Here is a 62057-nt window from a genome sequence, read left to right as displayed (position 1 = left end):
CACACAGCAGAGGCTGAGATACCGGGCTGACTGTACCACACAGCAGAGGCTGAGATACCGGGCTGACTGTACCACACAGCAGAGGCTGAGATACCGGGCTGGCTGTACCACACAGCAGAGGCTGAGATACCGGGCTGACTGTACCACACAGCAGAGGCTGAGATACCGGGCTGACTGTACCACACACCAGAGGCTGAGATACCGGGCTGACTGTACCACACACCATAGGCTGAGATACAGTACTAACAGTATGACATGTGTGAGGTTTGGATACAACCAGTGTCAGTACCACACAGTACAGGAGTAGACAATCTGCTGGATGATGGGGGTTGTAGTTCTGTGTGGGTCGCCGGTGGTTCTGATTAATTTGCTGCATTGTTTTCTGTCTGCGTCTCCAGAAGGGGGCGCGCGTCCTCCTGCCCCAGTGCATACAGCGGAGCGCACCACTGCACACATGGGGGGAGTCGTGCGGATTTTCTGCACCGCGTGCAGCCGCCCTCACAGAGCTGAGGGTCTGCTCCAGTGTATTCTGGCTCACACATCTGCACTATAGTAAATAAGATGTCATTTTCTCATTCACTGACAGCAAGCAGAGATCTGGAAATGGGGAAGAATCAGACGACAGGGCAGCACATTTCCTTCTGATTGCTGTAAGCTTCTCACATGTCCGTGGTTAGGTGGTCCGTGATGGATCCGTGTGTGGTCCGTGTTTCACTGACACTGCACAGCTGCAGCATCTCTTCCTAATGATCCGTGAAACGTGGACGGCAGCCGTGGTTTTCACTGACCCATAGACTATATCCGTGTTTCACTGACACGGCACAGACTATAATGGGCGTGATGGATCCGCGAAAACGGACAAAATATTGTGCGGCCCATGCTAAAACACGGATGTGTGAGTGCACACGTTAAGGGCTCAGGCGCACGACTGTATGTAGTTTGCAGTACCACATATCCACCAAAAATACGGGTGACGTCCGCGTCCATTCCAGGCCGGCCCCTAATAGAACAGCCCTGTCCTTGTCCGTTATGTGGAAATGGAGCGCACGCGGAGTAACTTCCGTTTTTTGCGGACCCATTGAAATGAATGCTTCCGTCTACTGTCTGCAAAACCCCCGGACAGGACACGGTAAGAAACCTTCCTGACCTGGGCGTGGCGGTGTCCGCGGAGAGCACCGTGTGGACGTCCCCGGGGTCTCTGCCGCCGCCCTGTAATCACTACTCCCATCATTCAGGTTTGGCTGGCACAGGAATGTGGACCCCTCCCGCAGGGCCTATTACACAAGCTGCCGGGACGAGGCTGCGGTGATGTCACCGTGTCACACTGGACATCGGCGCACATTCATTGTGGAGTTCGCACCCATTTTTTAATTAAATTTTTTAAATTTTTTGGTTCTATTTATGTCGCAAAAAACAGTGTAATCCCCTCCGCACTCGGGGGCCGGCTTACGTTTATGCGTCCGTTGTGTATGGCGGAGTCCGAATATTTTTGCACTTTCAGGTAGACGCCCTTTTTACGAGTATACTTATCGCGACCATTCTAAGGCCGCGTTCACATCACCGCTTAGTTTTTCAGAAAAGTAAAGAAAAAAAACGGATCCTGTATTTTATGCCTATCCGTTATGCTCATTTATGCCTATTTGGATCCGTTTTAGCCATTTCCGTCTGAGATTCGTTATTTTATGCGAGGCGGGGGAAAGTCCTGCGTGCAGAATAACGGATCTCAGACGGAAATGGCTAAAACTGATCCAAATGGGCATAAACCATCATAACGGACGCCTCAAACGCAGGATCCGTTTTCTTTATTTTTCTAATGGATCTAAAAAGTGACTATGAACCGGTCTAAGCGCTCGTGGCCATATCTGTTTTTGCTGTCCGTAAATCACGGATACCGGCCGAGCGTCACTTCTACACAAATGTCCGATCCTTAGGACCGTTTCTATAGTAATTGTGAATGGACAGACGGATGCGGACAGCACGCGGTGCGATGTCCGCATCTTTTGTGGCCCGTTGATATTTTTGGGTCTGCATCTGATCCGCAGAAAACACGGATTGGATGCGGACGCAAAGTGCGGTCGTGTGCACGAGCCCTAAGGGAAACGGAAGCATCAGGGACCTGACTAAAGCCTCGTGCACTTACCCTGTTCTGTTCGCATCTGTATGTCCGTTCTGCGGCCGCGCAAAAAGATGGAACGTGTCCCATACGTGTGCGGTTTACAGACAAGGATAGGGCTGTCCTGTTATGGGTTGGACGTTCCGCAAAATGCCCTAATACGAAGACGCCTCATCATCCGCTGTGAGACGGCGAATCCACTGCGTCCGTCTAAAAAGAGACGCGCCCGTCAGGTGCTTGTGACGAGACCGGTGACCGCCGCAGCCCCTCATGTGATGCTGGACGGACAGGACTTTCCGGTACGGCCTCAGGCGACTCCGGGACTGATTACAGGGGCGCTAACGAGGGGCTCATTCACTAAAGAGTCTGCGCCTGGTTCCAGCAGTTTTACTGTTTTATTGTTGCATTTACCACTGAAATTGCATTTGTTTTCGGAGACTTTTGCGCTTCGTTCGATTTCTTTAGACTGAGGGCTCATGCCCACGAACGTAAGGGCTCCGTGCTGAGGTCCGCAATGCAATGGCACCGACCATGGGACAGCCGCACGCGGATCGTGGACCCATTTACTTGAATGGGTCCGCCATCCGCATCCGACGGTCCACACTGTAATAAAGTAGTGCCTGCACGTACAGTAAACCCACGGAAGCACTCCGCATCGCCTGGCTTGCAGACCCATTCAGGGATGCACACGGCCGGTGCCCGGGTATTGCGGACCCCCCGTGTGCATGAGCCCTAATTCTAAAGTTTTCAACTTTTGTGACTTTTTTTTTTCCCCGACCTATTTATGTAGATGCGCTTTTTTTTGTGCCTGAATTTGACTGATTTCTGCTCCCCCCCCCCCCCATATCTATAAAATCGTTCCGTGCTCCTGATTTCTGGCGAGACTCATCCTCTGCCACTCCGCGCGGTTAAGGCTACTCTCACACTGGCGTTTTGGTTTCCGTTTCCGAGATCCGTTCAGGGCTCAGCGTCTAAAGCGGATCAGTTTTGCCCTAATGCGTTCTGAATGGATGCGGATCCGTTCAGAATGCGTCAGTTTGCCTCCGTTCCGCTCTGGAGGCGGCCTGCAGCGTTTTGCTGTCTGCCTGAAAAAGCGGAGCCAAACGGATCCGTCCTGACACACAATGTACGTCAATGGGGACGGATCCGTTTTCTCTGACCCAATCGGACACAATAGAAAACGGATCCGTCCCCCGTTGACTTTCAGTGGTGTTCATGACGGATCCATCATGGCTCCAGAAGGCCTAATACAACCGGATCCGCTCATGACGGTTGTATTAGTGTAACGGAAGGGTTTTTGCAGATCCGTGACGGATCCACCCAAAACACGATTGTAAAGTCGCCTCATCTCTGAGCTGACAGATTTCTGGCTTCATTTGCACCAGAAAAGTGGTATAAATGGAGATAATTTGTCGTGGCGCCCCCCCCCCCCCCCCCTTCCCGCCCCTTCTGTGCCATCTTTCAGAAAGGTGGAAAGGGCAGTGTAAAGCCCCCACTTACGACTATTTTTTTTTTAAAAAGTAGCTGACGCGCAGTTTGCCACTTTGATGCCACTTTTCTGACCGGACTACGTGGCGTTTGGTGCATTTCCAGGACGTTTTGGCCGCTTCTCGCTCCGCCCGCCGTCTGATCTTTATTCGCTCTTCAGAAACGTTCTTCTGGACGGTCCAGCTTTGGACACTGGTTTGTGGGGAGGGTTTCTGACCTTCATCACACAATCTTCACCACGTGTCCAACAAACTTACTGCAGCTTTAGATGTGACTAGTGTATTTTGGCTTAGGATTTTACTTGAGTTTAAAGGCGCATTTATACTATTCAAGGAGAAGCCTACTGTCCGGAATGAAGCCTTCCTTCCTGACAATCTCCTGCTCGTCAGTGGAGGAGACAGTTACATGCAGAGATCTCCTCCACAGTATGGGAAGCCGTGATCTCTGCTATCGCTCATCTGCCTACAGAAGCGTTCCTTCCTGACAGTCGCCTGCTCGTCAGTGGAGGAGACAGTTACATGCAGAGATCTCCTCCACAGTATGGGAAGCAGTGATCTCTGCTGCTATCGCTCATCCCCATACAGAAGCGTTCCTTCCTGACAGCCGCCTGCTCGTCAGTGGAGGAGACAGTTACATGCAGAGATCTCCTCCACAGTATGGGAAGCCGTGATCTCTGCTATCGCTCATCTGCCTACAGAAGCGTTCCTTCCTGACAGCCGCCTGCTCGTCAGTGGAGGAGACAGTTACATGCAGAGATCTCCTCCACAGTATGGGAAGCAGTGATCTCTGCTGCTATCGCTCATCCCCATACAGAAGCGTTCCTTCCTGACAGCCGCCTGCTCGTCAGTGGAGGAGACAGTTACATGCAGAGATCTCCTCCACAGTATGGGAAGCCGTGATCTCTGCTATCGCTCATCTGCCTACAGAAGCGTTCCTTCCTGACAGTCGCCTGCTCATCAGTGGAGGAGACACAGTATGGGAAGCAGTGATCTCTGCTGCTATCGCTCATCCCCATACAGAAGCGTTCCTTCCTGACAGCCGCCTGCTCGTCAGTGGAGGAGACAGTTACATGCAGCGATCTCCTCCACAGTATGGGGAGCAGTGATCTCTGCTGCTATCGCTCATCCCCATACAGAAGCGTTCCTTCCTGACAGTCGCCTGCTCGTCAGTGGAGGAGACACATTTACATGCAGCGATCTCCTCCACAGTATGGGAAGCTGTGATCTCTGCTGCTATCGCTCCTAGCAGTGGAGTCTGTGTAGATTGCACCATCTGCTTCCCGAGGCGTCCGCTCCAATGATCATTCCCGAAAATCAGCCCAAATATCGGGGCGTGTAAATCCATCGTAGGACATTTTACATGACATTTCTCAGTCCTGATCTGTCAGTAGTGTATGATATGATGTTACAACAGAATTTTGAGTACAGCTCTTGATGTGAGTGGAGTATAAGACATAATTCTGTATACCTGCAGAATTGTGACTGCTGCTCTGGATGTAAGTAAAGTATTAGAATTGATGTAACACCAGAATTGGGAGCGCAGCTCTGGATGTGACTATAGCATAAGACACTGTTTTATCAGCAGATAAGTGATTGCAGCTCTTGATGTGATTGTAGTATTTTACAAAATTAACAGCAGAATTGGGAGGGCAGCTCTAGATTTAACTGCAGCATTAAAGATGATAGTACAGCTCTGGAGGGGACTGGAGTATATGACAAGACGTAACGAGAAAATTGTGACTGGAGTTTAAGAATAATGTAACGGGTGTGATTGTGTCCCCAGAGTGCAGCTCTGGGTGTGATTGTATCCCCAGAGTGCAGCTCTGGGTGTGATTGTATCCCCAGAGTGCAGCTCTGGGTGTGATTGTATCCTTAAACATTATGCGACAGCAGAACTGTATTGCAGTAATAAACGTGAAGCGCAGCTCTGGGTGTGACTGCAGTACATGCCACGTGATGTAACAGGAGAATTGTGGCTGCAGCTCTGGATGTGGCTAGAGTGTAAGCTGTAATTTAACAGCAGAATTTTGAGTGCAGCTCTGGTTATGATTACAGCAGTAAAAATGATGTTACAGCAGAATTGTGATTTCTGCTCTGTATCAGGAGGGCGGTGATGTCACTGCTGTGTATTATACCCTGTGACCTGATACTGTATATAACATGTACGTGCTGTATCGGGAGGGCGGTGATGTCACTGCTGTGTATTATACCCTGTGACCTGATACTGTATATAACATGTATGTGCTGTATCGGGAGGGCGGTGATGTCACTGCTGTGTATTATACCCTGTGACCTCATACTGATACTGTATATAATATGTACGTGCTGTATCGGGAGGGCGGTGATGTCACCGCTGTGTATTATACCCTGTGACCTCATACTGATACTGTATATAACATGTACGTGCTGTTTCGGGAGGGCGGTGATGTCACCGCTGTGTATTATACCCTGTGACCTCATACTGATACTGTATATAACATGTACGTGCTGTATCGGGAGGGCGGTGATGTCACCGCTGTGTATTATACCCTGTGACCTCATACTGATACTGTATATAACATGTACGTGCTGTATCGGGAGGGCGGTGATGTCACCGCTGTGTATTATACCCTGTGACCTCATACTGATACTGTATATAATATGTACGTGCTGTATCGGGAGGGCGGTGATGTCACCGCTGTGTATTATACCCTGTGACCTCATACTGATACTGTATATAACATGTACGTGCTGTATCGGGAGGGCGGTGATGTCACCGCTGTGTATTATACCCTGTGACCTCATACTGATACTGTATATAACATGTACGTGCTGTATCGGGAGGGCGGTGATGTCACCGCTGTGTATTATACCCCGTGACCTCATACTGATACTGTATATAACATGTACGTGCTGTATCGGGAGGGCGGTGATGTCACCGCTGTGTATTATACCCTGTGACCTCATACTGATACTGTATATAATATGTACGTGCTGTATCGGGAGGGCGGTGATGTCACCGCTGTGTATTATACCCTGTGACCTCATACTGATACTGTATATAATATGTACGTGCTGTATCGGGAGGGCGGTGATGTCACCGCTGTGTATTATACCCTGTGACCTCATACTGATACTGTATATAACATGTACGTGCTGTATCGGGAGGGCGGTGATGTCACCGCTGTGTATTATACCCTGTGACCTCATACTGATACTGTATATAATATGTACGTGCTGTATCGGGAGGGCGGTGATGTCACCGCTGTGTATTATACCCTGTGACCTCACACTGATACTGTATATAACATGTACGTGCTGTATCTGGAGGGCTGTGATGTCACCGCTGTGTATTATACCCGGTGACCTCACACTGATACTGTATATAACATGTACGTGCTGTATCGGGAGGGCGGTGATGTCACTGCTGTGTATTATACCCTGTGACCTCATACTGTATATAACATGTACGTGCTGTATCGGGAGGGCGGTGATGTCACCGCTGTGTATTATACCCTGTGACCTCATACTGATACAGCACGTACATGTTATATACAGTATCAGTATGAGGTCACGGGGTATAATACACAGCGGTGACATCACCGCCCTCCCGATACAGCACGTACATGTTATATACAGTATCAGTATGAGGTCACAGGGTATAATACACAGCAGTGACATCACCGCCCTCCCGATACAGCATGTACATGTTATATACAGTATCAGTATGAGGTCACGGTATAATACACAGCGGTGACATCACCGCCCTCCCGATACAGCATGTACATGTTATATACAGTATCAGTATGAGGTCACGGTATAATACACAGCGGTGACATCACCGCCCTCCCGATACAGCACGTACATGTTATATACAGTATCAGTATGAGGTCACAGGGTATAATACACAGCAGTGACATCACCGCCCTCCCGATACAGCATGTACATGTTATATACAGTATCAGTATGAGGTCACAGGGTATAATACACAGCAGTGACATCACCGCCCTCCCGATACAGCACGTACATGTTATATACAGTATCAGTATGAGGTCACAGGGTATAATATACAGCGGTGACATCACAGCCCTCCAGATACAGCACGTACATGTTATATACAGTATGAGGTCACAGGGTATAATACACAGCAGTGACATCACCGCCCTCCCGATACAGCACGTACATGTTATATACAGTATCAGTGTGAGGTCACCGGGTATAATACACAGCGGTGACATCACAGCCCTCCAGATACAGCATGTACATGTTATATACAGTATCAGTATGAGGTCACAGGGTATAATACACAGCAGTGACATCACCGCCCTCCCGATACAGCACGTACATGTTATATACAGTATGAGGTCACAGGGTATAATACACAGCAGTGACATCACCGCCCTCCCGATACAGCACGTACATGTTATATACAGTATCAGTATGAGGTCACAGGGTATAATACACAGCGGTGACATCACAGCCCTCCCGATACAGCACGTACATGTTATATACAGTATCAGTATGAGGTCACAGGGTATAATACACAGCGGTGACATCACCGCCCTCCCGATACAGCACGTACATGTTATATACAGTATCAGTATGAGGTCACAGGGTATAATACACAGCGGTGACATCACCGCCCTCCCGATACAGCACGTACATGTTATATACAGTATCAGTATGAGGTCACAGGGTATAATATACAGCGGTGACATCACCGCCCTCCCGATACAGCACGTACATGTTATATACAGTATCGGGAGGGCGGTGATGTCACCGCTGTGTATTATACCCTGTGACCTGATACTGTATATAACATGTACGTGCTGTATCGGGAGGGCGGTGATGTCACCGCTGTGTATTATACCCTGTGACCTCATACTGATACTGTATATAATATGTACGTGCTGTATCGGGAGGGCGGTGATGTCACTGCTGTGTATTATACCCTGTGACCTGATACTGTATATAACATGTACGTGCTGTATCGGGAGGGCGGTGATGTCACTGCTGTATATTATACCCTGTGACCTGATACTGTATATAACATGTATGTGCTGTATCGGGAGGGCGGTGATGTCACCGCTGTGTATTATACTGTGTATTACGTCTCCTCACCGTGTTATGTCGGCTTTTCTTTTATTGTTCAGTTTGTTGCTGTGAACCTCCTGTTTTCTGACATAACCCACAAGCTGCTGTTGACGGATCTAATTGTCTGGCTGTGACCGTTTCTGTAGAAATCTCTGTGATAAGTCCTTCGTATCAGGAGGTCGTTGTCTCGGGCGGTGGACGGTATCTGGTCATGTGACCTGCATTATATACTCGCCTCGTGGATGAGCAGCGCACTGTAGTCTTCAAGTGCAAACCTGTAATTTATTCCCAAAGTGCAACATTTCAACCTTTATTATTTGGTCTTTTTCTTGGTGAATAAATTGCAGTTTTGCGTTTGACGACTAGAGCGCTGCGGGTTTTCACTAAATTCGGTCTTACAGACTGGTGCCCGTCACCGCTGGCACCGCCGCCTGCGGGATTCATCTCCCGTCAGTGCTGCTACAAACCCTCTTCTGGGTGACGTCACCGAGCACACCGCCAGCCCCTCTGTCAGTGACGGGGAATGGAATTCGAGTGGGAGGAAAGAATCGCGCACAGCACCGCGCTCCGAACCGAGCGGTGTAATCTGTATATACGGACAGCTCCATAAATATTGGGACACGGACACAATGTAACATTTCTGGCTCTATACACCGCCACGATGGATGTGAGATGAAGCGGACAAGATGGGCTCTCCCCGCAGACTGTCGGCTCTCCCCGCAGACTGTCGGCTCTCCCCGCAGACTGTCGGCTCTCCCCGCAGACTGTCGGCTCTCCCCGCAGACTGTCGGCTCTCCCCGCAGACTGTCGGCTCTCCCCGCAGACTGTCGGCTCTCCCCGCAGACTGTCGGCTGTACCCCGCAGACTGTCGGCTGTACCCCGCAGACTGTCGGCTCTCCCCGCAGACTGTCGGCTCTCCCCGCAGACTGTCGGCTCTCCCCGCAGACTGTCGGCTCTCCCCGCAGACTGTCGGCTCTCCCCGCAGACTGTCGGCTCTCCCCGCAGACTGTCGGCTCTCCCCGCAGACTGTCGGCTCTCCCCGCAGACTGCAGTTTGCATCTCTGCCTCCCACTTGTTATTATAAATATTCTTTATTATTTTTCATATAAATTATCACTTGCATTTAGTTCTCCATTTCACAGTACTTTTCATACATTCCCTCTATTTTCCATATATTAAACAACTCCTCTGTAATATACATAATTATAGTATCCCCCCCCCCCCCCCCCCGATCTCCCATCTCAAATCACTTTAACCATGTGCCTCCCACTTGTTACGGGGCCAGAAGTAATGGGACAGAATAATAATCCTAAATCAAACTGTCACTTTTTAATCCTTGGTTACAAATCCTTTGCAGTCAGTTACAGCCTGAAGTCTGGAACGCATAGACATCCCCAGACGCTGGTCTCATCCCTGGTGACGCTCGGCCCGGCCTCTACTGCCACTGTCTTCAGGTCCTGCTTGTTCTTGGGGCATTTTCCCTTCAGTTTTGTCTTCAGCAGGTGAAATGCTCAATCGGATTCAGGTGCGGGGATTGACTCGGCCATTGCAGAACATTCCACTTCTTTCCCTTAAACTCTTTGGTTGCTTTTGCAGTTTGCTTTGGGTCATTGTCCATCTGCACTGTGAAGCGCCGTCCAATGAGTTCTGGAGCATTGGGCTGAATATGAGCAGATAATATTGCCCGAAACCCTTCAGAATCCATCCTGCTGCTTCTGTCAGCAGTCACATCATCAATAAATACAGGAGAAGCAGTTCCATTGGCAGCCATACATGCCCACGCCATGACACTACCACCACCATGCCTCACTGATGAGGTGGTATGCTTAGGACCATGAGCAGCTCCTTTCCTTCTCCATACTCTTCTCTTCCCATCGCTCTGGTACAAGTTGGTCTTGGTCTCATCCGTCCATAGGATGTTGTTCCAGAACTGTGAAGGCTTTTCTAGATGTCGTTTGGCAAACTCTAATCTGCCTTCCTGTTTTTGAGGCTCACCAATGGTTTCCATCTTGTGGTGAACCCTCTGTATTCACTCTGGTGAAGTCTTCTCCTGATGGTTGACTGTGACACACATACACCTACCTCCTGGAGTGTATTCTTGATCTGGCCAACTGTTGTGAAGGGCGTTTTCTTCACCAGGGATAGAATTCTTAGGTCATCCACCACAGTTTTCCGTGGTCTTCTGGGTCTTTTGGTGTTGCTGAGCTCACCGGTGCGGTCCTTCTTTTTAAGAATGTTCTTCACCCCTCTGGACCCCTGATATGAGCATCGGAGTGTAACATCCAGCCCCCGGCCATGCAGTCTACTGTACTACAGGTGTATAACATCCAGCCCCCGGCCATGCAGTCTACCATTATCACAAGGGTATAACATCCAGCCCCTGGCCATGCAGTCTACTGTACTACAGGTGTATAACATCCAGCCCCCGGCCATGCAGTCTACTGTACTACAGGTGTATAAATTCCAGCCCCTAGCCATGCAGTCTACCGTTACTACAGGTGTATAACATCCAGCCCCCGGCCATGCCGTCTACTACTGTACTACAGGTGTATAACATCCAGCCCCTGGCCATGCAGTCTACCGTTACTACAGGTGTATAACATCCAGCCCCTGGCCATGCAGTCTACCGTTACTACAGGTGTATAACATCCAGCCCCCGGCCATGCAGTCTACTGTACTACAGGTGTATAAATTCCAGCCCCTAGCCATGCAGTCTACCGTTACTACAGGTGTATAACATCCAGCCCCCGGCCATGCAGTCTACTACTGTACTACAGGTGTATAACATCCAGCCCCTAGCCATGCAGTCTACTGTTACTACAGGTGTATAACATCCAGCCCCCGGCCATGCAGTCTACCATTATCACAAGGGTATAACATCCAGCCTCTAGCCGTGCAGTCTACTGTACTACAGGTGTATAACATCCAGCCTCCGGCCATGCAGTCTACTGTACTACAGGTGTATAAATTCCAGCCCCTAGCCATGCAGTCTACCGTTACTACAGGTGTATAACATCCAGCCCCTAGCCATGCAGTCTACTGTACTACAGGTGTATAACATCCAGCCCCCGGTCATGCAGTCACCTTTACAGATATTGGTGTCTTGTCCCTGAATTCCCCCGTGGCCTTGTAATAGGACTCTACGCTGCCATTTCCTGAAATGTCTTCCATCCTAGATATTCCTCCATCACCTGTGAGCGGTATTATTTCTGTTCCAACATGACTGCCCCCCCCGGGCACAAGCTCCATAAAGACATGGTTTGGGGACTCTGGTGTAGAAGAACCTGACTGGAGAGCCCCGACCTCCTCCAACCCCAGAGCGGAGACCTCGGGGCGTCCTCCACCATCAGGGTCTGACCTCAGATGTTCTTCTGGATGAAAAGTCAGATCTTCCCAGAAGAGCAGAGCTGCGGCCGGTGGTGGGGAACATTTCAGCTCACATGTATTATCTCTGTTACTCTATACTCCAGTCCTAACCAGAGCTGCATTCACAATTCTGCTGTTACATTATATATTGTTCCCCTTCTGGCTTCTGTTATTAAGGCTACATTTCTTGTAGTGCAATACGGCGCAGGTAAGTGCTCAGAGGTGTGTGCGCCGGCACAGCGCTGGTGACTTCCAATCGGCTACCACAATGGATTCATAGCGACTGCTGCTCTGGATGAGACTGGAGTATATAACATAACAGCAGAATTGTAAATGCAGCTCTGGTTGTGATTGGACTGTATGACATGAGATAACTGTGGCTTCAGCTCTGGATGGCACTGAAGTATGACATGATGTAACAGAAACATGACTGCAGCTCTGGTCGTGACTGGAGTATTGTAAAAACTGAATTGTTGCTGCAGCTCTGGATCTGAAAGGAGTCTAGGACATGTGTAACAGCAGAATTGTGAATGCTGCTCTGAATGCTTCAGAAATATAAGACAGTGTAGTGCAGAATCATTGGCGCATCTCTGGATGTAACTGGAGTATATGACCATGTAAAGGATTTACAAAGTGATTGAGAATGTCATGGACGCCGGAGCGGGGGACGAGTATTGTAGGTACCGTGAGGGGGGGGGGGGGGTCTTGTCCTGAGAGTAACTTTGCAAACCCTTTACTTATATTGTGCTGATCCGGAGTTACATTGTGTCTTTACTCCAGTTACATCCAGAGCTGCAGTCACTTCCTTCCTATGATCAGTGGCGCATTATGAGAATTCAGGTGACACTATTAGGTCACATGACTGCGGATTTTGCGTTCAAGGGTAACCCGTAGCGTTGTGGATGCAGCTTTGGTTGTGACTGGAGCAGTATGTACATGTTACCCAATATTTTCCCAAGCTGTTTGTAGTGCATACAGCTCCATAATTACATGATCCCTCAGACACAATAAAAGGGCCGACCGGGTACAAGCGGCCGTTCTCTCGCCTTCGTGACCGCACCCTGCCCCATCTCGGGTCACCGCCCTTTGTTCCTCATGTTTACACGTACACCGCAATAACCGAACAAATTACAGTCTGCTGCTGGTGCCTCGCAGCTGCCAAAATCAGCACCGCACAGGCGACGGGTACCAGGCGCTGCCACCCTTCGTATTTCATGTGGAAACCCGCCCCAGGCTGCCCTCTGACTCTGACGGGGCACACGTCGCACCCATCTTACGAAATGCCGATACAGAGATCAGCCGCGTTACTCACCCATTGGCCTAGAACACTGATGATGTCATCAGCGTAATAATACTGCACCCATCATCCACTGACCAGACTGATGCTGGGAATACTGCACCCATCATGCACTGACAGCAGCCCGATGCTGGGGATACTGCACCCATCATGCACTGACCGCAGCCCGATGCTGGGGATACTGCACCCATCATGCACTGACCGCAGCCCGATGCTGGGGATACTGCACCCATCATGCACTGACCGCAGCCCGATGCTGGGGATACTGCACCCATCGTGCACTGACCGCAGCCCGATGCTGGGAATACTGCACCCATCGTGCACTGACCGCAGCCCGATGCTGGGAATACTGCACCCATCGTGCACTGACCGCAGACTGATGCTGGGAATACTGCACCCATCGTGCACTGACCGCAGACTGATGCTGGGAATACTGCACCCATCGTGCACTGACCGCAGACTGATGCTGGGAATACTGCACCCATCGTGCACTGACCGCAGACTGATGCTGGGAATACTGCACCCATCGTGCACTGACCGCAGACTGATGCTGGGAATACTGCACCCATCGTGCACTGACCGCAGACTGATGCTGGGAATACTGCACCCATCGTGCACTGACCGCAGACTGATGCTGGGAATACTGCACCCATCGTGCACTGACCGCAGCCTGATGCTGGGAATACTGCACCCATCGTGCACTGACCGCAGACTGATGCTGGGAATACTGCACCCATCGTACACTAGCTCTGCTGTTGGGGAGGACCCCAGTTCTTGCTCTCATGATTGTTTCTGTCTTGCAGGATCTCCCGGACCCTCCTGTGCCTGCAGCGCCCGCTCACCCGGACCTGGTGCTCCCGGGGATCCCTTCCTGAAACAGGTGACCTTCTGTGCAATGCTCTGCAGCTTCCATGAGTTGTTATACTATTGACGTGTGTTTGCTGACACAGCTGAGGGTTTGTTACAGAGCATCGGGGTACATGAGAACTATGCGTCTGCAGCACAGGAGAGATTTGGCTGCTGTCCTGTTCATACTGATACATTGTAGCAAAAGTCAGCTGTATGAGCAACAAGTGGTATATAAAGTCTGATACAAAGTGTCAGAATGTCACATGACCCCCCCCGCCGCGGTCTCCCGTCTGTGCACAGATTACCGCTCCGCAGCTGCCGACAATATCTTATCTCCCCGGATGTAGTATTTGTACTGCGGCCATAAACTCCGCAACACGACTGCCGGGCAGACATCAGACCGCAGCCGTCCAGGGCGGTCTCCCCTGACTACCGCACTGGACTCCCTATTGTAGAGCCCAATGGGTGTCGCTTCCCTTCCCCCACACAGATCTCTAGCCCAGGAGGTCCAGCTTTGCTCCACGACTGGAAGGACTGGAATATCCAGATCCGGACACCTGAGCACTGACCCCAGAGCCTCTCATCGGGATCATTCAAGACTCCAGAGCTGCACTCGCTATTCTGCTGGTACGGCTCTGGAGTATAAGGCTACTTTCACATTAGCATTTTGCTGGATCTGTCATGGATCAACAAAAACGCTTCCGTTACTGATAATACAACCGCCTGCATCCGTTCTGAGCGGATCCGGTTCTATTATCTGTAACCTGCCCAAGACGGATCCGTTTTCTATTGTGTCCCCATTGACTTGCATTGTGGGTCATGACGGTTCCACCTTGCTCTGCACCCCAGGACGGAAAGCAAACCGCAGCACGCTGCTCTCCGGTATGAGAACGGAATGCAATCGGGTGACGCCGTTCTGTTCCGTTCCGTTTTGTCCCTATTGACAGTAAATGGGGACAAAACGGAAGCGTTTTTCCCGATATTGAGACCCTATGAAGGATCTCCATACCGGAAAATATTACCGCTAGTGTGAAAGTAACCTAAGTAATGTCTGTACACAGTGACTGCACCAGCAGAATAGTGAATACAGCTCCTGAGTACAATACAGGATGTAACTCGGGATTAGTACAGGATAAGTAATGTCTGTACACAGTGACTGCACCAGCAGAATAGTGAGTGCAGCTCTGGAGTATAATACAGGATGTAACTCAGGATCAGTACAGGATAAGTAATGTATGTACACAGTGACTGCACCAGCAGAATAGTGAGTGCAGCTCTGGGGTATAATACAGGATGTAACTCAGGGTCAGTACAGGATAAGTAATGTATGTGCACAGTGACTGCACCAGCAGAATAGTGAGTGCAGCTCTGGAGTATAATACAGGAGGTAACTCAGGATCAGTACAGGATAAGTAATGTATGTGCACAGTGACTGCACCAGCAGAATAGTGAGTGCAGCTCTGGAGTATAATACAGAATGTAACTCAGGGTCAGTACAGGATAAGTAATGTATGTACACAGTGACTGCACCAGCAGAATAGTGAGTGCAGCTCTGGAGTATAATACAGGATGTAACTCAGGATCAGTACAGGATAAGTAATGTATGTACACAGTGACTGCACCAGCAGAATAGTGAGTGCAGCTCTGGGGTATAATACAGGATGTAACTCAGGGTCAGTACAGGATAAGTAATGTATGTGCACAGTGACTGCACCAGCAGAATAGTGAGTGCAGCTCTGGAGTATAATACAGGAGGTAACTCAGGATCAGTACAGGATAAGTAATGTATGTGCACAGTGACTGCACCAGCAGAATAGTGAGTGCAGCTCTGGAGTATAATACAGAATGTAACTCAGGGTCAGTACAGGATAAGTAATGTATGTACACAGTGACTGCACCAGCAGAATAGTGAGTGCAGCTCTGGAGTATAATACAGGATGTAACTCAGGATCAGTACAGGATAAGTAATGTATGTACACAGTGACTGCACCAGCAGAATAGTGAGTGCAGCTCTGGAGTATAATACAGGATGTAACTCAGGGTCAGTACAGGATAAGTAATGTATGTACACAGTGACTGCACCAGCAGAATAGTGAGTGCAGCTCTGGAGTATAATACATGATGTAACTCAGGGTCAGTACAGGATAAGTAATGTATGTACACAGTGACTGCACCAGCAGAATAGTGAGTGCAGCTCTGGAGTATAATAGTATGGTGTGCAGTAATGATGAGTTCCCTAAAGTGGAGAATAGCAGAAAAATAAATGAGTTTAGTCGCGGGGATCGTCTGTGCTCTGTTCCGTAGATTGTGTGTATAGCTGCTGGATTCGCTGCCCCACCCGGAATGTCTCTACACCTCGTTCATGACCCCCATCATCCTCAGGACAATGCAGTGTAGGTATGTGCAGGCAGGACAAAAATGTCGTCATAAATGTGTCTCAACCAGTTTTACCTGGGAAAGGCGCAGAATTTGGAGAATGTCACATTGTGTAAATATCGCGGCATTCCCGAAAGTGAGCGCTCTGGGGGTTGGGTTCTGTAAAGGGGGTGTGGGGTCAAGGGGTCTAATCAGGCTGTGGGATCACTGCGGGGTCTGGACTTCTCAGACTCGACGCTGTTGGGTTCGGACACGGCGTCTAGGTGCGCTCATGTTAGTAAATGGCACCAGTATGTCTTATCGAACTCCATTCATATTGCAGCAAGAATGGCGGCCTGTAGATTGTAGAAGGAGACCAGGACTACAAGTAGCAGCAGACCTGGATGAATTGAAGCTGCCTACAGATGGGACCAGCACTAGATTGTAAGGGGAATGGATCGGGGGTCATTTACAAAGCGCACACCACGTACGACTTTTGAACGCACAGGTGACGGGCAGGGGCTCAGCACATTCACCATCTTTTACACCTGGAAACGGACACAAGAGTAGGAAAAACGACTCCGTCCTGGGGCTGCGGTCGTCTTTACTTCAGGGTCATGGACTGCCAGCCGTGCGCCAAATTTATGTCGAGGCCTGGGCCGCGCCTTAGGCGGTTCTATCTGCCAGCGCAGCGGAAAGCAAAGACTGGCATAAAACGCCGGCTTTGTAAATGGCTTTATCCAGTGGCTCATTCTGACCACAGGCGGTGGTCTTTCTAGGGATGATGGACACGAGTACCCCTGCCCATCCCCCGGACATCAGCACAGGACGGCGGCAGCGGCTAATCTTACCTCCAATAGCAGCAGGTATCGTCAATTAGTGCAGATTGTTAGTAATTTTACCTATTTACAGGATTCCTGTATAAAAAATGTAATGTTGCAGGAACCGTCTGTGCCCGACCGGGTCATCAACCACCACAGTGCCATATCTGTGGTGGGCGCGCTGTTCTGTGGGATCTGTGGCGGGCGCGCTGTTCTGTGGGATCTGTGGCGGGCGCGCTGTTCTGTGGGATCTGTGGCGGGCGCGCTGTTCTGTGGGATCTGTGGCGGGCGCGCTGTTCTGTGGGATCTGTGGCGGGCGCGCTGTTCTGTGGGATCTGTGGCGGGCGCGCTGTTCTGTGGGATCTGTGGCGGGCGCGCTGTTCTGTGGGATCTGTGGAGGGCGCGCTGTTCTGTGGGATCTGTGGAGGGCGCGCTGTTCTGTGGGATCTGTGGCGGGCGCGCTGTTCTGTGGGATCTGTGGCGGGCGCGCTGTTCTGTGGGATCTGTGGCGGGCGCGCTGTTCTGTGGGATCTGTGGCGGGCGCGCTGTTCTGTGGGATCTGTGGCGGGCGCGCTGTTCTGTGGGATCTGTGGCGGGCGCGCTGTTCTGTGGGATCTGTGGCGGGCGCGCTGTTCTGTGGGATCTGTGGAGGGCGCGCCGTTCTGTGGGGGTAATAATGTGATAAATGTGAAGCATTTCGGGAGTTGTGTAAATATTCTTCTCGACTTTAGCCCTTGTGATGATGATGAGGAGAGGGGCGGATGATGGGACTTTCCAGCTTTTGAGATTAGATGTTGGGGGTTGTGGCCCCAATGGTGATCTCAAAAGTTAAAGCATCGCTGGTTGTCCTGCTGGTTCCAGACTTACTGATAAACTTCTGAGCAAAGGTCGACGTTACAAAACCCTGGCCGTCATCCCAGACGGTGCGGACCGCTTGTAGTCACCGACTAACAGATGTGGGATGGAAGCTCCTGAGATCCATCAGTGGTGGCCAGACAATGGAAGGAATGTGCAGAGAATGCAGGGAGTGACGGGGAGGAGCGGGCGAGGAAGGGCTCATTGTGTTCTCTCCCCTTCCAAGTCCTGATCAGTTAATTTGCACAACATGAGCAATAAGTGGCCGACCAACAGATTAGTCACATGTCAGTGCCAGGGGGCGGGGCTGTGACAACCGCTCGGACATAATGGGCTGTCAGCAGCAGTAGATGAAGTGGGGACTGTAGAGCTATAGTATTTGGGTGCTGTGTGTCAGCCGTTATCGGTGGTTATTGCTTAGTGCATATGGCGGTATTAGTTGGCTGCTGTTCCCCGGGGTTCTCCCAGACCTTGGTCTGTCCAGGGTGGTAGTCGCCAGCAGACTGATTACACATTCCTGACATTTATCAGAGCTGAAATAGCGAAAATATGGGTGGACAGCACGCCTTAGTAATAATGTTTCGGGTGCTCGTCTCCAGGAGGGGTGGTAAAAAGCCCCTAGAACAACTTGTAGGTATCCAGAAAAATAAAAAAATGGAGACAACACGTCCAAAAAGGTGCAAAAAGTGGAATTTATTCCAGATGCAACGTTTCGGCTGTGTTAGCCCTTTTTCAAGCTAACACACAGCCGAAACGTTGCATCTGGAATAAATTCCACTTTTTGGACGTGCTGTCTCCATTTTTTTTTATTTTCCTTTTATTTATTTTTTCTGGATACCTACAATTTATCAGAGCTGTGCGGTGTCCATTCACACGATCTGGGACCTCTGCAGTCGGGGTGCCCTCTTAACGCCACCTCAGCACACAATTGGCAGCAGTGTAACTGTGCTGCTGCTTATTTACGTCTGAGGACATGTGTTAATGTGGGGCTCTGGGTACGTGGCTTCACGCAGTGATGACGCCCCCGCCTCTCCGGCGTGTTATGACTTCATACATCGGGCACCATTATGTCACTCGGCAAAGGCGTTGGTGGCCGGACAATGGGCTGTCGGAGGCTCCTCGCCCAGGACAAGCTGCCAGGTTCGGGACGTGTATTGTCATACAGGTCGCAGCTCGTTCTCTGCACTGTCGTGCGTCTAGCATAGCTGAGCGGGGTGAGGCCTGTCAGGAAGGTGGTGACTCTCACTGACACCTGATGTTACTAATGAAATATTCCACTGACTGTCTCCGTGCCCATCGCAGGGAGTCCTGGACTGTGGGGCGTCCATGCTGTGGCAGTTGGGTGTTACCCCAGGAATGTGCCCTAGTCCGTGCAGCCGGTCACCTCCCATCACAGAGCCCAGGATCAACAGGGCAGCTCTGTGCCAAGTGCCCGTCAAGTACACACAGTACATGCGATAGTAACCCCTTCCTTGCCGGGAAGTCCTAGCTAACCCTAGCTTTAACTCCTTCCTTCCCAGTCAAGTGTCAAACTGTTCAGGTTTGACACTTAACTCCAGTGACGCAGCGGGCACAGTAAGGCAAGGATGTGGGTATGAGGGGGATGATGTGACATAAGGGTGTCACGTGGACCCCATGGCGGTACCTGCAGACATGACTGTGACCTCGTGGTTCTCCATTAGACAGGTGTCCAGTGAGTGTTATAATGTATAATTACTGTGAACTGTCATTGGGTGGAGAGCACTGGAGTAGACTGGACGAGATGAAGGAGCCCGAAGGGTTAAGGGCCTTAGCTTTACATGATGGCACAGCTATTATTATGGTGTGTGCCCTTACCCACAATGCATTGCTCTGTTCTACCTTTACTTTTCATATAAACAAATCGGGAGCCAGAGAAAGGAGTTTTCTACTTCTACATCCAGCTGACCTCGTGTAACACCCTCTATATATACAGTGTACGGTGGAACCTGGGGGGACCACTATGGGGTCCACATCGATGCCGTTCTAACACTGAACATAAAACGTGCTGCTCCACTGAAGATCACAGGCCATCGCTCCTGACGCTATGACTGCCTCAGGGTTCAGCTATCCTAAGATGTGGTGATTGAGGGGGTCACATGAAGGATCAGTGACTGAATGTCTTACTGCGGTCCTTCCATCCTGATGCTCCCGGTCATTTACTAACCGTGGAGAAGCCCTTTAAGAAGCAGCCATTTCTCCTGTCGGTAATGTCGGTTTTCACTTCTGACTTCAGAGCTGGAATGTGAGCAGGTCCAGACAGTATTGGTATTCTATTACATGCGATTAACCCCCTCAGTGCTGCTGGCGCTCCGCCAGGTTCATGCATAGTTTGTAAGGCTTAAAGACCTCTGCCAATCCAGTTCAGCCTGTTACACGATGATTCTCCGGGACATTTATCGTACCAGCCGGACCCTGTACGTGAAGCTGCTGCCGCGCTGTGGTGCACGTTTTTCTTTTGTATGTATTCTGGGGTCTTAACACTTCTGTTAGAACACGGTCCGTGATGGGAAAACAGTGCAACACAAAGTGACTGGACTGTACGGATTTGGTGTGTGCGTTTCAGCCTCCATTTTCCAGTATGGAGGAATTCTGGGATTGTGTATGATCTTCATTACATAAGAATGGCGCAGATATATGTAAGGTGCCTCATATAATAGATAGAAGATGATGAACTCAGCCGACTATCTAATGTGTGTGGGAGAGTCCTGAATCTGATCTGATGGCAGGTGTTGTGGGAGGAAGCATCAGGCATGCAAGGGGGCAGAGGAGTCTGGAGGGGGGGGGGGCAGAGGAGTCTGGAGGGGGGGGGCAGAGGAGTCTGGAGGGGGGGGGGGGCAGAGGAGTCTGGAGGGGGGGGGGGGGCAGAGGAGTCTGGAGGGGGGGGCAGAGGAGTCTGGAGGGGGGGGGGGGGCAGAGGAGTCTGGAGGGGGGGGGGGCAGAGGAGTCTGGAGGGGGGGGGCAGAGGAGTCTGGAGGGGGGGGCAGAGGAGTCTGGAGGGGGGGGGCAGAGGAGTCTGGAGGGGGGGGGCAGAGGAGTCTGGAGGGGGGGGGCAGAGGAGTCTGGAGGGGGGGGCAGAGGAGTCTGGAGGGGGGGGGCAGAGGAGTCTGGAGGGGGGGGGCAGAGGAGTCTGGAGGGGGGGGGCAGAGGAGTCTGGAGGGGGGGGCAGAGGAGTCTGGAGGGGGGGGCAGAGGAGTCTGGAGGGGGGGGGCAGAGGAGTCTGGAGGGGGGGGGCAGAGGTGTCTGGAGGGGGGGGGGCAGAGGTGTCTGGAGGGGGGGGGGGCAGAGGTGTCTGGAGGGGGGGGGGGGCAGAGGAGTCTGGAGGGGGGGGGCAGAGGAGTCTGGAGGGGGGGGCAGAGGAGTCTGGAGGGGGGGGCAGAGGAGTCTGGAGGGGGGGGCAGAGGAGTCTGGAGGGGGGGGGGCAGAGGAGTCTGGAGGGGGGGGGGGGGCAGAGGAGTCTGGAGGGGGGGGGGGGCAGAGGTGTCTGGAGGGGGGGGGGGGCAGAGGTGTCTGGAGGGGGGGGGGGCAGAGGTGTCTGGAGGGGGGGGGGCAGAGGTGTCTGGAGGGGGGGGGGGCAGAGGTGTCTGGAGGGGGGGGGCAGAGGAGTCTGGAGGGGGGGGGGGCAGAGGAGTCTGGAGGGGGGGGGGCAGAGGTGTCTGGAGGGGGGGGGGGCAGAGGTGTCTGGAGGGGGGGGGGGGCAGAGGTGTCTGGAGGGGGGGGGGGGCAGAGGAGTCTGGAGGGGGGGGGGCAGAGGAGTCTGGAGGGGGGGGGGCAGAGGAGTCTGGAGGGGGGGGGGGCAGAGGAGTCTGGAGGGGGGGGGGCAGAGGAGTCTGGAGGGGGGGGCAGAGGAGTCTGGAGGGGGGGGGGCAGAGGAGTCTGGAGGGGGGGGGCAGAGGAGTCTGGAGGGGGGGCAGAGGAGTCTGGAGGGGGGCGGAATTGTATAGAGAGGGACTGAGGAGTCTGGAGGGGGGCAGAGGAGTCTGGAGGGGGACTGAGGAGTCTGGAGGGGGGTGTCACGGCCCAGTGTGGGTAGTAAACTCCACACCAAACACGAGGGAAGGGAAAAGTTACTAGGCCAGTAAATGGGAAAGGTCACCACCTAGCGAATCCCTAAACTGAGCCCTAACTACTATCAGTATGAACAGACCTTGATGGTAGGAATGTTCATACGCAGGAACCTAGAGCCCTATCTGACCCTAAAGGGCCCTGGAAATAGTGTCAGGACAAAAGATGACCTGTTCCTTCCCAGCTGAAGGAACAGGAGACTCCCACAGGCCTAATACCTAAGATGGGGGAATACAACAAACAACAAATTGGAAAAGACACTTAACTCCAAAGTACAGGGACGAGCAGGAATTCAGAGGAGAACCAAACACCAGTAGTTCCACAACCAGAAAGAAGCTATCAGCATAGCACGATGGGTGAGACCAGACTAAATAAAGGAGTTGGAATGACCACTTAAGCTACACCTGAGACCAGAGGTGCGATCATAACCAGCAACAACACAGAAACAAGTGAAGCCAAAGAGGCTGTCAGATCACATCACGTGCAGCCAGTCTCTTACATCTTCTGACCCCTGTCAAAGGAGAGACCGTGACAGGGGGTCCGAGGAGTCTGGAGGGGGGCAGAATTGTATGGAACAGGACAGAGGAGTCTGGAGGGGGGGCAGAATTGTATGGAGAGGGGCAGAGGAGTCTGGAGGGGGGGCAGAATTGTATGGAGAGGGGCAGAGGAGTCTGGAGGGGGGCAGAATTGTATGGAGAGGGGCAGAGGAGTCTGGAGGGGGGCAGAATTGTATGGAGAGGGGCAGAGGAGTCTGGAGGGGGGGCAGAGGAGTCTGGAGGGGGGGGCAGAGGAGTCTGGAGGGGGGGCAGAGGAGTCTGGAGGGGGGCAGAATTGTATGGAACAGGACAGAGGAGTCTGGAGGGGGGGCAGAATTGTATGGAGAGGGGCAGAGGAGTCTGGAGGGGGGGCAGAATTGTATGGAGAGGGGCAGAGGAGTCTGGAGGGGGGCAGAATTGTATGGAGAGGGGCAGAGGAGTCTGGAGGGGGCAGAATTGTATGGAGAGGGGCAGAGGAGTCTGGAGGGGGGGGCAGAATTGTATGGAGGGGGGCAGAGGAGTCTGGAGGGGGGGGCAGAATTGTATGGAGGGGGGCAGAGGAGTCTGGAGGGGGGCAGAATTGTATGGAGGGGGGCAGAGGAGTCTGGAGGGGGGGGGCAGAGGAGTCTGGAGGGGGGGGCAGAATTGTATGGAGGGGGGGCAGAGGAGTCTGGAGGGGGGGCAGAGGAGTCTGGAGGGGGGGGGCAGAATTGTATGGAGGGGGGCAGAGGAGTCTGGAGGGGGGCAGAATTGTATGGAGAGGGGCAGAGGAGTCTGGAGGGGGGGGCAGAGGAGTCTGGAGGGGGGGCAGAGGAGTCTGGAGGGGGGGCAGAATTGTATGGAGGGGGGGCAGAATTGTATGGAGGGGGGCAGAATTGTCTGGAGGAGGGCAGAATTGTCTGGAGGGGGGCAGAGGAGTCTGGAGGGGGGCAGAATTGTCTGGAGGCGGACAGAGGGGTTTATTCCCTTTTCCTCATGGAAAAAACATGTAAAGTTTGGGAAGCATGATTGTGGTGGAGTTGGAGGCTGTGTTCACACTGACGCTGTTCTCTATGCTGTCCGGGTTCCAAGAAAATTAGTAGTTTATTCCCAGGCAAGATGTTAATGACAGGGTTATGCAGTGTATCTGTGATCTCCTGTTTCTGAGTAATAATTGATGTCATATAACCCGGGGCTGGATCCTAAGGAAATGAGACTGTGTAAAGTCAGTTACTTAAATTCCTCCTCCTGGTAATTAACTATAGTTTACAAATAGTCCGAGCTGCAGATAAATACGGACGGTGCGACGTCCGCAAACACTGTAAGCCATCAGCCTGTGGTCCCGCTCGTGGTCAGGCCTCAGAGATGCAGATGGACTGTCTCTAGCGTTCCTCTGCCTGGGGCACTATAAATGTATTCTATGTACACTCTGCCCCTTTTATTAGCGCGATGAGAACAAAGGTGAAATTCCAAGCCATCCTAAACTTGCTGCCTGCCAACCTGCAGAAAGCTCGCCCCCTCATCACGCCACCCTCACCCTCCTCTCAGGCAATGTCTGGTAATGACTATACGGAATTTGGAGATAGCGACTCGTTTTACAGCCGCTATTCTACTAATCACTGAGATTGCAGCGACCCCTCCTGGACACAACCTACATTACAATATTACTTCCTGGTATTTATGAGATTTTCTCATATTGTCCTACATCTCCTGATATAACAAGGGATCATAACCTGCATAGCCTCCTGGCCACCACACAGCAGTGCAGCCACCTGGCTTCAGAATACCATGTAAAGTCCTATGTGTAGAAGATAGGAGTTGTATCGGAGTATAACCAGTTCACTATGTTCTAGGTAGATATGGGTGGTAGTATCATTGGGGTCATAGTAGAAGGCTAAACCGACTTTCACAGCAGTTTATCAGCAATTGTGTATGCCACGTTGGGTCTCACAAAAACATCCCCTTGTTTTCTGTTTTGCAGAGACGGCTGATTCGTTCCAGAAGAAACACTCTGTATTAATCGAGACTCAAAACCAGTAACGATGGAGCATTCTCACACGGGGAAGCAAACTGTAGTAACCCAAAGCTTGAAACAGACCCACAGCAAAGCGGAATCCCATAGAGAGGAGTCTCATCATTCATCCCATACATCCAGGAATGGAGCTGATTCCATTGAGCTCCAGGCTCACCAAGGCCATGTTAATGGATCGCTGAGCCACCATGAGACTCTAAAAGCCACTGATGATACCAAAGTCTCCCCCAGCATTGGAGGTTTTATAGTACCTCATACAAAGGACAAAGTGAGCATCTACCAGGCTTTGGTGGCGAAGCTTGTGACTGTGGAGGTGGCTGTGGCGCTGCTGGAGGCCCAGGCTGCTACTGGTGGCATTATCCAGGTGCCGGATAACAAAAAACTAACTGTGGAAGCAGCTGTACAACAAGGGGTTGTCGGGCCCGAATATCGGCAAAAACTGATTATTGCAAACGGTGCAGCACTGGGCTATAAAGACAAAGACGAGACATTATCTCTCTATCAAGCAGTCAAGAAAGGTTTGGCTAGTAGAAATGATGCTGTGCGTTTCTTGGAGGCCCAAGTAGCCACTGGTGGGATCATCAACCATGAGATTGGGAACCGCATATCAGTGTGTGAGGCTCTGAAACTGAACTTCATAGATGAACATCTGCTGAAAATCCTTACCGAGAGTTCTGCACTGTCCAGATGCTACCTTAACCCCAACACACAAGACTATAGCACATACCAGGAACTCGTGACCAAATGCTTGACAGATGTTGACACTGGGCTGCTACTGTTTCCGCTACACGAGACCCTGCAGGGACTGAGGAAGCCTGTGACGGCTGAGCAGCTATTCGAAGCCAATATCATTAACCAGGTTCAATATGACCAAATCAGAAAAGGCAATCAGACCATACAAAGCCTTGGAGGACTGCAAGAGGTGCATCAGTATTTGCAAGGTCAGGCAAGCATTGGAGGCATCTACATAGAGGGCACCAAGGAAAAAATGAGTGTCTATCAAGCCATGAAGAAAAATTTCCTTACGTCGGACACAGCACTTTCTCTTTTGGAAGCTCAGGCTGCCTCAGGCTCCATTATAGATCCAGTAAAGAACAGGCGATTCACCGTCACTGAAGCTATCCAGGACGAACTGATAGGACTCGAGCTCAAAGAGAAACTGCTGACAGCTGAACGAGCGGTGACTGGATTCAACGACCCTTACACTGGCAATAAGATTCCCTTATTTCAAGCCATAAAGAAAGAGCTAATTGACAAAAAGCTGGGTGTTAATTTGCTTCAAGTCCAAGTTGCAACCGGAGGCATCATTGACCCAGTTCACAGCTTCCATGTCCCATTAGAGGTTGCTTATAAGCGTGGTTTACTTGATAAAGAGATGGGAACCATCATATTTGCCACAAATAATGACTATTCTGGGTTCCTGGATCCAAATACTGATGACTTGGTCACTTACCAGGAATTACAGAAGCGATGTAAAATTGACCCTGAATCCAATACCTACATATTACCTGTGAAGATCACATTCAACGGCTTAAGAGGAAAGGTTACGAGTGATGAACTGCTGGACTCCCAGATCATTGATAAGACCATTTATGAACACCTACATCAGGGCAAGATCTCCATTCAGGATGTCGCTGCACAGGAGAACGTAAGACGATACCTTCAGGGGACCGGGTGTATAGCGGGAGTGGCCGTAGTATCTACTAATGAAAGAAAAAGCATTTATCAAGCAATGAAAGAACATCTTCTTATGCCCGGTACTTCAATAGCTCTGTTAGAAGCTCAGGCCGCCACCGGGTACCTGGTCGACCCTGTAAAGAATCTAAAATTCTCTGTGGAAGATGCTGTGAAAAATGGCCTCATTGGGACAGAGGTTTATGAAAAACTTGTCTATGCAGAAAAAGCAGCCTTGGGCTACAAGGATCCTTCTGGTGAAAAGCTTTCCCTCTTTCAAGCCATAAAAAGAGGATTTGTGATTCAAAATCATGGACTACATCTCCTGGATGTCCAGCTTGCTACTGGTGGGATTATTGATCCTTCAAAGAAGCATCGTGTTCCAGAAGATGTGGCGTACACACGGGGCATCTTTGACAAAGACATAAATAAGTCTCTTCTTCACCCAACAGATGACCTGAAAGGATTTTTTGATCCAAACTCAAAGCAAAACCTGACCTATGGACAGTTACTGGAGACGTGTCTGGTTGACTGTCACACAGGACTCAACCTGATTCCTGTGTTTGGCAATGCCAATGATGCTCAGAAGACTCCACACTCCTTTATAGATTACCAACTCAAAAAGACTCTAGATCAGATAAAACTGACAGGAACATCTGGAAAATTCAAAGGACAAGTGGTTACCATGTGGCAGCTTCTTTTCTCAGAATATTTCACCACTGAGTTCAGAGAATCTCTCTTTAAGCAGTATAAATCAGGGAGTCTCTCAGTAGAAGAATTGTCTAGCAAAGTCAATGCTGCCATTCAAGATCTGGTGTCTTCTGCTAAGGTCACGTTTGAAGGACTGAGAGAATCTGTGACTCCTGGGCAGCTGCTGGACTCTGAAATTATTGACAAGGATTTGTTCAAAAAGTTGCAGCAAGGTGAAGCTTCTGCTAAGGATGTGGGGAATATTGACACAGTCAAGAAATACCTGCAAGGTACGGGAAGCATTGGTGGACTCCTCTTAAGTGATACTCAAGAAAAGATTAGCATCTACCAAGGAAAGAGAAAGGGCTTGCTAATGCCTGGAACCTCCTTAATTCTTCTTGAAGCTCAAGCAGCAACAGGTTACATAATTGATCCTGTAAAAAACAAAAAATACTCGGTTGATGAGGCTCTGAAGGCAAACATAATTGGTCCGGAGTTCTACGAAAAGCTTCTTTCTGCAGAAAAATCAGTCACTGGTTATAAGGATCCCTATACTGAAGAAGTAATTTCTCTGTTTCAAGCTATGAGTAAGGAATTGATTGTCAAAGATCATGGCATTCGACTTCTTGAAGCTCAAATCGCCACTGGAGGAATCATAGATCCCATTAACAGCCATCGGATTCCAGTGAATGTTGCTTACAAACGAGGATATTTTGACAAGAAGATGAATGTAATACTCTCAGATCCCAGTGATGACACAAAAGGATTTTTTGATCCAAACACCTATGAAAACCTCACGTACCTGCAGCTGAAGGAAAGATGCATCACAGACCCTTCCACCAGCCTTTGTCTTCTTCCACTGTACAGTCGAAAGAGTCAGCTGAGTATTAATGATTACATCAAGGATTCTTTCAGGAACCTGGATATTTATGTGAGATATGGAAGATTTAAAGGGCAAACCATCTCCGCCTGGGTTCTCATAAACTCTGAGTATTTCAGTGAATGGAGAAGAAGAGAGATTCTGGAACAGTTTAGCCTGAGGAAGTTAACAACTGAACAAGTCATCTTATTGATTGAGGAAGAAATAAAGAAATGGACGGAGATCTGTGTCCCAGCACTGAGGGGACAAGTAAACATTTACGACTTGTTGGAGTATGAAATCATTGACAAAGATCTACTTGAACAAGTTTTAGAGGGTAAATTACCAGCAGATGATGTCTTTAAAATGGAGAATGTTCAGAAGTATTTGCGTGGTTCTGGTGCCCTTGGTGGTATTATCATTCAACCATCTAACCAAAAAATAAGTTTCTACGAAGCAACAAAGAAGAGTATCTTGCAGCCCAGTACAGTATTACCTCTACTGGAAGCCCAGGCAGCCACTGGCAATATCATAGACCCAGTCAGCAACCAAAGACTGTCTGTAGATGAAGCCCTCAAAGCAGAGGTTATTGACCCACATATTTACAACACGCTTGTGTCTGCAGAAGAAGCAGTGACTGGTTACAAGGATCCATTTTCAGGACAGAAAATCTCACTCTTCCAAGCCATGAAGAAAGGCCTTGTAGAAGAAAAGCATGCCAAACAGCTTTTGGAAGTCCAACTAGCCACTGGTGGAATAATTGACCCTATACACAACTTCCATGTTCCAACTTCAGTGGCCAAGAAACTTGGTTATATTAATGAAGAAGTGCATGAAAGCCTGTCTAACCCTACTGATGACTCCAAGTCTTTTGTTGACCCTATTACCAAAGAAAGTGTTACTTACACAGACCTCCTCAGTCGGTCACAGAAAGATGAATCCACTGGTATGTACTTGCTTCCATTGCCCCAAGATTTTGCTGAAGTTCAGAATGTTTATACTGATGAGGAGGTACAACAAGCATTTAGAAAGACCATAATTGAAGAAAGAAACAAGACCGCTTGGGAACTGATTCACTCCGGATACTTCACAGAGGAGCAAAGGTTTAAAATCCTGGAGAAATACAAGTTTAAGAAAGTGTCTATGGAGGAGCTGAAAGCAGAAATTTTGAAAACTGTCAAGAACAATGAAATCATGAAGACCACACAAACAAGTTTTGAAGGGCTACGAGGGAAAGTGCCAGTGGTATGGCTTCTGGACCTGGGAATTATCACACAGAAAACATTCGATGAACTTATTCAAGGTATCAAGTCCATTGAAGAAGTCTCGGAATTGGATGACGTTAAAAAATGTCTACAAGGCACGGGGTGCATCACAGGAGCTTTTCTACCATCAACAAAGGAGAAGATGAGTATTTATCAAGCCATGAAAAAGGACCTCATAATGCCTGCCTATGGTCTAATGCTTCTAGAAGCACAAGCTGCAACTGGATATGTCATTGACCCAATAAATAATGAGAAACATACAGTGGACAGTGCTGTAAGGTCTGGTATTGTGGGGCCTGAACTTCATGAAAAACTACTGACTGCAGAAAGATCAGTGACGGGATACATTGATCCTTATACAGGAAACAAGATATCACTGGGTGAAGCTATAAACAAAGAATTGATTCCAGAAAAGGAAGGGCTTCCACTTCTCCAAGCCCAGTTAGCTGCTGGAGGAATTGTTGATCCTCATCATTGCCACTATGTCCCATTGCAAGTCGCTCACAAAATGGGGTTTCTGGATAAAGAAATCTCCAAACAAACCAATGCTCTGAAAATTTACTTTGATCCAAACACTAAAGAAAAACTAAATTACCAGCAACTGAAAGAAAGATGTTTCACTGACCCTGAAACCGGCTCTTTGCTTCTCTCTCTTAAGGAAAATGTGGCCTCCTATGCTGAAGAACATCATCTCATTGACATGCTAAAATCGGTAACAGTTAAAGTCAACAGTGGACGATTCAAAGGCCAAACCGTGTCTCTGTGGGAACTTCTGAATTCAGAGTATGTGTGCATTGATAAACTTAAAGAACTCCTTCTTCTTTACAAAAACAGCAGTTCTGAAGCTCTACAAGAGATCATAATGACCATCACCAACATCATTGAGGAAACAGATGCAAGCAGCACAAAAATAAAATTTAAAGGCCTTCGAAAACAGGTGTCTGCAGGGGACCTCTTCCAGTCAAATGTCATAGACAAGACAACTCTGGACGAGCTTAATCTAGGAAAGAAAACCATAAGTGAAGTGACAGAAATGGACAGTGTGAAACGCTATCTAGAAGGTACAAACTGTATTGCAGGAGTTCTCCTACAGTCCACCAACACCAAGATGAGTATTTATGATGCAATGCTCAAACGCATTCTGAGACCTGGAACTGCTTTGGTTCTCTTAGAAGCTCAGGCAGCCACTGGGTTTATTGTGGATCCAGTTAAGAATAGGAAGCTATCAGTGGATGATGCGTTGGCTGAAGGGATAATAGGGCATGATGTGCATGCTAAGCTGCTGTCTGCCGAACAAGCTGTAACCGGATACCGCGACCCATACACGGAAGACAAAATTTCCCTCTTTCAAGCCATGCAGAAAAACCTGATAGTTGACTGTCATGCAATTCGTCTTCTGGAAGCTCAGATTGCTACAGGAGGTATTATTGATCCAGTGCATAGTCACAGAGTTCCTGTAGAAGTGGCCTATAAGCGTGGTTACTTCAATGAGGAGATGAATAGAATCCTTTCAGATCCCAGTGACGACACTAAATGTTTCTTTGACCCGAACACTCATGAGAACCTGACCTATCTTCAACTCTTAGAACGATGCGTCCAAGACCGTGGAACAGGATTGTATCTCCTGCAGGTAGTAAAGGAGAGAGCTAACTACTTCTATATCACTGACCAAATGAAATCAGATCTAACCTCAAAACACATCAGATTGCAGGTTGGAAAATTTGCCGATCAGACAGTAACCATCTGGGAAATCCTTTCCTCCCATTATTTTACAGAGATGAAAAAGAGAGAGTTGGTTAGATTTTACACAATGGGTGTGCTAACCATAGAGCAACTAATCTCCAGCATCACCACGATCATTGAGGAGTTTGAAGCCGAAAGTAGCACCTTGAAATTCCAAGGAATCAGGGGTGAAGTGAGTGCTACAGAGTTGTACAACTCAGACATAATTAACAAAAAGACCATGGATGACCTGAAGGAAGGTAGACAAACTGTAGAAAGTGTATCTCAACAGGAAAATGTTAAGAGATATCTAAAAGGAAGCGGATGTATTGCAGGTGTTCTGACCCTACCAAACAATGAGACCATCAGTATTTTTGAGGCTGTGAAAAGAGGTATTCTATCTAGAGACATTGGCTTAACTCTCCTGGAGGCTCAAATCTCAACAGGGTTTCTTGTAGATCCCTCAAAGAATCAAACCCTCTCGCTATCTCAGGCATTGTCTGCAGGCCTGGTTAGTGAGGCTGATCATCAGCAGCTTGACATTGCTGAAAAAGCATTCAGTGGATTTAGTGATCCGGAATCTGGTAGAAAAATCTCTCTCTTCCAAGCAATCAAGCAAGGAATCCTACCCAAAGAGCAGGGAATTCCCCTTCTGGAATCCCAACTGGCTACGGGCGGTATTGTCGATTTTATTAACAGTCATAGACTTCCTTTACATGTGGCCTACAGAAAGGGTTATTTAGATGAAGACCTTTACATTCTGATATCCGATTCTGTTAATAGCAGAAAAGGATTTGTGGACCCCAACACCTATGAAAGAATTACATACAAAAATTTGCTGGAGCGATGTGTCAAAGATCCAAACACCGGAATGTATTTAGTACAAGTGGCTGAGAAACGTGATGACTATTTCTATGTTGATGACCTGACTAAAAACATTTTGATGTCAACTAATGTGAAGATGGACAAAGGCAAGTTCAAAGGTCAGGATATTTCATTGTGGGATCTCTTGTGCTCCTCCTACATTTCTGAAAAAGAACGAAAAGACTTAATTAAAAACTACAAGTCGAAGACTTCAACTACAATTAAAGACATAACTAGCATAATTCTAGCGATCATCGAAGACCAGGAGAAAGGTCAGAATGACATCTGGTTCCAAGGATTGAGAAAACAGGTCACTGCAGTAGAGCTCTTTGATGCAGGTATAATTAGCAAAGAGACTCTTGATGGATTGAAGCAGGAGCCAAAGACGGTGGTCGATGTAGCAAAAACGGACTCCATTAGAAGATATCTTGAGGGGAACAGTTGCATTGCAGGCTTATTTGTCCGATCAAAACATGATTCAACCCAAATGGAAAAACTGAACATCTATCACGCAATGCAGCGACGCTTAGTGAGACCTGGAACAGCTCTGATCTTGCTGGAAGCACAGGCTGCTACTGGGTTTTTAATTGATTGTGTAAATAACAGAAAACTTTCAGTTGAAGATGCTTTACCTGCTGGACTCATTGGCCATGAGATCTATGAAAAACTTATACGTGCAGAAAAAGGAGTAACCGGCTACACAGATCCCCACACAGGTGACAAAATCTCCTTGTTCCAAGCCATTCAGAAGGATCTAATTGTTAAAGAGCATGGCATTCGCTTGCTGGAAGCCCAGATTGCTACTGGTGGCATCATTGACCCAGTGCACAGTCATCGTATCCCAGTGGAAGTCGCATACAAACGAGGTTACTTTAATGAAGAAATGAACCAGATACTTTCAAACCCCACTGACGACACAAAAGGATTCTTTGATCCGAACACTCATGAGAACCTCACCTATCTGCAACTCCTCCAGAAATGCACTCAAGACCCAGACACTGAATTATATATGCTGGAATTAAAACACAGCAACGTTTCCTTACCCCAAATCCAAACTACATTAAAGTCCAAAATGATTGAAGTCACTATTGGAGAATTTAAAGGAAACCGCATTTCCATCTGGGAGCTCCTAAACTCTAAAGACATTTCAAAAGACAAACGAGAGGAGCTTTTGAAGAAGTATGAGTCTGGAGTACTGACTATTGAAGACATTATAACTATAGTCACCAAAATCTTTACAGGAGAGGTAGATGGAACCCACGACGATACAGACTCATCTAAACGAGATGTGCCACTTCAGGAGCTCCTCCAGGCAGAAGTAGTGTATGTCTCCGTGGGGGACTTTAAAGGACAGAGCCGATCATTGTGGGAGCTTCTAAATTCACGTTATTTCTCAGAAGATAAACGGATAGAAATCCTTCAAAGGCTGAAAAATGGGACCCTAACCATTCAGGAAACTACTGCATATGTCATTAAGGTCATCACTGAAGCAGAGTCTAAAACTGATATATTCCAGCAAAAGGGAAACGAATTGGAAGCAGAATCTTCTCCTCTTCAAGATGATGAAATTCAGAGAGCTCTGCAAAGCATAAGCATGCATGTCAAGAAAGGACAGTACGCAGGACAAGAGGTTTCTGTGTGGAATCTTCTTCACTCCAGATACATCCCTGAAGAGATACAACACGAGTTGTTAGTAGATTACAGGGTGTCGGTCCAAAACATCATGGAGTCAATTAAAGGGGCTGATCAAGCTTCAAGTCTCCAATATAATTTGAAAGAAGAAGTTTACAACACTCTGCAGACGGTCAAGACTGTTGTCACTGAAGGCAAGTTTAAGGGGCAGACACGAACACTGTGGGATCTGCTCCACAGCAACTACTTTTCAAAGAAGAAGAAACAGGAGCTTCTGGAACAGTTTAATTCTGGGGCGATAAGTGTTGACAAACTGATTCAAATTATCATCACAATTATTTCCGAAACAGAAGAACGTAGCAAAACATTGTCATTTAAGGGCCTCAGAAGACAAATTTCAGCAAATGAACTGCTCACATCAAAAATCATTGACCAGAACATGTTGACAGAGCTGGCTCAAGGAACAAAGACTGTGGAAATGGTGACTCAAATGGACAGCGTAAAGAGGTACCTGGAAGGAACAAACTGCATTGCAGGAGTGCTTGTACCATCTCTGAAAGATCCTTCAAAGAAAGACAAGATGACTATATATAATGCCATGATAAAGAACATCCTTAGACCAGGGACAGCACTTATCCTTCTTGAAGCTCAGGCAGCCACTGGGTTTATCATTGACCCCATCAATAATAAGAAGCTCTCTGTGGATGAAGCTGCTGCTGTTGGTATAATTGGCTCAGAACTTCATAAGAAGCTGCTGTCTGCAGAAAGAGCAGTAACTGGTTACACTGACCCATACACTGGAGACAAAATCTCCCTTTTCCAAGCCATGCAGAAGGACCTTATTGTGAAAGATCATGGCATTCGTCTTCTCGAAGCTCAGATTGCCACTGGAGGCATCATTGACCCAGTGCACAGTCATCGTGTTCCTGTTGAGGTTGCTTATAAACGTGGCTACTTCGATGAAGAGATGAATCAGATCCTTTCTGATCCCACAGATGACACTAAAGGATTCTTCGATCCAAATACTCATGAGAACCTCACCTACCTGCAGCTGGTCAGCCGATGCATTCAAGATCCAGATACCAGACTCTACATGCTGGATATGAAAGACAAAAAAGCTTTTACAACAGGCAAGACCTGGGAGGCTTCCTTGACATCAAAAACTCTCCAAGTTAAAACCGGGAAGTATAAAGACCAGACTGTTTCCATCTGGGTACTCCTCCAGTCTGAATATTTTACGGAAGAAAAGAGGCAATGGCTACTAAACCAATACAAGTCGAGAACCATAAAAATAGAGGATCTTATCACAACTATTGTAAAGACCATTGAAGAACAGGAACAGAAAACAAAGGGTCAGGTCGTGAATGGATCCAGCACAACTCAACTAGAGCAAGGAGAAAGGCAGAAAGATGAGCTAAACGCTGAGTTAGTAGAAGATGCCAAAGACAAGTTCCAGGAGCAAAAGATCTCAGAGACCAAAGAGAAGATGGCAATTTCTGTGGAGACTGACAGCATCTCGTCTATCCCAGATAAAGCAGTAGAGACATCTACCAATAAAGACCTCCATAAAACTTTAAATATCTTTATTGTTCAAGTGAAAACAGAAGGATTTCAAAGTGGAAGGGTGTCTCTTTGGGATTTTCTTCATTCCAAATACATATCAGAAGAACAGAGAAATACCCAGCTGAACAAATACCAGATCTCTTTAGAAAAAGTTAAACAAACCATTCTAAAATTAATTGAAAATTCAGAAACAAAAAGTGATAAGAATATACAAGAATTAGAAAGTAAGCTCATTGTGGTCACTGTCGGAGAATTCAAAGGACAAAACCTCTCTGTATGGTTTCTTCTTCACTCTATATACATCTCCGAGGGAGAGAGAAAAAGACTGATGGAAAAATACAGTTCAGGGGCATTAACCTTGGAGGAACTTATAAAAAACATCATAACTATCATTGAACAGACTGAAAAAAGTAAAAATGTGAAGTTTGAGGGCTTCAGGAAAGAGGTGACAGCCGCTGAACTGCTGCAATCTGAAATCATTGATGAGAATACTCTGAATGAGTTGACCCAAGGGAGTAAGACAGTCGAGGAGGTGACTCAGATGGACAGTGTTAAGAGATATCTTGGAGGAACTAGCTGTATCGCTGGTGTGTTTGTGACCTCAAAGAAAGATCCTTCACAAAGAGAAAAAATGACCATTTATGACGCTATGTTGAAGAGGATACTACGACCTGGAACAGCTTCGGTTCTCCTTGAAGCTCAAGCAGCTACTGGATATGTGATAGATCCTATTAAGAACAAGAAGCTTTCTGTAGAAGAAGCTTTATCTGCAGGACTGATTGGCCGTGACATTTATGATAAAATGTTGTCAGCAGAACGAGGAGTTACTGGCTACAAGGATCCATATACTGGTGAGAAAATCTCATTATTCCAAGCAATGAAAAAGGACCTTATAGTGAGAGATCATGGAATCCGCCTTCTAGAAGCCCAGATTGCCACCGGAGGTATCATCGACCCAATACACAGTCATCGTGTCCCTGTGGAAGTTGCATACAAACGAGGTTACTTTGATGAAGAAATGACCCAGATCCTTTCAGACCCCAGTGATGATACAAAGGGATTCTTTGATCCAAATACTCATGAGAACCTCACCTACCTGCAGCTCCTCCAGAGGTGTGTGAAGGACCCAAAGACTGGCCTTAACATGTTGGAGGTCAGGCTGGACAAGCTTCCATCTACCAAAATAAGCGTAGAGAGTATATTGAAGTCAAAAACTACTACAATCACAAAAGGTCAGTTTAAAGGAAAGGATATAACGATCTGGGAAATGTTACATTCGGAACACATTTCAGCCGAACAAAGAGAAGAACTGATTAAAAAGTACAATTCTGGGGCTTTATCCATTAATGACCTTATTAGTGTACTCACAAAAATTATTCATGAAATGGAGGAGACGTCGTCTACAGACACAACCGTTCAGACATTGCTCCATTCACCATCTCTTGACAAGTCTGTGGGCAACATCATCACTGAAACTGTGGCTCTGAATACTCTGACTGTTTCTCAAGATATTGCAGCAGATCAGCCAAAAGAGTATGACCTACAGGAGGATGGGATTCAGAAGGCTCTTCAGAGCATCAGCATTCATCTCCTAAAAGGACAGTATGCAGGACAGCAGATATCTGTGTGGGACCTAATTCACTCTAGATACATTCCAAAGCCCAAAAGGCAAGAACTTATAGGCAACTATACGTTAACTGTAGAAGACATAATAAAGATAGTTGCACAGTCTATTGAAAAGGCAGAGGAAAAAATCAGCAAGTCGACCTTAACAGCAGATTACAAACTGAAGGCAGAAACCTATAATACTCTGCAGACTGCACAGACTGAAGTAACTCTGGGGGAGTTTAAGGGTCAGAAACATTCAGTGTGGGATCTATTGGATACCAAATATTTTTCTAAAGAAAAGAAATCAGAGCTGCTTAAAAAGGTTGATTCTGGAGCAATTAGCATTGATGAACTTATTAAGATTGTCACCACCCTTATAGAGGAGACAGAGCAGCATAGCAAGAACTTGAAATTTAAAGGCCTCAGACGACAAGTTACAGCAACGGAGCTGCTTGCATCAGAAATCATTGATCATGATACATTGACAGAGCTGGCTGATGGACGAAGGACTGTGGAAGAGGTGACCCAAATGGACAATGTAAAGAGGTACCTGGAAGGAACAAGCTGCATTGCAGGAGTGCTTGTACCGTCCCTGAAAGATCCTTTGAAGAAGGACAAGATGACTATATATAATGCTATGTTAAAGAACATCCTTAGACCAGGGACAGCACTAATCCTTCTTGAAGCTCAGGCAGCCACCGGATTTATCATTGACCCAGTGAATAATAAGAAGCTCTCTGTGGACGAAGCTGCTGCTGTTGGTATAATTGGCTCAGAACTTCATAAGAAGCTGCTGTCTGCAGAAAGAGCAGTAACTGGTTACACTGACCCATACACTGGAGACAAAATCTCCCTCTTCCAAGCCATGCAAAAGGACCTTATTGTGAAAGATCATGGCATCCGCCTCCTTGAGGCTCAGATTGCCACAGGAGGCATCATTGACCCAGTGCACAGTCATCGTGTTCCTGTTCAGGTTGCTTATAAACGTGGCTACTTCGATAAAGAGATGAATCAGATCCTTTCTGATCCCACAGATGACACTAAAGGATTCTTTGATCCAAATACTCATGAGAACCTCACCTACCTGCAGCTGGTCAGCCGATGCATTTATGATCCAGATACCGGACTCTACATGCTGGATATGAAAGACAAAAGAGCTTTTCCTATAGGCAAGACCTGGGAGGCTTCCTTGACATCAAAAACTCTCCAAGTTAAAACCGGGAAGTATAAAGACCAGACTGTTTCCATCTGGGTACTCCTCCAGTCTGAATATTTTACGGAAGAAATGAGGCAACGGCTCCTGAACCAATACAAATCAGGAACCATAACAATAGAGAATCTTACCACAACTATTGTGAAGACCATTGAAGAATGGGAACATAAAATAACCAGTGTGGTCATAAAGGAAGCAAGCGCCACTCCACTAGAGCAAGGAGAAAAGCAGAAAGATCGACTGAAGTCTGAGTTAGTGGAGGTCACCAAAGGAAAGCTCCAGGGACAAAAGGTCTCAGTGTGGGATCTTCTGCACTCTGACTACATCGCAGAGTGTAAAAAGGAGGAGATCCTGCAGAATTATTCTTCTGGGGTCTGGAATCTGAAGGAGGTCATTAAAATTATCACTTTGATTATCACAGAGGCTGAGGAGAGCTCCATTACTATTGACCACATAGAAACTGATGGAAATGTCTCTGCACCACAGTTAGATGAGAGTATAACAAGTATTAATTGTGAACTCCACAAAGCTCTGAATGCAATTATTGTCAGCTTCACAAGAGGAGAATTTAAAGAACAAAAAACATCTCTTTGGAAAGTCCTCCACTCCAAATATGTCTCAGAGGACAAACGGAAGGAACAACTGAGCAGACACCAGGTTACAGTAGAGAAAGTGAAGCAAACTGTTGTACAGTTAATAGAGGATTATGAACAAAAAAGTGTCCAAGAAATACAAAAAGAATTGGAATTAAAATTCACCGAAGTAAGTAGTGGGGAATTTAAGGGTCAAAACGTCTCTGTATGGCTCCTTCTTCATTCTAAGTATATCACAGAAGAAAAGAGGCAAGAACTCCTTAAAAAGTATATGTCCGGTGCATTAGCCATGGAGGAACTTTTGAAAATCATCATAACAATTATTGAAGAAACAGAAAGAAGTCGCAATCTGAAATTTAAGGGCTTCAGGAGGCAGGTGACAGCCACTGAGCTGCTGCAATCTGAAATCATTGATGAGAATACTCTGAATGAGTTGACACAAGGCAGTAAGACAATCGAAGAGGTGACTCAAATGGACAATGTTAAGAGATATCTTGGAGGAACTAGCTGTATCGCTGGTGTGTTTATGACCTCAAAGAAAGATCCTTCACAAAAAGAAAAAATGACCATTTATGATGCTATGTTGAAGAGGATACTACGACCTGGAACAGCTTTGGTTCTCCTTGAAGCTCAAGCAGCTACTGGATATGTGATAGATCCTATTAGGAACAAGAAGCTTTCTGTAGAAGAATCTTTATCTGCAGGACTGATTGGCCGTGACATTTATGATAAAATGTTATCAGCAGAACGAGGAGTTACTGGCTACAAGGACCCATATACTGGTGAGAAAATATCATTATTCCAAGCCATGAAAAAGGACCTTATAGTGAGAGATCATGGAATCCGCCTTCTAGAAGCCCAGATTGCCACCGGAGGTATCATCGACCCAATACACAGTCATCGTGTCCCTGTGGAAGTTGCATACAAACGAGGTTACTTTGATGAAGAAATGACCCAGATCCTTTCAGACCCCAGTGATGATACAAAGGGATTCTTTGATCCAAACACTCATGAGAACCTCACCTACCTGCAGCTCCTCCAGAGGTGTGTGAAGGACCCTGACACCAGTCTGTATATGTTAGATGTGAAGGATAGCAAGCTTGCTATACAAAGAGAACAAAATTTCAAGTATGTTCTACAGTCTAAAACCATACACATTGATATGGGGATGTTTAAAGGAAAATACGTGTCTGTTTGGGACCTACTACATTCTAAATATATACCTGAGAGCAGGAGGGAAGAATTACTAGAGAAGTTCAAGTCAGGAACATTGACAATTGAAGAAATTATCAACATAGTCTTATCTATGATCCACAAATCTGAAAATGCATCCTCAAAGACTGAAGTATCCCAAAAGGAGGAGGAAAAAGTTTCATCAGCTCCCCTTGATGTGGATCATTGGCCATCTCAGGAACAACTACAAAAAGCTCTACAAGCAATTCCAAGTGACTTGTCAGAAAAACCATCTCAACAAGAGAGTGTTTCAGCCTGGGATCTTCTAAACAGTAAGGGTGTGCCAAAGGATAAGAAGAATGAACTCCTACAGACATATAAGCGTTCTGTCAGAGAGGTTATGAGTACCTGTAGCAGCATCCTTAAAGAAAATTCTGGCGAAGCTTCTGAAGTTATCAATATTAATGAAGAACAGAAAAAAACATTGCAGTCCACCATGGTCCAGGTCTCAATAGGTCATTTTAAAGGGCAAATCGTATCCGCGTGGGATCTCCTACATTCCAACTATTTCACATCTAAGAAAAGAAAAGATGTTGTGTTATCATATACAGCAGGAACATTGACTGTTGAGGAGATTATTAAGATGATCATAACTGTCATAGAGGAGACTGAGGAAAGGACCAGACATTTGCAATTCAAAGGACTCAGAAGACAAGTTTCAGCCACAGAGCTGCTGAGTTCTGAAATTATTGACCAGAGAACACTAAATGAACTGACTCAGGGCAGCAAGACCCTTGAGGAGGTGACGAAAATGGACACTGTAAAGAGATATCTGGAAGGCACTGGCTCAATTGCTGGAGTCTTTGTTCCATCCAAAAAGGATCCATCAAAGAAGGAGAAAATGAGCATTTATCAAGCTATGTGGAAGCAATTCTTACGGCCGGGGACTGCGCTTGTGTTGTTAGAAGCTCAAGCAGCAACAGGATTTATTATTGATCCCATTAACAATAAAAAGTTATCAGTTGATGAGGCGGTATCTGCTGGAGTCATTGGAAAAGAACTTCATGCCAAACTTCTATCTGCTGAGCGGGCTGTGACCGGCTACAATGACCCTTATACAGGGGGAAAGATTTCTCTGTTCCAAGCAATAAAGAAAAATCTGATTGTGAAGGAACATGGTATCCGTTTGCTGGAAGCACAGATTGCTACTGGTGGCATCATCGATCCAGTACACAGCCACCGTGTTCCAGTGGAGGTAGCATACAAACGTGGCTACTTTGACAAAGAAATGAACCAAATCCTTTCTGATCCATCCGATGACACAAAAGGATTCTTTGACCCTAATACTCATGCCAATTTAACCTATCTGCAGTTACTCCAGACATGCACCCAAGACCCAGATACAAAACTTTGCATGTTGGAAGTCAAAGACTCCAGGTCACCACTTTTCCAGATTGATCAGGCAAAGCAAAAGATCTTGCAGACACAGACTGTGGAGATCAAGATTGGACAATACCAAGGCCAAAAGTTCTCTCTTTGGGAACTTCTTAGCTCTCATCAACTTGTAGACCTAGAAAAAGAAAGGCAAGGACTGCTGGCGAAATATAAATCGGGAACTATAACTGTAGAAAATCTCACAACCAGTCTAATATCCTTAATTGAACAAATGGAAGCAAAAAGAAATGTCCATTCTCTGGAGCAGTCCTCTACCAGCACATCTGTCCATGAAAGTGACGCTCAGCAGGCAAACAAGAGAGTTCAGACCCAGAACTTTCTTAAGTCTGTGGACCTCAATGTGACCGTAGGTCCACTCAAAGGTCACAAAAGTTCCCTATGGGAATTACTGAATTCTTCATATATTACATCTGAGAAAAAGAATGAACTTGTCACAGGGTATGAAAGTGGAAAACTTTCACTTGAAGATCTAATGAAATGTATCATCGAAGTCTTTGAGAAAACTGAGACGGTATCCAGTCACAATACAGTCGTAGTATCTGCTGCAAAGACAGATACGGAGTATCCAAAGGCAATCCACAACTCATTGCAAGCATTTTCGTCTGATAATTATAATAATGATTTTTCAGGTCAAAATACTACATTGTGGGATGTTCTACACACTAAACCCATAACCCAGAACACACGCTGGGAACTGCTCAAAAAGTACTACACCACGGTAAAAACAGTCGTTACTACACTAAACGATCTGGTGCATAAGAAAGCCCTGGCGGAGAAACAAGACACCTCTTCAATCCTTAAATCAACCAAAGTACAGGTCAGCATTGGCGAATTCAAAATGGAAGGCAAAACTCACTCTCTATGGGACCTTCTTCACTCAAAATATATTATGGAAGCTAAAAGGAGGGAGCTTCTCGAGAAATATGAATCCAAATCTATAACCTGGGAAGAAATGTTCAAAATAATTACCACGATCATCCAAGAAACTGAGGAAAAGAGCAGAAATATCAAGTTTAGTGGTCTCCGAAAGCAGGTGTCAGCCTCTGAACTGCTGAAATCTGAAATTATCGACCAAGACACACTTCTTGAATTAGCACAAGGAACCAAAACCTTAGAAGAAGTGACACAAATGAACACAGTGAAGAGATATCTGGAGGGATCTAAGTGCATTGCTGGTGTTCTTGTTCCATCCAAGACTGACCCAACCAAGAATGAGAAAATGAGCATTTATGATGCCATGTTGAGGCGTATTTTGAGACGAGGGACCGCTCTGGTTTTACTTGAGGCACAAGCAGCCACCGGCTTCATTATTGACCCAATAAAAAACACTAAACTGACCGTAGATGAAGCAGTAGCAGCTCATGTGTTTGGGCAAGAGCTTCATTTAAAACTCCTGTCTGCAGAGAAGGCTGTGACTGGCTACACTGACCCCACCACAAACCAGAAGATTTCCTTGTTCCAGGCAATGCAGAAAGACCTCATCGTCAAGGATCATGGTATTCGTCTGCTGGAAGCTCAGATTGCCACTGGAGGTATCATTGATCCAGTGCACAGCCATCGTGTCCCCGTGGAAGTGGCCTATAAGCGAGGTTACTTTGACAAAGAGATGAACCAGATTCTTTCCGATCCCTCAGATGACACCAAAGGCTTCTTTGATCCAAACACTCATGAAAATCTAACCTACCTGCAGCTGCTCCAGAGAGCTGTCCAAGACCCTGACACAGGACTGCTTATGTTGGCGGTGACCCAAAAATAAATCAACTTTAACAAGTTTTGCTTTTGAAAACTTAAGATAAGAGCTATATTTCCAGCCATAAAATTTGTTGTGCCCATAACGAAAGAAAATCGTTCTCCTTGCATGTGTTTATGTGGCATCTCGAACTTTCTCTAAGGGAAAAACTAGTGTGCAGGCTTTATTGGTTCTTTATGGCTATGGGCTAGGCCTCAGCGGGAATTACTGGCTTGTGCGTTATGCCTTTTGCTTTTATACCTGAGGTAAAAAAAAATTGAATAATTTGCTACCTAACAATATTCCTCCTTTTCTTGAACGTTTTTCCAGAAGTGAGATGGCTCCCGTTAATTGTCCTAACGAGTGTCATGCTGGCTCATCAGGCCAGGCCGAGAATGATCAACCTCAGCACCTTACAAATGTGTTCATTGTGGACATTGCTCCAGCAGACTCTCGGGTTCCTTTCTGTTTAGTAATTGGCCAATTTCAAATGTAGAAAGATGATTCGATTTCTCCTCCTCCAGTAATGTTCTCATATTGAAAGTAAACATCAATAATGTAAATGTCCGCTGTGCTTTATACTGCATGTCCCTGAAGCATCATCTACTTGAAGTATTAATAAACTCACACTTTTTCATTTTCTACGGTGACGTCTTTCATATTCTGAAGGTCTTGTCTACTTCTCCTGAAGTCTCTAATTTCTCTACACCGAAGACTATTTGCACATGTAGGAATGTACCGTTTGTTCATCATATTTTAGGCAGGGAAAGTAGTGGAAAACAGTTCTAATATATCATTATGGGAAGGAAGAGAGAAGTAATGTGTCTAGAGATTTGGAGGTAGCTGAGTGTGGAGGACTCTTCTGGAGCGTAATGATGTTCTCACACCTTCTCTGTACTGTCTGGAGTGATATAAATAATACTGGGACGTATCGGCTCTGTGTTGTGCTGCTATTTACTTGGCTTCCATATTTTCTTCTAGTCTTTCCAGTGACTGATTTGGGGAGCATTAGGTTGGTAACGCCTTGTCTCGGAGTAGAAACCCAACCACCACTACTCCCAGTAACCCATTTAGGTATTTGTACTCTATCAACCCCTTCCCATAAATATACAGTAGTTTGCAGATGGCAGGTTTATGGTCCCTATTCCTTCTGCGATCTTGGGGTTCCTGCTTTGGGGGAGCAAGTATAGCGGTCATTAACAGAATTGGGCTTGGGTACCAACGTTGAGACCTGATTAGGTCAGGTCCTGTAAATGGCACCTGCATCAAAAGTGGTGTCATACACTCCTCTGCTGGAGGAAAACCCTGACCATCCGGTCTCGAAGCACAGTTCACTGTACCCGTCACTGAGACCTGAAACAATCAGGAGACCTTTAAAACTTCTTGGCTGTAGATGTATAGCTCCCTAAAGCAGGAAGGTGGGGGTTGCAGATGGATGAAGCACCTCTATACACAGTAGCGCTGTACCCAGGGGATACCCCTTATCTTATCTTGACCGGTTCCTTCCTGAACCAGTCATGTCCTGATAATGTGATAGAAAGGAACCAGTTCAAGAAGGTGACACTGAGCACCACCAGTGATGACTAGCCTGGTCCGTCTGCTAAGACTCAGCCGGTCAGTGGCACAAACAGCAGGCACTAGTGATGGCGCAGTTCCAAGAGAACATCAGTGAGCCCAAAGTGATGCAAAGCAGTATGCCCCCAGAAATCACATCCCCCAGATGGAAACCCACAAGTCCGGACTCAAAGTAAGCGTGTAAGGATTTGTCCCAACTGGCTTTTCCGGTTCATCACAAACGATTTATTGTTTCTGGTGGTGCACACATCTTAGGAGAGGCTCTCGCTTGCTGTATGGTAGTGATTTATTGTCCCATAGCATCATGTGACACGTTTCAGCTAGAACAGCCTTCCTCAGACTTGTATGAGGATGGCTAGCTGAAACCCGTCACATGATGCTATAATACTATAATCCCTACCATACAGCAAGTGAGTGAGTTCAGAGAAAGAACGGTCTAGCTAGGGTCACCTTCTGGAAGGGCTCCCTGTGAGAAAGTGGCACCAGGGCGATGGTTCTGCTTCTTGAGGAGATATGTGTTTGCAGTGTACGTGAGGGGAAAAGTTACGAGCTCGGTCCTCCTAATGTCTTGGAACCAATGGAAGGCTTGTGTTAATGCACCCGGACTGCAGGGGTGCAACCGATCCTTAGACACACAATTACAAAATAGACTGTCAGAGATTTCCACAGGCCAGAAATACAAAAGGGAGTGTCAGTCTCCGAGAGGTGAACGGTAAAAGGGTGCTTTGCCATTACCACTGCTCATACTAATGCCACCAGGGCAAGGAAAGAACAAGGAAAAGCCCATGTGTGTCACGGAGTATAACAGGAGCATGGGTGGAGTAGATCTATCAGACCAGGTCCTCCAGCTCCACCAGAAACACCTAGACCTGGTACAAAAAAAAATAGCTGTTCAGGTGGCATCTAATACCTGATCTGTGCCAGTCACACGGGCAGCAACATGACATTTACCAGGAGCAGGAGACTGAGGAGCTTCAGACAGAGCCAGACGATGTGAGAGAGATGTTCTATGGTCCTCATTCCTTCAGCAGCAGCTACGGTAGATGGTGTGGTGGCCAACATGGTGTAAGGCGAGACGTCTGGTACTTTTCTCCAGACTGTGTTCAGAAGGAGTATCCCCATTATCCGCTCAAGTAGCACCATGGTGGCTCAGTGGTGAGCATCGGTGCCTCGTAGCGCTGAAGTCCTAGGTTCGCATCCGACCAAGGTCACCATCTGCATGGACTTTGTATGTTCTCCCCGTGTTTACATGGGTTTCCTCTGTGTGCTCCAAAGATATACTGATAGGGAACTTAGATTGTGAGCTCTTGGGAGCAGAGAGTGATTGATCATCTTTGTACAGCGCTATATGAGTGAGTAAGATACATAGTAGCTGAATACACTCAATACATAAACATTGATCCCAAAAAATCTCATTTAAAAAAAAATACATTTCGGCCATCTTTAAAAAAACTCCTTACCCCCAAATAATACCCTTACATGTCTACATTTGTCAGTAGGATTCAGGGCTGGTCTTCTGCACTACGGAGCCAACGTGGGGTCTGAACTTTGAGGTGAGGCTGTGGTCTCTGAGGGGATTAGGGCTCGGGGACAAATACGTAGGAAACCAAAGTAACACTCACTGCATAGGAAGAATGGGCCGCCACTGTCTACACACAAGCATCTCCGCCACGCCATAGGGAGTATGAAGAACATAAAGTGAGGCCATAAGAGGTAAGTGCCCCCGGAAATCTACAAAGACGTAAGCTTTATTACATGAGGGCCACAGAGACAAGAGCGTGACATCACTGAGGGGCCCTGACCAGCTCCCTCCTAATACCAGTCCCCCGACCAAGCCAACACGTACAATGCGCCTGCGCATCAAGGAAACGCAACTGAATAAAGGTTACGATACTGCGCTAGCCACAGGAAGGCCACGGCGTCGATGACGTACAATATAAAAAAGAAATAGAACTTCTAAATGACGTCTCCGTGAAGTGCGGCGTCCTAATACACACATGACCAGCCTAGTGCAGGACAGATAACCCTAATGCATCATACAGGGGAGAGGACGCAGATCATACAGAGGAGAGGACGCAGATCATACAGAGGAGAGGACGTACATCATACAGGGGAGAGGACGCACATCATACAGGGGAGAGGGCGCACATCATACAGAGGAGAGGACGCACATCATACAGAGGAGAGGACGCACATCATACAGAGGAGAGGACGCACATCATACAGAGGAGAGGACGCACATCATACAGAGGAGAGGACACATCATACAGAGGAGAGGACGCACATCATACAGAGGAGAGGACGCACATCATACAGAGGAGAGGACGCACATCATATAGAGGAGAGGACGCACATCATACAGAGGAGAGGACGCAGATCATACAGAGGAGAGGACGTACATCATACAGAGGAGAGGACGCACATCATACAGAGGAGAGGACGCACATGATATTGTCACCACCAGACATCTGAGAAGCTCTGACAGACGTCCTTCAGAACCTCCTCCTTGAGGTTCCTTTTGTTTTGCTTTCAGTTCCTCATCTCGTTAGCCTCTCTCAGCTGTCATGTAGTTGCACTGATTGCATCCCTTTAAATCCCTTCCCATACTGCATCACTTTGTGGTTTATATTACTTCCTGGAGTGTGTGCATGCTGGATGCTACTACTGAGTCTTCTACAGATAAGTTTTGTTTGTTAATTTGTGATTTTCTGTTTGCTGGATCCCAGGTGACCCTGACTCCCTCCGTATCTAGTGTTGGAAGCCGGTGGTCGTGTCCCCTCACTATTATAGGGTGTTCAGGTGTTATACAGTCGAGGTACGAGGGCATACAACCATCTACCATTGGGATTTTTGCATAGGCTGAGCAGTTAGGGAGAGTGCCAGGTCTGATGCAGGGGTCTCCCTTTTGTTCCTTAGTTTTGGATCCAGTCAGTCGGATCTTCATTTTGTGTCTTCTAGTTTCCTGTACACCTTCTGTGACATTATAAACCGCCAAAACCGTCTCAAGCATGGCTCTGGTTTCACTTTTGACTGAACGCTTGCAGGGTCTTTCATTGGAGGTAGCTGATCTCCGTAAGACTCTTTCTCAGTTTCAGGTGACCGGTTCAGCTTGCGTTCATGGAGTTTGTTCTGAGCCTAAGATCTCGCTCCCTGATACGTTCTCCGGGGGTAGTGAGAATTTTGTGCGTTTTAGAGAGGCTTGCAAACTCCATTTTCGCCTTCTTCCCCATTCCTCTGGTGATGAGGAACGGAGGGTGGGGATCATTATATCGCTGCTCAGGGGTAACGCTCAGTCCTGGGCCTTTTTGCTGCCTGTGGGGGCACGGCCCCTCCGTTCAGTGGATGAATTCTTTTTAGCCCTGGGTCAGATATATGATTATCCAGATCGTATTGGTCTGGCTGAGTCTAGACTACGTCTATTATGCCAGGGTAAACAATCCGCAGAGATATACTGCTCAGAATTTCGGAGATGGGCAGCTGATACTGTTTGGAATGATGCTGCACTCCGAAGTCAATTTTGCCATGGTCTTTCAGAGGGATTGAAAGATGCATTTGCCTTTCATGAGAGACCTACCTCCTTGGACTCTGCCATGTCTTGGGCCGTTCGTATTGACAGGCGTCTTAGAGAGAGAGGAGAGATCACTCCTTCCTGTCATACTCAATCCCAGGACTGCGCAGGGGTCTCGGTCGCTCTCAATCCCTTCTGAGCAGGGGCCCATGCAGCTGGGGTTGATTGCCTCTGACAATAGAAGATTCAGCTCGCATGGGAAGGTTTGTTTCTGTTGTGGAGGTATAAATCATTTGGCAAATGTTTGTCCCTCTAGGAGATTCAGGCAGTTTTCTGGGAGTAATAAAGAAACAAAAAGGAAAAAATCCTTTAAAAATGTTCCGTCTGTTACTATTGGCAGGGTTGATGCAGAAATTGAAGGTTTTCCGTTTGCTTGTAGTTCCCGTTTTGTCCTGCCGGCTAGGGTGGCGCTAGAGAGCAAGAACATTTTTTGTGAGATTTTTGTAGATAGTGAAGCAGCTGTCAATCTCATTGATAATCAATTTGCAATAACTCATGGTTTCCAGGTGCGCACTTTGGGAAAGGATATTCTGGTTTTTGCTATTGATTCCGCTCCACTTTTTCAGAAATCATTAAAGGGCATAGTTCACAATATCCGTTTAATTGTGAGTGATGCTCATGTTGAGGATGTGTCATGTTTCGTCCTTAGCGGTTTGCCTACTCCTCTAGTGTTGGGGCTACCCTGGCTCACTAAACATAACCCCACCATTGTTTGGCAAGTGAGGCAAATAAATGGTTGGAGTGACTTTTGCAGAGAGAATTGCCTCATGACATCTGTTTCTGAGGTTGCTACTAAGACTGTACCACCTTTTCTCTCTGAATTTTCGGATGTCTTCTCTGAGAGTGGAGTTCAGGATTTGCCCCCGCACAGGGAGTACGATTGCCCTATTAATCTCATCCCAGGCACCAAGCTGCCTAAATATCGTTTATACAATCTCTCCCAACCTGAGAGGATCGCTATGCGTGCTTATATCTCTGAGAGTCTGAGAAAAGGACACATACGACCCTCGAAGTCACCTGTTGCCGCTGGTTTTTTCTTTGTTAAGAAAAAAGATGGTTCTTTAAGACCTTGTCTGGATTTCAGGGAGCTGAACAATATCACAATTCGTGACCCTTATCCGCTTCCTCTGATCCCGGACCTGTTTAACCAGGTTGTTGGGGCTAAAGTCTTTTCCAAATTAGATCTAAGAGGGGCATACAACCTGGTCAGGGTCAGAGAAGGGGACGAATGGAAGACGGCCTTCAATACCCCTGAGGGCCATTTTAAGAATTTGGTTATGCCTTTTGGTTTGATGAATGCCCCAGCCGTTTTTCAGCATTTCGTGAACAGCATTTTTTATCATTTAATGGGGAAATTTGTATTAGTGTATCTGGATGACATTTTGATTTTTTCTCCTGATTTCAAAACTCATAAGGACCACTTACGTCAGGTCTTGCTCATCCTGCGGGAGAATAAATTATACGCGAAACTGGAAAAATGTGTGTTTGCGGTTCCAGAAATTCAATTTCTGGGGTTTCTTCTCTCCGCTTCTGGTTTTCGCATGGACCCCGAGAAGGTCCGCGCTGTGCTTGAGTGGGAGCTTCCTGAGAATCAGAAGGCGCTGATGCATTTTTTGGGTTTTGCCAATTATGACAGGAAGTTTATTTTGAATTATTCCTCTGTTGTTAAACCACTCACTGATATGACCAGAAAGGGGGTAGATTTTTCTTCCTGGTCGGTAGAGGCGCGTAAGGCCTTTTCTAATATCAAGGAGAGTTTTGCTTCCGCTCCCATCTTGGTACAACCTGATATTTCTCTACCCTTCATAGTTGAGGTTGATGCTTCGGAGGTGGGTGTGGGTGCGGTCTTGTCTCAGGGTTCCTCTCCTGCCAAATGGCGACCGTGTGCCTTTTTTTCGAAGAAACTCTCCTCCGCAGAGAGAAATTACGATGTGGGAGATAGGGAGTTATTGGCCATCAAGTTGGCTTTTGAGGAATGGCGCCATTGGCTAGAGGGAGCCAGACACCCTATTACCGTGTTTACTGACCATAAAAATCTGGCCTACTTGGAGTCAGCCAAGCGTCTGAACCTGAGACAGGGCAGATGGTCTTTGTTCTTTTCAAGGTTTAATTTTGTTGTCACGTTCCGCCCTGGGGTTAAGAATGTGAAGGCAGATGCCCTGTCACGTTGTTTTCCGGCAGGTGGGAATTTTGAAGACCCGGGTCTCATTTTGGCTGAAGGTGTGGTGGTCTCTGCTCTTTATCCTGAATTGGAGGCAGAGGTGCAGGTAGCCCAGTCAGAGGCTCCTGATCTTTGTCCTCCTGGGAGGTTGTTTGTGCCTCTCGCTTTAAGACACAAGATTTTTAAGGAACACCACGATACGGTCCTTGCTGGGCACCCGGGGGCAAGAGCCACAGTGGATCTCATCGCTCGGAGATTCTGGTGGCCGGCGCTTCGTAAGTCGGTTGAGGGTTTTGTGGCAGCCTGCGAGACTTACGCTCGTGCCAAAGTCCCTCATTCACGGCCATCAGGTCCTCTCCTTCCCTTACCCATTCCTTCCCGTCCTTGGACACATCTGTCCATGGACTTCATAACGGACCTGCCTCGTTCCTCGGGGAAGACTGTGATTCTGGTGGTGGTGGACCGTTTTAGCAAAATGGTGCATTTCATCCCTTTTCCTGGCTTGCCCAATGCTAAGACGCTGGCGCAGGCATTTATTGATCACATTGTCAAATTGCATGGTATTCCTTCAGACATAGTCTCTGATAGGGGCACGCAGTTTGTTTCCAGATTCTGGAAGGCTTTCTGTTCTCACTTGGGGGTTTGGTTGTCATTCTCTTCTGCTTTCCACCCGCAGTCGAATGGCCGGACAGAGCGCGTCAATCAGAATCTGGAGACATATCTGCGCTGTTTTGTGGCGGAGAATCAGGAGGATTGGTGTTCTTTTTTTGTCCCTTGCTGAGTTTGCTTTAAATAACCGTCGTCAGGAGTCCTCTGATAAGTCACCATTTTTTGGTGCATATGGGTTTCATCCGCAGTTTGGGACTTTCTCGGGAGAGGGGTCTTCTGGTTTACCTGATGAGGACAGATTCTCCTCGTCTTTGTCATCTATTTGGCAAAAGATTCAGAATAATCTTAAGAGCATGAGTGAGAGATATAAGCGTGTGGCAGATAAGAGACGTGTGCCTGGTCCGGACCTGAATGTTGGTGATCTGGTGTGGTTGTCTAACAAGAATATCAAATTGAAGGTTCCCTCCTGGAAGTTGGGTCCTAAGTTTATTGGGCCTTACAAAATCTTGTCTGTCATCAATCCTGTTGCCTACCGTCTTGATCTTCCTCAGACTTGGAAGATCCATAATGTTTTTCATAAGTCCTTATTAAAACCTTATGTTCAACCCATTGTACCCTCGTCTTTGCCTCCTCCTCCGATTATGGTTGATGGTAATCTTGAATTTCAGGTCTCTAGGATTGTGGATTCTCGTTTTGTCCGCGGTTCTATCCAGTACCTCATGCATTGGTCCCAGTGACGGACATTAAGGCCACTCATCTCATTAGGGCTTTCCATAGGTCCCATCCTGAGAAGGTGGGCTCTGAGTGTCCGGAGTCCACTCGTAGAGGGAGGGGTACTGTCACCACCAGACATCTGAGAAGCTCTGACAGATGCCTTTCAGAACCTCCTCCTTGAGCTTCCTTTTGTTTTGCTTTCAGTTCCTCATCTCGTTAGCCTCTCTCAGCTGTCATGTAGTTGGACTGATTGCATCCCTTTAAATTCCTCCCCATAGTGAATTAGTGTGCGGTTTATAAAACTTCCTGGAGTGTGTGCATGCTGATCCTATTTCCCAGTCTTCTACAAGATAAGTGTTGTGCATTCTTTTGTGTTTTCCTGTTTGCTAGATCCCAGGTGACCCTGACTCCCTCCGTGTCTAGTGTAGGGAGCCGGTGGTCGTGTCCCCTCACTATTATAGGGTGTTCAGGTGTTATACGGTCGAGGTACGAGGATATGCGATCATCTACCATTGGGATTTTCGCATAGGCTGAGCAGTCAGGGAGAGTGCCAGGTCTGATGCAGGGGTCTCCCTTTTTGTTCCTTAGTTTTGGATCCAGTGAGTCATATATTCATTTTGTGTTGTCTTGTTTCCTGTACACCTTCCGTGACACTGGCCCATAAAGTGGTCCTGCAGCAAGTTGAGGAATTTTCTCCCCTTTGCAGTTGAGGCAGAACCATGACCCCGATCAATGTCTGGGAAGTTAAGATCTCCCATTATGACCACTGTACGCCTGTGCTGCCCGCTCTATTTGGTTATACAGTTGTGTTTCTATCTCCTCTGTGATGTTAGGGGTCTATAGATTACACCAAGTGTAGCAGCCAACAAACATGCGGGGAGGAGACTCGAGCATCGCGCTTGAGCACATGCGGTGTTTGGCCGAACACCACAATGTGCTGAGCATCGAGATGCTCGAGTCAAAATGGTGTTCGGCCGAACATGCTCTCCCAACACTAGACATTGCACATTTGAGAGAAGATAAATACCCACACAAACTCTATCTAATTCAGCTCAGGAGAAATAATCAGACACGTGCTACCAGACTAGTTATGGGAGGGGCAATAATATAGAGAACGGTAAGATTGTGAACTGTTGTGTTGCACCGCAGGACAGCCTGTACTAAGCAGCACCCAACCAATTGTTTGTGTTTGTTTCAGGGTAATAATAGGTATGGCAAGACTGTTTTAGTTGTGCCTGCCAGTAGGTAAATTACTGCAAAATTTCCACTGGCATCCATCAGGGGCCGCCATGCTTTGCAACACAGGGGTCTCAGCCCTTGTGGTTGTGTTTATTATCACGTGTTATTAAAATTCCGTTTTTGCAAAAGCTAGTGTCAGAGTTGCTTTTCTCGTTCGTGACTTTGCTGTATCCTGGGAACCCACCCCGATACACGACTTACAAGGCTAAAGGGAAACACTATATACAGTATATGGGATTGTGTGCTTGCGTAGAACATCCAGTAGGGATCTCCTCTTCTGGAGAGTGATTCAGGACAAGTCTTGAAATAGAGACACTTTAGCCCCCATATAGTCCACTTGTTGCAACGAACGGGCTTTCGCCATTATGTCCTCTTTTAGACCAGTCATTGACATAGCGTATGATATCTCGCAGTGGCCCGTCAAGCGATTTCTGTCACAATGCTCTTCGTGCATGATCCATCAGAATGGGGTCTGCTGGGGGCGACCAAGGACATGTTAAAGACCATAAGGAGGATGGAGCGAACGTCTTCCTCTCCCTGGGTCTCCGGTACGCCATGCACTCGTATGTTATGATGACGACCCCTGTTGTCTAGATCTTCAACATGGTTCTGCAGGTCGCATAGTTGAAGGGAGTGGTCATGCGTATCACTGTCCATGAAGCATTATAGTCCTCCTCTAATTGATGTAGACGGTGACCCACTATTTGCACATCTTGCCTTACTGCTGCCGGCTCCTCTTTAAAAGTGACCTTTATTTCCAAGATGAGGGCTTTAAAATTATGCGTAGTGGGCAATTGTTGGATATGGGACCACTTATTCGGGTGGGGGTTCAGTGACAAGACTCGGACCATAGGAGTCGGAAGAGGAGGTAGACCTAGATGACGAGTGGGACCGCCACAACCACTCTGTGGTTTGAGGGGCCTTCCATGTCTCTGGAGGAGTGGTGGCGATCTTCTAGGGCAGGATGCTCAACCTGCAGCCCTCCAGCTGTTGTAAAACTACAACTCCCACCATGCCCTGCTGTAGGCTGTCCAGGAATGCTGGGAGTTGTTTTGCAACAGCTGGAGGGCCGCAGGTTGAGCATGCCTGTTCTAGAGGAAGAGGCACTGTGAGGAGTGTCGGGTGAGGCAGACAATCTGGCGGTGGCTGTCGGGATGGAGTACCCTACTCTATAGCCTGCTGTTGAGAGTCTCCGCTTGGGAGTAGTTGTGGGGACTCACATAAGCAGTTTCAGGAGGCAGTCTAGGGGGGTTTAATCTGAATCAGCCCCCTGCGTATGTAAAGGCAGGTCATCTGCCATATCATCAGACCTGAGGGATCCTGCAGGTGAACGGGCTCTGTTTGCCCAGAGAGCTGTCAGCCTGGGCGTCTTGTGGCCGGGTCTCCTCTATGTCCGGGCATTGCAGGACTGCAGGAGGCTGCGGGCTTGTCAATCTCCGACCTGGGGAGCGTGGCAGGAGAAGGCGCGCTGACGAGCGCGCAGTGAGGAGACAAAGGAGAAGGTACCTCACCGTCCACTGCTGGAACATCATGAGGTGAGGACATCTTTAAGACCGCATAGTCCGTGCTCCTCTGCGGGTAGGAATCCAGCGTTTGGGAGGGTGAGGCTCCCGCGGTCTCGGACGCTGCTTTAGGGACCTTCCCCACCTTTGTCTTCCCCATTTTGCTGCGGGGTGATTGCTAATTTAGCTGGTCTGGGTCCTGGGAAGAGCGGAGCTCAGCGCTCACACGTCCAGCGGCATCGGCTTCTGTCTCATTTTTCATTATTTTATCTATACTTTATATGTATTACTTTTTAGCAGTTTGCATTAGGTTTATCTGTTCTGTACTAGGCTGATCATGCGTGTACTAGGGCGGCGCACTTCACGGAGAAGTCATTTAGAAGTTCTATTTCTTTTCTGTATTGGATGTCGACGCTGACGCCGTGGCATTTCTGTGGCTAGCTAGCGCAGTATCGTAACCTTTAGTTGCGTTTCTTTGTTGGGCAGGCGCATTGTATTTGTCTATTAGCACGGTCTTACTGTGCATGTCTGAGTGTCTGGCGCCTGCGCTTTCGAGGCTAATCACTGAATTTCCTTGCACTGCGCAGACTTGAAGTGCTGGAGCCTGCGCCCTGACCTCTCACAGACACCATCTTCTCACGTCCACCGCAGGTAATTTCCTCCTCATTCTCTAACCTGACATCTGCTCTATATACAGGGTATTTATGGGCGCTATACCCTCATTCGCACGCAGCCCTGATAAGAGCCAGTCAGTAGGCGACGCGCCCGGTGCACCATCCGGTCGTACTTGGGCGTTGTATTCCTTATTTCTGTGTCTTCTTCTGCTTTTGGTTTGATCTGCTACACGTGTAACCTACCTCATCTCTGTCCGTGATGTGCTCGCCCTTTGTTGGCTTGGTCGGGGGGTATTAGGAGGGAGCTGGTCAGGGCCCCTCAGTGTCACATGATTTATGGGATTTCGATGTCTCTGTGGCCCTCATGTAATAAAGCTCTTATAGCCACACGTCTTGTTCTTCATGCTCCTTGCAGCCTAGTCATCCATGATGGTGGAAGTCAAGTCATCACCTAAGGACAGAAACCTGGAAGGGCAAGAGTCAGCAACAATGGGGCAGACAGGGCCCAGGGGACGCGACTGGAGCAATCCCAGGCAGGAATCAGGCTCCAAAATCCCTCAAACCCACCTTAATTAATCAGTACACACCTGTATGAGAAAGCACGTGATACACGTTCTGAAGTTGCGTGGATCTGGAACCCGGTCATGTAAAGCCCCTCTTCTGAAAGTCCAGACAAGGTCATATTTGCCAGTTTCCGGCCTGGGCTATGGACGGGTCCTCACTTCTGCTCAAGATGGGGCCAGAACCATTCCTGGCACATATTCCTGAATCGCCCTCCTCTGCGCATGTGTCAGGGAGAGGAATAGTTCTGTCCCCGGCCACAGCAGAATTGAATTCCCGTCCATAGCCCAGGCCAAAAACCAGGTGAAGGACATGACTTTGGCCCCTGCTTGAAGGGATGCGTGTCCGCTGCGCCATTCAACTCTATGGGGCTGAGCGCTTGTACTGGGCTACAGAATTGGACAACCCCTTTAACGCTTGCCCTTCGTCTCACCTCAAATACTGGTGGCATATCGCTAGGAGCTGCCACTAGTGTCAGATAGGTGCGGGTCCCAGAGGCATCTCTAGAATGAGGCGCTACGGAGAAGGAGAGCACACCGCGCAGGCGCTGCCTCCTCCATTCATCTGTATGGGAGGGCTGAAAAAAGCCGAGCACCGCCTCTACCATTTCCAGCAGTTCCATAGATGTGAATGGAGGGCGGCCGCGCATGCGGATAGCTGTGGGTGCCGCACCTACCTGAGATTGGTGGCATATCCTAGCGATGTGCCATGAATAGTCCAGGTGAGACAACCCCTTTAACCTTCCCCTCGATAGGCGCCATTGTCACGAGATAATCACAAGTCTGTCAGTCACGGTACAGCTCGGTGGTTTTAATGTTTGGGCTGATCAGTGTATACGATCTGGGGATTACTCTCATACGGCCTCAGTGCGCTGCACCTTATCTCGTCCACCAGATGGCGCTGCTTCTAACTTATAATGAGACGAGACTAATTGGTGTAAGAATATCTCCCCGACTCATCTACAAATCCCCAGATATTAACCCCTCGCCCTGCGGACACCTTATATGTGCACTGTGTGTAGTGACCCCCTTAAAGAGATTGACCCCCTGAAGGTATTGATATTGTGTGTTAATCTCAATAATTAATATTCATAAATAGGCGTGAGTCGTCTGTGACCTCCCTCTACACTGGACCACGTGCGAATTACTGCCACGATATACTATGGCGGCGACTACTACAATAAAGGACTATACAATGTAAGCTGAACAATCAAGTATTTATTAAAACAAATGCAAGTCTACTATTACACTATATATATATAACAATGGTTATAACTATATATACATATAGACGCACGCACCGCAGTACAGTAACAGCGCTACACAATACACCTAACTAAAGGCTCATGGGCCCTGGTGCAAGAGTTCAGCTTGGGCCCCCCTTCCCTCAAACCTTCGGCTGCATGAGGCAAAAATTAAAACTGCACCCCCCCCCCCTCCATACCAAATTCTTAACCTAACCCCTTCTGTCCAGCCAGAGGTGTAACTTGCATGCACCTTCTATAATACCAGTGTCTTCTTATGCGGCACAGGGGTCTTTGGGCCCCCCAGGCTCCTGGGCCCGGTAGCGACTGCTACCTCTGCACCCCCTATAGCTGTGCCCCTGCAAATCTACCTAAATAATACACTTACATGCACACATGTATTTAGCAGCAACCCCCACCCTCCTGGCTCTATACACGCTGTCCCTATGGGGATAAAAGGGGCCTGCAGGGGTACAGGGAGGCAGGGCAGCAGTGAGGGGGTTAATGCAGGTACATTCAGGGGTATGGGGTAATGCAGGGGTTAATGATACGTCAGCCAGTGCTGGTCTCTAGGGAGTTACTGCAGGTCCTCGCTTGCTCATTTTCCTGGGGATGGTTCTCCCTCGTCCATGCACTCCACTGACGTCCTCTCTACCGTGTGTCCCTCTCTCTGTGCCCAAATCCTGGACTATATCATAAATAGAGGAGTTTGGCCATGGGGCAGAGGTGTGGAAACAGGTTTATGATGTCTCTGGTTAGAAAGCCCCCTGAGAGTCTGCAATCACTTTGTCCGGAGGTGACCAGCATACGGGACCACCCTACTGAGGCCTGAACAAACGAGGACGAGATCCTGATCAGCTGTTATCCTGCCGGCCATCAGCGCGAGTATTTCTCTAAACATGGGAGGTGAACTGTAGATAAGAACTGACAGGGAATTGAATCTAGGGAATATTTAACACACTCCCCTCTACATATATCTACATGTCCCACTTGGCCATTCAGCACCAATGTATATACAGTCATGGGCGTAAATGTTGGCCCCCTGAACTTTTTCAAGAAAATGAAGTATTTCTCACAGGAAAGTATTGCAGTAACACATGTTTTTGCAAAATGCAGTCTTGCTTTTTTATGTCTCTGTGCCAGCAGCGGGTCCTCCTGGGTCCTCCTGGGTCTCTTGGGTCCTCCTGGGTCCTCCTGGTGCAGTGTCCCAGGGGGTCAGTAGTGTATGCTGGGCTTTGTAGTGCAGTTTGACTCACTAACCTGGGATCCACTGTTGTCTTCAATTGGGGCAAATACTGGAACAGGCAGGTATTTAACAGTTCGTGACGCCAGTGTCAATTAAACGGTGACACGCCGTGTAAAGTAGTGTAGAATAACGGAAGCATAGGATAGCCAACAAAAACTGGAACTTTTACTGAATATCAGTCAGGATAATACATGGACACAGGTAGAAGCACAGTTCCATGAAAGACGGTTGGTTTTCCATAAGAATACAGGTGGTTCTTGGGAATTACAGAATGGCCGTTCTTAGCAATGTATAATACAGAGTGTTGATTGCAGGAGATGCAGTACAGGCGGCTTGCACACTATTCCTGACTGGTCCTGACACATGTGACTTTCTCTCCAAGGTCTAATGCCCTTTATCTGGCGTACCCTTGAAGCTGTCCTTATCTAGTACCTCCTCTGTTATCTTGAGTACCTCTTGCTTTATCTGATCGGCCTCTGTGGTATTCTGTGTCTTGGATGGTGGCTTGCTTATGCTGCTTCCGCTAAACGGAGGATGACTCAGGAGGGGAACCTTTTCCTTGGATCCGGAACCCGGTTACAGGGCCTTTACTACCCTCTCCTAGTCGGCAGGCTTCAGGCCTGCTCTGCTCTCACAGGCCCATAGCCTGGCCTTCACTCAGACACAGGATCATTTCTGACCTCTGCTCCCACTGTCTGTCTCCTGCTACTACTTCCTGACTGGGCCTTATATAACCTAGGGCTCTCTAGCTCCCTCTAGTGACTCAGAGCTGGAATGACACCCTAGCCGGCCTGCATAAGCACGTTTCACAGTAACAGGAAAATACATAGCATGACATTACAAGATGTTTTATACCAACCTCCCCTTAAGTACAGGGGGAACGACAATACCCAAGTGACCCTTCTGTAGTGACGGGGTATTACTCTCCCGTACACTACACTGGTCCTCCTGGGTCTCATGGGTCCTCCTGGGTCCTCCTGGGTCTCATGGGTCCTCCTGGTCCTCCTGGGTCTCATGGGTCCTCCTGGGTCTCTTGGGTACTCCTGGGTCTCTTGGGTCCTCCTGGGTCTCATGGGTCCTCCTGGTCCTCCTGGGTCTCATGGGTCCTCCTGGGTCTCATGGGTCCTCCTGGGTCTCATGGGTCCTCCTGGATCCTCCTGGGTCTCCTGCCCTAGCGTTTGATTTAAATGCCGCCGGATAGTTGGCGCTGAGGCTCCCGGAGCCTGCAGGACAGCTTGCATATCTCTGGAACTTGTTTGGGGCTGCTTATCCACCCTCTGGACTATCCTGCGTTGACACCTTCCATCAGTTTTTCTCTTCCGTCCACGCCCAGGGAGATTAGCTACAGCGCTACGGGTTGTGACTTCTTGATGATGTTGCGCACTGTGGACAAAGGCAGATCTAGATCTCTGGAAAAGGACGTGGAACCCTGAGATTGTTGATTATTTTTCCACAATTTTGGTTCTGAAGTCCTCGGACAGTTCTCTTCTCCTCTTTCTGTTGTCCATGCTCAGTGTGGCGCACAGACACACAATCACTGGCGTAGCTATAGGGGTTGCAGCGGTCACAATGGTGACCGGGCCCCTAAGTCAGAGGGGCCCACGGGGCCCCTCAAGCCAGGAGAGCCACAGTAAAGCCATACCTGCGGTGCGGCCCGCAGCTAAGTTGCCGACTAAAATCACATAGGGTGCGGCGCGGCGACTGAGAGGCGAGACCTGCGCGCACTGTGCAGGGCAGGCGAAGTGAGGAGGGGGAGCGGCTTCAGGTCAGGAGGAGGAGTGAGCAGCTGTGTGCTGACCGCCGGGTTTGGTTGCAACCAGTGGAGTAGGGATCGCTATACTCCACTAGCAGCCATAGCAACGCTATGGGGCCCTATGCCACTGGGGGCCCAGGCCACCAGCTGAGGATGAAAAAGAATAAAAATGAATTTCATGTGGCGAGTAGGTGGCGGTACGATAGGGGGCGGCCTCCCCCCTATCCCCCCCGTTATTGGTGACAGCAGCAGTTCCAATCGGAGTCCCAGCAGTGTAATGCTGGGACTCCGATCGGTTACCATGGCAGCCAGGACACTACTGAAGTCCTGGCTGCCATGGTCAGTTACTCTGCAGAATACTAACATGTGCTGTGGCCGCCCGGCGCTCCTTCTTCTTGTAACTCGTCTCAGCATAAGCAATGCGCTGCACAGACCTGTGAGTTACAAGAAGAAGGAGCGACAGGCGGCCACAGCGCATGTAAGTATTCTGCAGAGTAACTGACCATGGCAGCCAGGACTTCAGTAGTGTCCTGGCTGCCATGGTAACCGATCGGAGCCCCAGCATTACACTGCCCACCAATTATATTAATACCGGGGAGGGGGGGGAGGGCGCACTGCCCACCAATTATTTTAAAACCGGGGAGAGACACTGGGGCTGATGGAGAGGGTACTGGGGGCTGATGAGAGGCACTGACTGGGGGCTGATGGAGAGACACTGGGGCTGATGGAGAGGGTACTGGGGGCTGATGAGAGGCACTGACTGGGGGCTGATGGAGAGACACTGGGGCTGATGGAGAGGGTACTGGGGGCTGATGAGAGGCACTGACTGGAGGCTGATGGAGAGGCACTGGGTGGCCGCTGGTGAGAGGCCCTGGGGGCTGGTGGAGAGGCTATTGGGGGCTGCTATGAGGCTACTGGGGGCTGCTATAAGGCATGGGGCTCTTATCTGAGGTCTGATTGGGGGTCATTCATATTGGGGTCTTAGCTGAAGTGTTATCTGAGGTCTTATTAACATTGGGGATCTTATTGGGGCTGTTAGCTGAGGTCTGATTAACATTGGGGGTCTGATTGGTGGTCTGACCTGAGGTATAATGAAAAATATTTTTTTTTCGGAGCAGCTTGAAGAAAAAAGGCCTCACAGTCTCCCACACTCCTTCTGCCCGGCCAAGCCTGCCAGCACCCTGGAGACCAAGCCTGCCAGCACCCTGGAGACCAAGCCTGCCAACACCCCTGTCCAAGCCTGCCAACACCCCTGTCCAAGCCAGCCAGCACCCCTGAGGCCAAGCAACCCAGCACCCCTGAGGCCAAGCCTGTCGGTATTCAGCAGAGACGGGAACAGTCCAGGGGGTGCACACTGCTGTTGGGACTGTCCACTCAGGACATAGGAATTGATAGCCCCCCACTGTCAGCCAGCGCTGCACCCCCAATGTATAACCCCTTTCATGGGTAGTGCCTTAACCTTCCTCACTCCTGGGGACATTCTTCCTCGGGATCAGCGGGTGACCCAGCATTCGACCCCTCGCCGGTCCATGGATCGGACATAGAAGTCTAGGAAACTCCTAATATTTTGGCTGCTGCCTTGGGGGCACTAGCTAAGCATTATGGGGGTCTGTTCAGACAATGAGGACGAGGCCTGTGCCCCGTGCAGGGCATTCACATAGAGCGGTACTTTGATGTGTGGTTAAAATATGCGCAGTGAGGGTGCGGGTGGTAGGAGGCTGCGGTTCAGCCAATGCTTCCGTGTCACTATCGCCTGGTCCACGGGGCAGCCTGCCATCTGCTCCATTGTGTGGCGAGGATTATTTTAGTAATGTAGGTGGCTTGTGGTACCAGGTACCTGGCTGCGCTCCTGCGGTCTGAAGTAGCTGTCCATGTGTACTGCACACGGAAGACCTTTCCGGAGGTTAGAAAACATCCAGCTATAAAGGAGAGCTCCAGCTCCATTCAGGACATCAGAGTCAGGCCTCATGCACACGACCTTATGTATTTTGCGGTCCACAAAAAATACGGATGACATCCGTGTGCAATCCATATTTTGTGGAACGGAACAGCTGGCCCTTACTAGAACAGCACTATCCTTGTCCCGTAATGCGGACAATAATAGGACATGTTCTATTTTTTTTGCGGAAAGGAAATACAGACATACGGAAACTAAATGCACACGGAGTAACTTTTTTTTTTGCGGACACAGAAGAAAATATGTTCGTGCGCATGAGGCCTAAGATGTGTCTTGTGATCACCACCCCTCCTTGCATCATACGGGCACAGTCCATGCTGGGAACTGGTCGATCGGGAGCTCGCTCGTTTGTTTACGGATTAGGTATCTGTTATTTTACTCTTTTGTATATATCTTTTATGTATTTAGTCATAGCTTAGTAAACTATTT

General features: G+C 48.1%; 1 protein-coding gene across 1 annotated transcript; it reads left to right on the top strand.

Moving 5' to 3' along the window:
- The first annotated feature begins 14127 nt into the window (after positions 1-14127).
- Positions 14128-43528, top strand: EPPK1 (epiplakin 1). Its single transcript, XM_044272856.1, has 2 exons — positions 14128-14216; positions 24796-43528. Exon 2 carries the CDS (start codon positions 24857-24859, stop codon positions 42911-42913), a length of 18057 nt encoding a protein of 6018 aa, XP_044128791.1. The 5' UTR covers positions 14128-14216; positions 24796-24856; the 3' UTR covers positions 42914-43528.
- Positions 43529-62057: the final 18529 nt, after the last annotated feature.

Source organism: Bufo gargarizans, unplaced genomic scaffold (genome assembly GCF_014858855.1).
Source record: "Bufo gargarizans isolate SCDJY-AF-19 unplaced genomic scaffold, ASM1485885v1 fragScaff_scaffold_137_pilon, whole genome shotgun sequence".
Taxonomy (NCBI): Eukaryota; Metazoa; Chordata; class Amphibia; order Anura; family Bufonidae; genus Bufo; species Bufo gargarizans.
The sequence above is the reverse complement of the archived record's forward strand: the minus strand, read 5'-3'. Positions and strand labels throughout refer to the sequence as shown.

Bases quoted from the DNA above. Each gene is read 5' to 3' on its own strand.
- EPPK1 (XM_044272856.1), top strand. From the start codon at position 24,857: ATGGAGCATTCTCACACGGGGAAGCAAACTGTAGTAACCCAAAGCTTG.